The 71163-nt window shown below is 47.0% G+C and overlaps 1 protein-coding gene, 1 long non-coding RNA gene and 1 pseudogene across 6 annotated transcripts; 2 read left to right on the forward strand and 1 right to left on the reverse strand.

The window, feature by feature from the left end:
• Nucleotides 1-460: 460 nt before the first annotated feature.
• On the reverse strand, nt 461-11344 carry LOC112206870 (uncharacterized). The gene is made up of 3 exons (XR_002941347.3): nt 10652-11344; nt 926-1080; nt 461-576 (listed from the first exon to the last, which is right to left on the reverse strand). It is a non-coding gene; the product is annotated as an uncharacterized LOC112206870 (long non-coding RNA).
• Nucleotides 11345-23462: 12118 nt separating this feature from the next.
• On the forward strand, nt 23463-33870 carry HMGB3 (high mobility group box 3). Of its 5 annotated transcripts, none has more exons than XM_016944430.3 (5): nt 23463-23625; nt 28625-28779; nt 29081-29220; nt 30235-30409; nt 30886-33870. In XM_016944430.3, exons 1-5 carry the CDS (start codon nt 23571-23573, stop codon nt 31021-31023), a joined length of 663 nt encoding a protein of 220 aa, XP_016799919.1. In that variant the 5' UTR covers nt 23463-23570; the 3' UTR covers nt 31024-33870. The 5 variants fall into 5 exon arrangements, with proteins under 5 accessions (XP_016799919.1, XP_016799918.1, XP_024208784.1 ...); XM_016944429.4 differs by lacking the exon at nt 23463-23625 and adding an exon at nt 26251-26361; XM_024353016.3 differs by lacking the exon at nt 23463-23625 and adding an exon at nt 26319-26582.
• A 2673-nt stretch (nt 33871-36543) lies between these two features.
• LOC473820 (large ribosomal subunit protein eL19-like) lies at nt 36544-37250 on the forward strand (annotated as a pseudogene).
• The last annotated feature ends 33913 nt before the right edge of the window (nt 37251-71163 follow it).

Raw genomic sequence — 71163 nt, forward strand, 5'->3', positions numbered from 1 at the left:
AGATGTAATTCGTTAAGATGAGGTCACAGTGGAGTAGGAGGGGCCCTTAATCCAGTTTCTGCTGTCCTTATAAGAGGACAAAAGGACAGAGAGACAGGAAGACCATGTGAAGATGAGGCAGAGGTTGGAGTGATGCTGCCACAAACCAAGGAACACCTGAGTCCACTAGAATCCGGAAGAGGCAAGGAGGGGATTCGGAGGCACTGTGGCCCTCCTGACACCTTGATTTCAGACTTCTGGCCTCCAGAACAGTGAGAGAGTAGATTTCTATTGTCTTAAGCCACCAAATTTGTGGTACAGTACTTTGTTACAGCAACCACAGAAAACCAATACAACATGTGACTTCCTTTCCAGCCCACCCTGATAACCCAGGATAATCTCCCCATCTCAAAATCCTCAACACGATCACATCCGTGAAGACCCTTTTTCCATATAAGGCAACATTCACAGACTCCAAGCATTAGGACTTGATACCTTTGGGGTCCATCTTAAGCCTGCTATAGGGACCCATGCAAGGATGTTTATTGTACAGAGCCTGTGCTAGGACAGAATTGGAGGCAATCCAGGTGTCCACCACTGGGGAAAAATAGAAGCAAATGAGTGGTTACAAGCAACTCAGGAACACACAGCAGCATGGACAGTTAACACACACGGGGCTCAGTGGAAAAGCACCCAGTAAGAGACTGAACACACTCTCCAGGCCACTACCACTTATGTTTACTGAAAACACACACACACACACACACACACACACCCCTCTACACAGTTTGACAGAGCACACACTTGAGTGGTTGCCACTGAGGGGAGGAACATTAGAGTGGAAAACAGTAATTAAAAAGACTGGAGAGATGGATAGATTGATTCAGCCAGAGAAGAATCTCACAGACCAATGATGGTGAGATCATGAATTGAGAAGCAACATTACCTGAAAGCCAAACAAACAAACAAACAAATGGAAAGAAAAAGTCTGTGAGAGGTCCTTTCTGGGGAAAGCTGGCCACCTCTGGAAGTGCCTGGTGTGTTCTGCATAAAGACACATGGTCCCCCAGCCTGGGCAACACAGCAGGTAACAACTTGTCTCTACAAAAAAAAAAAAAAAAAAAATTAATTATCTGGGCATAGACTGGGCGTGGTGGCTCACACCTGTAATCCCAGCACTTTGGGAGGGTGACGCAGGTGGATCACCTGAGGTCAGGAGTTCGAGACCAGCCTGGTCAAGATCGCGAAACCTCATTTCTACTAAAAATTAGCTGGGCGTGGTGGAGCGCGACTATAGTCCCAGCTACTCTGGAGGCTGAGACAGGAGAATTGCTTGAACCTGGGAGGCGGAGGTTGCAGTGAGCAGAGATCGTGCCACTGCACTCCAGCCTAGGCGACAGAGCAAGACTCCGTCTCGGGGAAAAAAAAAAAAAATCCGGGCATGGCAATACATGCCTGAAGTCCCAGCTACCCAGGAGGCTGAGGTGGGAGGATCTCTTGAACCTGGGAGGTCGAGGCTACAGTGAGCCATGATGGTGCCACTGCACTCCAGTGTGGGCGACAGAGCCACGCCTGTCTCAAAAAATAAATAAACAAATATAAATAAATAAATAATAAATAAATTAAAAAGACACATTGTTCCTTCAGTTGGAGCAGCAGTGGGTGGCAGCTAGGGACCTTCATCCTTCCCTACTGTTTGGGGAGGGTGGAACCATGTGGCCTCCAGAATGGAGAGAGGACATCCTCCCTAGCAACACCAAGGAACAAAGGAAGCCACACTAATGCCATTTGCTGTTGCCTGCCAGTTGTGTTCCATCTGCTGCACTGAGTGTTCCCTCCCAGCAGCCTTGAGCAGCCAGCTGGCATTGTTGGCTCATCCACTGGTCTTAGTTAGGCTTCCCATTATTTGATTCATTCTTGGAACACACCCTGGCCTTCCTCTTTCCAGATGCAATACTTCTCTCAGTGCCACTTGGTCAAGTAGCAGGGATGAGGCCAGTGGCCCTGGAAATAGGCATCTAAACGGTCGCGAATTCGGAATCAGCTTGGTAAACGGTCAGTCATTTTTCACCCCTGGAGAGAGTTTGGATCTTGTTTGTTTAATGCCCCATCGGGTTCCTCATAGTTCCTTGTAAAGTTCCCTTTGAAAATGCCGTCCTACCGTGTACGGTGGCTCACGTCTGTAATTCCAGCACTTTGGGAGGCCAAGGCGGGAGGATTATTTGAGGTCAGGAGTTCAAGACCAGCCTGGCCAACATAGTGAAACCCCATCTCCACTAAAAATACAAAAATTAGCCAGGCATGGTGGCACACGCCTGTAATCCCAGCTACCCGGAAGGCTGAGGCACGAGAATGGTTTGAACCCGGGAGGTGGAGGTTGCAGTGAGCCAAGATCACGCCACTGCACTCCAGCCTGGGTGACAGAGTGAGACTCCATCAAAAAAAGAAAGGAAGGAAGGAAGGAAGGAGAAAATGCCATCCTATCTTGACTATGCTTGGGAAGGAAAGAGAACCTGACTTTTAATGTCTTGTCTGTTAGTACCAAGGCCAGAGGGAAAAGGGGAGTCATATTTTATTGTAATCTTTTCTTTATCCTCCACAAAGGCCTTTTAGCAGAACTGACCTTAAATGTTTTAAAATCTAACAACAACAAGAAAAATGTGATGTGGCATTCACTTGTGCTCTTATCTGGGCTCTTCTTGATCCACTTAGGGATTCATATTTCCGGGTTCACCGACAGCTGGTTAACTTTGCTATTCATTCCTGCCCACCTCCTCACACCCACTGTTGCAGTCATACCCACGAGACTCAATTTGCAAATACAGGTGAGGAATCAGGCAGTAGTTTTTCATCTCCGAAGATGCCTTAACAGCCCGCTCCAGGTCTGTGCTCTTCATGAGCAAATATTTCATTTGAGCCTCGCCATATTTGACACAGCTGGCAGTCCCTGTTCAAAACTGAAACTAGTGCTAAAAACAAAATTCATATAGAGACAGCAACGTATTCTTAGTTGTTTGCTTGGGAGACAGGGATTTGGCCAAACCAGGCAAGGGAAGATGAGAGAGCAGGCAGGAGTAACTTGCCTTGTTTTCCTCCCCATAAATGTTCCTTGCTGCCTGCTAAGGGAGGCCTTCAGCCAATCACTCAGCCCCTAGAGGCTCAAGTTATTCATCTGTACAATGAGGTTGAAACTAGACAAGTGTTTTCACACTCTGTTGGTGGAAGGTCCTGGGAGGTGCTTCAGGAGCCACCATTGAGGGGATTTAGCAGGCGGGGATCTGGACCTCCTTTTTCAATCATCACTCCTCTGTTTGCATCTGTTGTTTCTATAGGCAATGATTTCATTTGAAAAGTAATTGATTTTGGTGCTAAGAAAATCATTAGAGACTGAGCATGGTGGTTCATGCCTGTAATCCCAACACTTTGGGAGGCCGAGGAGGATTGCTTGAGCCCAGGAGTTTGAGACCAGCCTGGGTAGCATACTGGGACCCCGTCTTTACTAAAAACAAAACAAAATTAGCTGGGCACGGTGGTGCCCAACTGTGGTCCCAGCTACTTGGGAGGCTGAGGTGGGAGGATTGCTTCAGCCTGGGAGGTCGAGGCTGCAGTGAGCCATGATTGCATCACTGTACTTCAGCCTGGGCAACAGAGGGAGAGCCTGTCTCAAAAACAAACAAACAAACAAACAAACAAAGGAAAAAGCCCATACCTTGGACTAGATGAACTCTAAGGACTCTGTGTTAGTTTCCTGGGCTGCCATAACAAAGTACTACAAACTAGGGGGCTTTGAACAACAGGAATATTTAGCCTTTCACGGTTCTGGAGGCCGGAAGTCTAAAATCAGTATCTCTGGGTTGAAACCAAGGTGCTGGCAGGGCCCTGTTTCCTCTGGAAGCTCTAAGGGAGAATCCATTCCTTGTCTCTTCCAGCTTCTGGCAACTTCCTGCATTTCTTGGCTTAAGCATGCATCACTCTGATCTTTAAGACCAGCATCTTCAAATCTGTCTCTGCTCCAGCTTCACATCACCTTCTCATCTGTGCATCAAATCTTTCTCTGCCTCCCTCATAAGGATATATGTGGTTGCATGTAGGACCTACCCAGATAATCCAGAATAGTGTCTCCATCTCAAAATCCTAAACATGATCACATGTACATAAACCTCATTTTATTTATTTATTTATTTTTGCCATTTAAATTAACATTATTGTGGGTAATAGAGAGGAAACAAAACAAGTAAGTTAACACTCACAGGTTTTGGTGATTAGAATGTGGATCTCTACTGGGGGACCAGTTTGTAGCCTACCACAGGCCCTTTCAAAAATCAGGTTCTAAGATCCCCTTTCCCCCAAATAATTCCTATCTCAGTAGCTTTCTATACATTCTTATGTCTTAAAGAACCTAAAAGAAGACCGGGTACGGTAGCTCACGCTTATAATCCCAGCACTTTGGGAGGTCAAGGTGGGTGGATCTTGAGGTCAGGAGTTCAAGACCAGCCTGGCCAACATGGTGAAACCCCTGTCTCTACTAAAAACAAAAAAATTAGCTGGGCGTGGTGGCAGGTGCTGGCAATCCCAGGTACTCGGGAGGCTGAGGCAGAGAATTGCTCAAACCTGGGAGGCGGAGGTCGCAGTGAGCCGAGATCACACCACTGCACTCCAGCCTGGACAACAGAGTGAGACTCTGTCTAAAAACAAACAAACAAACAAACAAAAAACAAAAAACAAACAAACAAACAAAAAACTAAAAAACAAAACCGAAAAGTACAGCATTACTTTTTATTTAACTCAGGAATAGTGAACCCAAACTTGACTCCTTCATCATGAAAGACTGTAGATTTGAGAGCTGTGCCTGAGCTGAGATGTTTTTATTTCTGCTAAAGTGTAGTGGAGGCTGGGCACAGCAGTTCACCCCTGTAATCCCAGCACTTTGGGTGACTGAGGCGAACAGATCACTTGAGGCCAGAAGTTTGAGACCAGCCTGGCCAACATGGCAAAAACCTGTCTCTACTAAAAATACAAAAGTTAGCCAGGCATGGTGGTACGCACCTGTAATCCCAGCTACTTGGGAAGCCGAGGCACGAGAATTGCTTGAACCTAGGTGGAGGTTGCAGTGAGCCGAGATCGCACCACCACACTCCACTCTGGGCAACAGAGCGAGACCCTGTCTCAACAACAACAACAACAACAACAACAACAAGTCTAGTGAAAATCATGAGTTGGTTTTCATTTCGCTTTGGTTGGCTTTGCTGCCAGAAGATAGCATGCACCATGCATAACCACAGGGCAATATAAAGAGAAACACCAAATGCTGGCCCCAGGGCACAAGTTAGGACCACAGGTTTTGGTACCTGCTTCCCAGCTTAAGCTCTTTCCTTTTCCCTGTGACCTGGCAACATCCTGTCCACCCCCTGATAGTGGGGATGACATATGTGAGGACTCCCAGATCCTCAGAATTACCTCACAGGTACCTGTACCTTCTAGGATCTATTTGAAAAATGTTTTGTTGCATAGGGTTTTTTCTCTCTTTATACTGTATTTTTTCTGGTCATAAAAGTAATTCCTGATTCGTATCAAATAGTATAAAGAAGTAGAATTTTTTAAGATACTCTACCTCCAAAAAAAAAATAAAAAGAAAAGAACGAAAAAAGAAATAGAATAAAAGATCACCTGTTGGGCCAGGCGCAGTGGCTCATGCCTGTAATCCCAGCACTTTGCAAAGCCGAGGCGGGTGGATCACGAGGTCAGGAGTTTGAGATCAGCCTGGCCAACATAGTGAAACCCCGTCTCTACTAAAAATACAAAAAATTAGCTGGGCGTGGTGGCAGGTGCCTATAGTCCCAGCTACTCGGGAGGCTAAGGCAGAAGAATTGCTTGAACCTGGGAGGTGGAGGTTGCAGTGAGCCGAGATTGAGCACTCCAGCCTGGGCAACAGAGCGAGACTCCGTCTAAAAAAAAAAGATTGCCCGTTATTTCACCTTTCTAGGACAATCACATTTATTGAATGCTTCCTATGTGCCTGGACCTTGATACAGTGCACTCCATACTTTTTCCCTACAATTGTCACAATAATCCTATGAAGTGGGTATTATCAGACCCATTTTATCAGTGAGGAAACTGAGATACAGAGAGGGTCAGCAACCAGCCCAAGGGTGCTCAGCTAGGAACAGACAGAGTTGAGGCATAAACCCAGGTCTCTCTGACTCCAAAGCCTGTGTGTTTTTATTTATTTTTTATTTTTGTTTTTTTGACAGGGTCTCTGCCCTGTTGCCCAGGCTGGAGTGCAATGGCGTAATCATGCCTCACTGCGGCTTTGACCTGTTGGGCTCAAATAATCCTCCCACCTCAGCCTCCTGAGTAGCTGGAACTACAGCTACAGCATGCACCACCACACCCAGCTAATTTTTTCATCTTTGGCAGAGGCAGGATCTCACTACGTTGCCCAGGCTGGGAGCCTGTGCTTTTGACCTCTGCACCCACCACATGCCTGCAGTACAATTTTGTATTCAAAGCTCTCAAGACAACATGACAGCAAGACTATATGCCCACCAGGACATACCCCCACCAGGATGTATCCTCACCTGGACTCAGTTATATTCCAGCCTGCTCAAAGTCTCATTCTGCAAGGCTGTTGTACCATTCTGAGTTTCTGGAGGTGAAGTGCAGCTGGTGGGGTACTCATATGGATACAAATTGATCAAGAGGTTTGGGAAGCCAGGTGCTGTGGTTCACACCCATAATCCCAGAACTTTGGGAGGTTGAGGTGGGAGGATCGCTTGAGCCTAGGAGTTGGAGACCAGCCTGGACAACAAAGTGAGACCCCATCTCTCCAAAACAAAACACAAATAGAGGCTTGGGTAAAACAAGATCCATCAGCAGGGCCTGAGAAGTCTGTCCCCACCCTCGCCATTTGGAGGGAGGGGCAGAGTGGTATATTCCAAAGGCCAGTTCATACACTCAGATCAACCGGAATGGCACCAACTCTATGGAGTGGCTTTGCTGGGGTAGGGGACAGGTGAGATGGTGGGAGATCACTTACACTTCTCTCAGGCTTAAGTGAACTATCTCGCCATCTACATCCACTTTCTTTATTTCCTTTCCTAGAGAATGATGTGCCTCCTTTTCCCCTGATGCTGTATAAACATAGCTCACAACCAACACAGCTCACAACTAACACACCAGCATGCTTGCCAATCAAATGCTGTGTTGGTGTGGCGGCTCATTTCAATCTAAGGCAGGCATTGGCATCCAGGAATTTGGAGTTTGCTCCAAAGTTTTCTAGTTTTCATTTTGGTGAAAGAGGCGGGCAGTGTGGTGCAGTGGACAGAGCCCTGGGCCATGAGGCAGGAGCCCCGGGTTCTAGGCCCAGCTCTGCCACTAACATTCATGCGACCTTGAGCCAGCTCCTGGCCCTCCCTGGGACTCAGTTCCCCATCTAGAAAAGGAAAAGTTTACATTAGATGCTAATGGTCCTTCCACTTGGAAAGTTGTATGATTCATAGAGTCTCAACACTCTGGCAAGTTAAGAGCTGATTTGAAAACCAACCATAAATATTTAAATTAAGTAGCAACATATGCTGAGCTTATCACATAATCAGGTGTCACATTAGTGGAGCAAGATCTAAAGGAGAGAGGGCAATGCCTGATTTGGTACTCACTTCCCTCCAGATCCCCCAATCAAGTGTTCCAGAAGCTGGATTTCTGTCGAATCCTTAGCTTATCATCATCATTAGCATCACCCAGTTCCTTTTTTTTTTTTTTTTTTTTTTTTGAGATGGAGTCTCGCTCTGTCACCAGGCCAGAGTGCAGTGGTGCGATCTCGGCTCCCTACAACCTCCACCTCCCGGGTTCAAGCAATTCTGGTGCCTCAGCCTCCTGAGTAGCTGGGACTACAGGCGCGTGCCACCACGCCTAGCTAATTTTTGTATTTTTAATAGAGATGGGGCTTCACCAAGTTGGCCAGGATGGTTTCGATCTCCTGACCTCGTGATCTGCCCACCTCGCCCTCCCAAAGTGCTGGAATTACAGGCGTGAACCACCGCGCCCGGGCCAGCATCACCCAATTCTTAGGATTAAAGGCAGAAAGCTGGAGGGAGACACTTCCCAGAGGCCACCGCAGCAGTGGCAGCAGCAACAGCAAGGCCACTGTGGATCTTTCTTTCTCTCTCTTCACCCTTTTTTTCCCTCAGAGCTTTCAGGTTGCTGCACTTATTACCAAATGATGCTGCCCCTCATCCCTGAACACCGGCAAGCTAATTTAATTCTGTTCCAATTTTACTGGGAGCTCCTAGTAAGGAACAAACCCTGCAGGGCAATGGGTGGTCTAGAGAGCTCTGGGAGGTGGTTCCCACCCTGGGGGTGCAACAGGTGTGGTGGAAGAGCCCGGCAGGTACCAAACCACCTGGAACGCCCAGCCCACCCTCAGCTCTGGGCTCTTGCAGAGCTGCCAATCAAGCGCTGTGTTGCTGTGCTGGCTCGTTTCAATCTAAGGCAGGCATTGGCATCAAGGAGGCCTCAGGAGGAAGGTGCTGATTGAGATTGAAGAGTAAGCAGAATCTCCATAGAGATAAAGGAGAAAGGGCATTCTGGTCCTCAGGAATAGTGTGAGCAAAGTGCTTGGAGACAGAGAAGTGCTGAGAGGGATCATGAAAGGTGTGTGCAGTTGGTGGGTGGGGGAGGTTGGTGGCAGGAACCTGGCTGGAACTGAATCTTGGAGGTTTTTTTTTTTTTTTTTTTTTTCTGAGACAATGTCTCACTCTACTCTGTTGCCCTGGCTGGAGCGCAGTGGTGCAATTATAGCTCACTGCAGCCTTAATCTTCCAGGCTCAAGTGATCCTCCTGCCTCAGCCTCCAAGGAGCCAGGACTATAAGCACGTACCACCGCACTTAGCTAATTATTTTATTTTTTGTGGAGATGGGGTTTTGCCATGTTGCCCAGGCTGGCCTTGAACTCCTGGGCTCAAGCAATCATCTCACCTTAGCCTCCTAATGCTGGGATTACAGGCATGAGCCACTGTGCCCTGCCTTGAAGGGTCTTTCTGTGGCTTTCTCTCAAGGTAATGAAGAGTCATGAAGGGTTTTATTTTATTTTTTGAGATGGAGTTTCACTCTTGTTGCCCATGCTGGAGTGCAATGGTGTGATCTCAGCTCACTGCAACCTCTGCCTCCTGGGTTCAAGTGATTCTCTTGCCTCAGCCTCCCAAGTAGCTGAGACTACAAGCGCCGGCCACCACACCTGGCTATTTTTTGTATTTTTAGTAGAGACAGGGTTTCACCATGTTGGCCAGGCTGGTCTCGAACTCCTGACCTCAGGTGATCCACCCACCTCAGCCTCCCAAAGTGCTGGGATTACAGGCGTGAGTCACTGTGCCGGGCCAGAATTTTAAACAAAACAGAAAAATGTGTATTTATAAAAATTCAGCCAAGTGTGGAGGCTCATATCTGTAATCTCAGCGCTTTGGGAGGCCAAGGTGGGTGGATTGCTTGAAGCCAGGCGATTTGAGGCCAAACTGAGCAGCAAAGGGATACCCTGTTACTACAAAAAAATTAAAAATAATAAAAATTTTTAAAAAGTAAAAAGTTCCCTCCAGATGATAGGAGACGGCTGAGCAGGGAGACGAGTTAAGGGAGAGACAGATAGACGATCTCTGCTTGGTAGTGAGAGGTGGGGAGGAGCAGCTGGATTCGGACATGTTTAGGATTTGCTAGTAGCCTGGATACGGGAAGTGAGGGCGAGGGAAGAGCCAGGCGGGACGCTGGGGGGATGGTGGTGCCATTCTCTAAGCACGGATATGGGGGCCGGGGCCGAGGTTGGGGAATTTAGTTTGGGACACACTGAGGTGAGGTAGTGGCAGGTCACGTAATTGATGACTTCAGCAATTGCCCTCAGGCCCTTTCACCTTTGCTGCCCTTTTCTCTGGCTGTCTGCAGGCAGAAGAGTCCTGAATGGTCACTGACACCGGAGATGCCCTCTGTGCATCTAACCCTCTCCTTGTTTGTTTGCTCACTGAAAACAACCAGGCAGTAAAGCCTGTTACAAAGACTGAGAGGGGAGGATCACTGGAACTCAGGAGCTCGAGGCTGCTGTGAGCTATGATTGCACCACTGCACTCCTGCCTGAGCAAAAGAGTGAGATCCTGTCTCAAAAGAATAAAAATAAAAAGACAGAGAGGCAGAGTTCCAGTTTTCTCACAGATGGCCTGGTATACTTGGACAAAACAGTTGCCTCCTCTGGGTTGCAGTTTTTCCAAAATATGCCAAAACATCCCACGTGATCATTAGGGGGTGCAAGTCAGACAGCAGATAGGCAAGCACCAGGCAAACTGTTAAGGAACAAAATGCAAGGTGGCATCATTACCATTCACATCATGTTCTCCGCTTTGAATTGGGCCATTTGCTGTTTCTGTTTACAGTTCCTTACTCTTATCATTTTATCTGATTGTACTTTTCTCTGATAACCAGTGAATCATGCAGACCAGGTAAAAACATAACCAAAAGTAAATGGAAAGTTGAGATGATAGTCTAGATAAATCATGTTTAAAAGAAAGGTTTTTACTTGAAACATCTTGAGGCAGGCTGATCTGAGAGGCACAGTGAATCTGACACCAAGCTGTCCAGAATCACTAGAAAAGATGATTACCAAACAAAGGGGATCTGTTTATGAATACAAACATACCTTTTCAAATTAGCCAGGTGTGGTGGCACGCCCCTGTAGTCCCAGATACTGAGGTAGGAAGATCACTTGGGCCCAGGAGTTTGAGATTGCGGTGAGCTGCGATCACGCTACTACACTTTCAGCCTGGGTGAGAGAGTGAGACCTCATCTCAAAAAATCCAAAAACCCCGAAACAAAAACAAACCATACCTTTTCCAGTTCACTACAAGACCTTAGAATCGCAGCGTCTTCATCCATTCATTCAGCAACTATTCACTGGGCATATACAATGGACTTTCTTCAAGGCATCTGGGAAACATTAGGAGGAAAACCAAACCAAAACAAAACAAAATTTCTGCCCTCTTTTAAGGAGCTTATGCTCCAGTGGCTATTAGTACAAGAAAGAGCCCTGGAGATGATCCAGTATCTGGTAAGACTCGCTGACTGTACAGAACGGGAAACTGAGGACCAGTGAAGCTCAGGAATTTGCCAAAGCCTCTTGAAGCTGTAGAAGAGCAGAGAGCAGAGCCACATCCTATAGCTCCTGGGTTACTAGTCCTTCTACTGTACCTTTCTTGGTTTGGTTTTGGCAACACAGCTGTTTGCCCGATACTTCATGGAGCAATATCACCTGTCCAGCCAGAAGGCAAGGATGCGGGTGACACTCACCTGTCCACTTCCCAAATGCAGGTCCGTTCTGCTGGAGACAAAACTCTCCCACACAGCAAACACTCACTCAGCTTGTACTTTGTGCCAGGCCTTGGGCGGGGCACTGTGGAGGTGGAGCCATTGAGAGGTGAACGGAACTCAGTCCTTGCTCTGGAGGAGCTGCTGCCGGACCCTGGCAGCGCGATGGCCCAAGTGCCCCTCACCGCTTCCGGCACAGACCAAGATACACAGGACCGGCACCCCACCAGGTGTTGCAGCATAAATATTTGTTGAAGTAGGGCTAGCGTGGGTGTGAGTGGGTGTGTGTGTTCAGATGCACCCAGCCATGATGCCTTGATTCTACAGCTCAGGTCACAGACAGATGCAATTCCCAGCAAAGGCAACTCTCTTGGTTGTAGAAAAACACAGTTCAAAGCCTGTGCTACCGAGGATTGGATTTTCCTTCAGTGACTGCTCTTCTGCACTGTCTGAAGAATTAAGAGTGAAATCAAAGGTGACTCTGTTAGAACAGTGAACCCTTCTTGGGCACTTATTTTTGTGCCAAGCATTGCTCTAAATACTTCATGTGTATTAATTTGTTTAATCCCCAGCATTTATAAGGTAGGTACTATTACAAGGCTCATTGTGAAAATGGAGAAACTAGCCAGGCGCGGTGGCTCATGCCTGTAATCCCAGCACTTTGGGAGGCTGAGATGGGTGGATCACTTGAGGTCAGGAGTTCGAGACCAGCCTGGCCAACATGGTGAAACCCCGTCTCTACTAAAAATACAAAAATTAGCCTGGCGTGGTGGCACACACCTGTAGTACCAGCTACTCGGGAGGCTGAGGCAGGAGAATAGCTGGAACCCGGGAGGTGGAGGTTGCAGTGAGCCAAGATCATGCCACTGCACTCCAGCCTGGTCGACAGAGCGAGATTCCATCTCAAAATAATAATAATAATAATAATAATAAGAAGAAGAAGAAGAAGAAGAAGAAGAAGATACTGGGGTGGAGATAGGTGAAGTCACTTGCCAAAGTCACATAGCTGGTAAGTGACAGGATGCGGAGCCAGCTCCTGCTTTTCCTCGCCACGCCCGCCTGACCTACAGGCAGTGCTCTGAGGACTTCAGTGCTCTCTTTGCAAGTCAAAGCCCTGGCCAGCACTGCATATCGGTCACAGGATTCTAGTGCTTAGAAATAAAGAGGAGGGTGTTCCCGGAACCCACCTCCCTCCAGGTCCCCAGCTGGGCCCTGTGGCAGCCAAAGGGGAGTGCCCTTGGGCCTCCCTCTAGGAAGGAGGTGGATATGCAGCGAATCCACTGCTTGACTGAATTAAGTCCTCTCTTTTCCTCATTCCGCCTCCCCTCAGCCAGGTCCTCTTCCTTGCTTGGCTGAAACAGCCCACAAAGTGCTTGCCTCCTTCTGAGAGGGTGTGCCCTCCACACCTAGCACCCAAGAACACAGGCTTTCCTTTACTTGCTCAGGTGTTCATTCAGCAGATGTTTCCTGGTGTCTCCTGGGCCCCAGGCCCTGTGCTAGTTGCAAGGAAGCCCACGTGAGACAGTCAAGTAATCACCCAGACAGTGGCTGTGGCTGTGAGAAGCACCACAAAGGACCAGACGGAGAAAGGAAAATGCGAACCAGAAGTCGGGGAGTCTCCCAGGGAAGGTGTTGGGGACTGGGCTGAGGTCTGGAGGGTGGGTGGTACTTGTTTAGGCATGAGAGAGGAGGGAGAGGGCCTGAGGCAGTGGAAACAGCAGGTATGCGCCCCCGATAAGGGAAAGGAGAGAAGGCGGAGTTGGTATTAAGAGTGAAAAAGAGGCCAGGCCCGGTGGCTCATGCCTGTAATCCCAGCACTTTGGGAGGCCGAGGTGGGCAGACCATGAGGTCAAGAGATCGAGGCCATCCTGGCCAACATGGTGAAACCCCGTCTCTACTAAAAATACAAAAATTAGCCCGGCATGGTGGCGCGCGCCTGTAATTCCAGCTAATCCGGAGGCTGAGGTGGGAGAATCATTTGAACCCAGGAGGTGGAGGTTGCAGTGAGCCGAGATCGTGCCACTGCACTCCAGCCTGGAGACAGAGTGAGACTCAGTCTCAAAAAAAAAAAAAAAAAAGAGTGAAAAAGAGGCCACGCGCAGAGGCTCACGCCTGTAATCCCAGCACTTTGGGAGGCCGAGGTGGGTGGATCACCTGAGGTCAGCAGTTGGAGGCCAGCCTGGCCAACATGGCGAAACCCCGTCTTTACAAAAAATACAAAAATTAGCTGGGCATGGTGGCGCCTGCCTGAGCTTCCGAGCTACTTGGGAAGCTTAGGCAGGAGAATCGCTTGAACCCAGGAGGCAGAGGTTGCAGTGAGCCGAGATGGCACCACTGCACTGCAGCCTGGTCGACACAGCAAGACTCCGTCTCTAAAACAAAAACAAAACAAAGCAAAAAAAAAGGGCCAGGCACGGTGGCTTACGCCTGTAATCCCAGCACTTTAGGAGGCAGAGGTGGGCGGATTACAAGGTCAGGAGTTCGAGACCAGCCTGAACAACATGGTGAAACCCCGTCTCTACTTTGAAAAAGTACAAAAATTACCCGGGCATGGTGGCGTGCACCTGTAATCCTAGCTACTCCGGAGGCTAAGGAAGGAGAATGGCTTGAACCTGGGAGGTGGAGGTTGCAGTGAGCCGAGATCAGGCCACTGCACTCCAGCCTGGGAGGCAGAGCGAGACTCTGTCTCAAAAAAAAAAAAGTGAACAAGAGGCTACAGAGACAGGAAGGGCCGTGTCTGGGGTCCTTACTGCAATGAGAGGAGAAGCCATTGGAAAACTAACATGATGCTCAGAATTACAATATGAAGAAAGGTCATGCTTGCTATTGGTCGGAGGGTGGCTGGGAGGTAGGTGGGGCACAAATTCAGTTACTTTTCCCCACCCTCACTACCAATATCCCACATCTAAGCCCACACCAGCTTTGACCTGCAACCTCTCCTAAAGGATCTCTCTGCCTCTGGCCCATCCCCTACAGCAGCAGGGAGGGCTTTCTCAAATAGAGTCTGGACTGGGTCATATCCTTGCTCAAAATCCCGTCATGGGCCTAGCGCGGTGGCTCACGCCTGTAATCCCAGCACTTTGGGAGGCCGAGGCGGGCAGATCACGAGGTCAGGAGATCGAGACCATCCTGGCTAACACGGTGAAACCCCGTCTCTACTAAAAATACAAAAAATTAGCCGGGCATGGTGGTGGGCGCCTATAGTCTCAGCTACTCGGGAGGCTGAGGCAGGAGAATGGCATGAACCTGGGAGGTGGAGCTTGCAGCGAGCCGAGAACTTGCCACTGCACTCCAGCCTGGACGACAGAGCAAGACTCCATCTCAAAAAAAAAAAGAAAAGAAAAGAAAAAGAAAATGTGGTACATATACATAATGGAATACTATGCAGCCACAGAAAAGAATGAGATCATGTCCTTTGCGGGGACATAGATGGAGCTGGAGGCCCTTGTCCTTAGCAAACTAACACAAGAACCAAAAAACAAATTCCACAGGTTCTCACATGTAAGTGGGAGCTAAATGATGAGAACACATGGACACAAAGCGGGAAACAGCACACACTGGGGCCTACTGGAGGGTGGAGAGCAGGAGAAGGGAGAGAAACAGGAAAAATAAGTAATGGGTACTAGGCTTAATTCCTCAGTGATGAAATAATCTGTACAACAAACCCTCATGACCCAAGTTTACCTATGTAACAAATCTGCACATGTACCCCTGAACTTCAAAGTTAAAAAAAAGAAGAGTCTTAAATTCAGCTGATTAAAAAAAAAAAAAAAATGCCAGGCCTACCTGTGGTCCCAGCTATGCCGGAGGCTGAGGCAGGAGGATCTCTTGAGCCTGGGAGTTGGAGGCTGCAGTGAACTATGATCATACCACTGCACTGCAGGCTGGGCAACACAGCGATATCCTGTCTCTTTATTATTATTATTTTGAGATGGAGTTTCGCTCTTGTTGCCCAGGCTGGAGTGCAGTGATGTGATCTCGGCTCACTGCGACCTGTGCCTCCCAGGTTCAAGCGATTCTCATGCCTCAGCCTCCTGAGTACTTGGGATTATAGGCGCACGCCACCACACCCAACTAATTTTTGTATTTTTGGTAGAGACAGGGTTTTACCATGTTGGCCAGGCTGGTCTCCAACTCCTGACCTCAAGTGATCCACCCACCTCTGCCGCCCAAAGTGCTGGGATTACAGGCATGAACCACCGCGCCCAGCCTGAGATCCTGTCTCTCTCAAAGAAAAATCCTGTCATGGCTTCCCATTGCCTGCTGGTGAGAAGCAGTGGATGACAACCTCTGCCATGAAGAGCCTTGGTCTGTCCAGGCTGTGCCCCACCTCTATGTCCCCAGAGCAGCTCTCACTGCACCCCTCCCCTGACTTCCCAGCCTTCGGGTCCTCCCACCAGTTCACAGTAAACCTGCCCACAGCCTGGGGTAATTGGCTCGTTTACTGCCCATGGAAAACTCACTAACTCTCTGCATCCATTTCAAAATTACCTCTTTTGTTCATAAAGCCTTCCAGACCCTATGCCACCCACAATCAGACATAAAGCCTTCCTCTCAGCCTTTGCTGGCTCTGCCTGCTTGTCCCTCTATTTGGCATTGGCATTTATTTTATGCACACTCCATTGCAGGTGTGTCTGCCCTCCCTCCATTGCAAGTTTCTTGAGGGTGGGGAGTCTGCCTTGGGAATCTATGGAAGTCCTCTTGCCTTGGGGCCTACTTAGAACATGGTAAAGGAGTGGTCAAGGTCAATGGAAAACGCATTCGCTTGTTCAACAAATTGTAATGGAATGCCTGTTCTGCGCCACATAGAGGGACACAGTGGAAAACAGCAGACTGAGGTCCTTGGCCTCATGGTGCTCACTGTCTCCTGGGAAACCAGTGTGAAGGTGCTGTACCACAGTGGGCGTGAATTGGATGTGGAAAAACTAAGCAAGGAAAAGAGAGGCAGGCAATGTGGAGCTGGGGATTTTGATTCGCAATAGGTTGCTCAGGGAAGGTGACACATTTGAGCAAAGATGGAAGGGAGGTGAGGGCAGGATCCTGGCAGATGTGTGGGAGAGTGTCCCAGGTAGAGGGCAGAGCAAGCAGCAAGGTAGCAAGGTCCTGAGGTGGCTGTTCCTGAGCGAGGTTGACAACAGGGTGAGGAGAGATAGAATCACGTGTGTTTGCTGAGGGGGTGGGGGTAGGGCAACCTGTGCAAACCCATTGGGAAGACGGGGGCTTCCCCTGAGGAGGTGGGAGTCCCCAAAGTGTCCTGAGCCCTGCCTCTATGTCCCCAGAGTGCCTCGGGCCCCAGGGCAAGGCATCTGCATTTCATCCGATAGCTGTGCCCCGGGTCCACTCCGGACTTCCTTCATAACAAGGTCTGATTTAGCAGGACCCGTCTGACTACTGTGTCCAGGGCAGAGTGAAATTGGGGAAGAGGGACTGACACTCATAGTCACGACAAATGCCATACTTTTTAGAGTCACACATAAAGGACCTTTGCAAGGCCACCTTTCAGACTTGTTTGCTGTTTGTGGGGTTTATTTTGGTGGCGGGGGAGGGGGTAGGTGGGTGGCGGCAGAACTGGCGTGTTGCCTTGGGGATACCTTTGTGAACCCCACCAGCAATGTCAAGAACGTTGATGCAGCCGGGCGCTGGGCGCGGTGTCTCACACCTGTAATCCCAGCACTTTGGGAGGCCGAGGCGGGTGGATCACCTGAGGTCAGGAGTTCGAGACCAGCCTGGCCAACATGGTGAAACCCCGACTCTACTAAAAATACAAAATCCCAGTGTGGTGGTGGGTGCCTGTAATCCCAGCTACTCAGGAGGCTGAGGCAGGAGAATTGCTTGAACCTGGGAGGTGGAGGTTGCAGTGAGCCGAGATTGCACCACTGCACTCTATCCTGGGTGACAGAGCCAGACTCCATCTCAAAAAAAAAAAAAAAAAAAAAGAATGCTGATGCTGTAAGAGACCCCAGAGAGCAGCTCCTGCTCCCCTTTTAATGATAAGAATCAGGCCCAGGTGGGGTGCAGTGGCTCACGCCTGTAATCCCAGCACTTTGGGAGGCCGAGGTGGTGGATCACCTGAGGTCAGGAGTTCCAGACCAGCCTGACCAACAAGGTGAAACCCCATCCCTACTAAAAATACAAAAATTATCAGGGTGTGGTGGCGGATGCCTGTAATCCCAGCTACTCGGGAGGCTGAGGCAGGAGAATCGCTTGAACCCAGGAGGCGGAGGTTACAGTGAATGAGATCATGCCATTGCACTCCAGCCTAGGAGACAGAGTGAGACTCCTTCTCCAAAAAAGAAAAAAAAAAAAAAAAAAAAAGGAATCAGGCCCAGAAAGAGGGAATGAGGAATGAGCAGCATTTTAAAAATGGCAACTGTTGTGGATCACAAGGTTAGGAGTTTGAGACCAGCCTGAGAAACATGGTAAAATCCCATCTCTACTAAAAAAACAAAAACAAACAAACAAAAAAATTAGCCAAGCGTGGTGGCAGGCGCCTGTAATCTCAGCTACTCAGGAGGCTGAGGCAGAATTGCTTGAACCCGGGAGGTGGAGGTTGCAGTGAGCCAAGATCGCGACACTGCACTCCAGCCTGGGCGACAGTGTGAGACTCCATCTCAAAAAAAAAAAAAAAGAATTAAAAATGGCAACTGCAGGCCAGGCATGGTGGTTCACGCCTGTAATCCCAGCATTTTGGGAGGCCGAGGTGGGCAGATCACCTGAGGTCCAGAGACTAGCCTGACCAACATGGAGAAACCCCGTCTCTCTGAAAAATACGAAATTAACTGGGTGTGGTGGCAGGCGCCTGTAGTCCCAGCTACCCAGGAGGCTGAGGCAGGAGAATCGCTTGAACCCAGGAAGCAAGAGGTTGAGGTGAGCCAAGATCACACCATTGCACTCCAGCCTGGGCAACAAGAGTGAAACTCCGTCTCAAAAAAAAAAAAAAAGGCTGGGTGCGGTGGCTCATGCCTGTAATCCCACCCACCACTTTGAGAGGCCGAGGCAGGCGGATCACTTGAGGTCAGGAGTTTGAGACCAGCCTGGCCAATGTGGAGAAACCCTGCCTCTACTGAAAATATAAAAATTAGCCAAGTGTGGTGGCACATGTCTGTAATCTCAGCTACTTGGGAGGCTGAGACAGGAGAATCGCTTGAACCTGGGAGGCGGAGGTTACGGTGAGCAAAGATTGCTGCCATTGCACTCCAGCCTGGGCAACAAGAGCAAGACTCTGTCTCAAAAATAAATAAATAATAATAAAAAGGATTTTTAAAATGGCAACTGCAATCCCATTTAGAGAGTGGCTCCTCCTCTCCCCACTGCAGGAATCCTTTCGGTTCAGGTAAAGAGAAACAGCTTGTACCTTTACATTACACATTACACGGGGTAGACACAGAAGGGCCTCAGTCACTAGCCAGACGGAAACTTGGTGTGGGTGGAGGGTGGGGACTACAGTCTGCTGCGTGTGCAGGCCTTCTGGATGGGATGGGGCTTGGAGGTGAGAATCTAGAATGGGTAACCCAGCAGCATGGTGAAGACTTCAAGGCGGGACAAGGCAGGGCTGTTCGGTAATGTGGTGGCTGGTGGGAGCTATCCCATTGGAGAGTCCCCTCTCTTCTGCTCCCTTCCCCTCCTCTGAAGGAGACCGGTGCCTAGAAGGTCAAGGGCCCTTCAGTTTCATCTCCATCTTCCCCACAGGACCCGGCCGGCCTGGCACGTCACTGGCCCTTGATGGGCTTTTGTAGATTAGGATTGTATTCCCACAAGGCGCCGGCGTGGAGAGTAAAAAGTAGGAAATCCTTTGGTCACTGACCCACTTCCCGCTTTTCATTCAATATGAAAGGAACCCAGAGCAGGGACGCGGTGGCGCTGGTGCTGCTGAAGAGGCCTGTGTCGTGCTGAACAGCCCTGGCTTCTGCGCTCCTTTCTCTTCCTTGTCCCAGCCCTGGGCAAGAGCAGTGCTGTGGGAGGGAGCCGCCCCGGTGGCTCCTTTCCCACCGTCCCCGGCAGCCTCCGGGGTCTGGTGGGGAGGGGGTGAGGGAATTCGGGAGGGGCAACGGGCGCAGCCATCTGGTGAAATGCAGACTCCCGGTCGGGCGCCGTGGCTCACGTCTGTAATCCCAACACTTTAGGAGGCCGAGGTGGGTGGATCACCTGAGGTCAGGAGTTCGAGACCAGCCTGGCCAACATGGTGAAACTCCGTCTCTACTAAAAATACAAAAATTAGGCCGGGCGCGGTGGCTCAAGCCTGTAATCCCAGCACTTTGAGAGGCCAAGGCGGGCGGATCACGAGGCCAGGAGTTCAAGACCAGCCTGGCCAACATGGTGAAACCCCGTCTCTACTAAAAATACAAAAATTAGCTAGGCGCGGTGGCTACCCGGGAGGCTGAGGCAGGAGAATCGCTTGAATTCAGGAGGCGGAGGTTGCAGTGAGCCGAGATCGCATCACTGCACTCCAGCCTGGGCGACAGAGCAAGACTCCGTCTCAAAAAAAAAAAAAAAAAAAAAAAAAATTAGCGGGCCGTGGTGGTGGGCGCCTGAAATCCCATCTACTCGGGAGGCTGAGGCTGGAGAATCGCTTGAACCCAGGAGGCAGAGGCTGCAGTGAGCCAAGATAGCGCCATTGAACTCCAGCTTAGACGACAGAAGCGAAACTCCGTCTCAAAGAAAGAAAGAAAGAGGCCAGTCGCGGTGGCTCACGTCGGTAATCCCAGCACTTTGGGAGGCCGAGGCGGGCGGATCACGAGGTCAGGAGATTGAGACCATCCTGGCTAACACGGTGAAACCCCGTCTCTAATAAAAATACAAAAAATTAGTCAGGCGTGGTGGCCGGCTTCTGTAGTCTCAGCTAGTCGGGAGGCTGAGGCAGGAGAATGGCGTGAACCCGGGAGGTGGAACTTGCAGTGAGCCGAGATTGGGCCACTGCACTCCAGCCTGGGCGACAGAGCGAGACTCCGTCTCAAAAAAGAAAGAAAGAGAGAGACAGAGAGAAGGAAAGAAAGAAAGAGAGAGAGAGAAGGAAAGAAAGAAAGAGAGAGAAAGAAAGAAAGAAAGAAAGAAAGAAAGAAAGAAAGAAAGAAAGAAAAGAAAGAAAGAAAGAAAGAGAAAAATGCAGACACCCACGTCGCTTGGGGCCCGAGGCGCCGTCGAGGCTCTAGGTACCCGCGGCCTGAACTGTGCGATGTGGGCAGGAGAGGTGGTGGAGTCCAGCTTCAGCCACCGGGTTCCCCGCGGGTCTCTCTCGGCTGCTGTTTGGAACCAGGAAACCTCTTCTCAAGGGTGCTGGCTGCTCTCGCCAGCTCACCAAAGGCCGCGGCACCCACAGTGGAGCTAAGCTATCGAGAGCTACCAAGTGTGGCACCTAGTAAAGGCCAAGAGACCAGAGTTCCCGCCCTGGCTCAGCCACTGACCCATGTGGGGACTTCGGCAAATCTCCAGGCGTTGGGCCCTCTGTGCCACGAGGAGGCTGGGTTGGAGGGCCTGGAAGAGTCTTCCCAGTGGTGCAGCTCTGCAGATCCATTCTAATAGAGAACCACCTCTGAGAAGGCTTTCCCCTCTATGGGAAAAACAAGTCGAGTTGGAATGCAATTCCCACCAAAGAGCAGACGGTGAGGGGAGGGGACCCGGGGCTGGTAACAGGGAGGGGTGAGGGGAGGCACCTCGTGGTGAAGTAGTTCACAGGAGGCTAAGCGGTGTGCGGCAGGGGCCCTGAGAAGGCCTGGAAGCCAGTCAAGACCCCCTATCCCTGAAGATCTGCACTTACAAGGACTCCATATTTACAAAGGTTCCTAGGTGCCATATTGAAAGATCTTGTTTCATTGTAGGGTCTTCACAGCAAGTTCCCTTAATACTTATATATAAGATTTTATTTTATTTCTTTGGCTTTGTTGTTGCTGTTGTTGTTTTGTTTTGCTTGTTTGTTTTTGGATACAGGGTCTCACTCCAGGTTGGAGTGCAGTGGCACGATCTCGGCTCACTGCAATCTCTGCCTCCCGGGTTCAAGCAATTCTCGTGCTTCAGCCTCCCCAACTCGGCCTCCCAAAGTGCTAAGATTACAGGCATGAGCCACCTCGTCCAGCCTATTTCTTTGTTTTGAGACAAGGTCTCGCTATATTGACCAGGCTGGTCTGGAACTCCTTGCCTCAAGTGATCCTCCCGCTTCAGCCTCCCAAACTGCTGGGATTACAGATGTAAGCCACTGCATCTGGTTCATATATATATATATATATATATATATATATATTTGAGATGAGATCTCACTGTGTTGCCCAGGCTGGTCTCGAGCTCCTGGGCTCAACCAGTCTTCCCACTTCAGCCTCTCAGCCTGTCAAGTAGCTGGGACTACAAGTGGGCGCTTGTTCAACAATCCCATTCCACCCCTACCCCCCAAATCCACTCTGTCTACACTTCCATTGATTTTTTTAGATGGGGGTCTCACTATGTTGCCCAGGCTGGTCTCAAACTCCTAGCCTCAGGTGATCCTCCTGCCTTGGCCTCCCAAAGTGCTGGGATTACAGGCGTGATTCCTTTTTTTTTTTTTTCCCCTGAGACAGAGTCTCACTCTGTCACCCAAGCTGGAGTGCAGTGGTACGATCTTGGCTCACTGCAACCTCTGCATCCTGGGTTCAAGCAATTCTCTGCCTCAGCCTCCTGAGTAGCCGGGATTACAGGTGCCCATCACCACGCCCAGCTAATTTTTGTATTTTTAGTAGAGATGGGGTTTCGCCATGTTGGCCAGGCTGGTCTCGAACTCCTGACCTCAGGTGATCCACCCACCTTGGCCTCCCCAAGTGCTGGGATTACAGGCGTGAGCCACCACATCTGGCCTACAGGCATGATTCTTTTCTTTTTCTTTTTCTTTTTTTTGAGACGGAGTCTCACACTGTCACCCAAGCTGGAGTGCAGTGGTGCCATCTCTGCTCACTGCAACCTCAGCCTCTCAGGTTCAAGCGATTCTCCCCCCTGAGCCTCCTGAGTAGCTGGGATTACAGGCAGGTGCCACCACACCAGGCTAATTTTTGTATTTTTAGTAGAGATGGGATTTCACCATGTTGGCCAGGCTGGTCTTGAACTGCTGACCTCAGGTGATCTGCCCACCATGGCCTCCCAAAGTGCTGGGATTACAGGCGTGAGCCACCGCGCCCGGCCAGGCATGATTCTTAAAAGGAGGCTGGGTTGGCCCAAGGTACTCAAATGAAGACTTTGGGAACTGTGGGAGGGTGGGTGGAGTGTGTAGGCGGTGGGCCAGGGGACCAGGGTTTCATTTTTGTTGAACGATGAGGATTCCCCTTAGTCTTTTAGGGGCCTTGAACTGACAGGAACTGAAAACCTCTTTAAATAGCATTTGCCACACTTCATCCCATTTCTTATTTAATGTTTTCGTAACTTCTCTAGGCAGCCAAGCAGCTTAAGGGATTCTGGTTTGAGGTTCTCCTGTGTGGATGGGCTTTGCCTGTTTCCAGGTAGGGCCCGGGCAGAGGCCTAGAGTATCCTTCATTCCCTCAAGCCCTTGCACGCTGACCTGGGTGCTGCTGCTGGAGGTATCCTCAAACTAACGGGCATTGAGCTTTGCTGCAGAGAAGGCAGCCTGCCTTGGGCTCCCTGAGTCTAGGGTGTGCCCAGGCATCCCTGGCTTTCTGTCACCTTTTCTTTCTTTTTTTCACCTTCCAAACTAGTCTTTAGGCCTCTCCTGGTTGGCCTTTGACTGGTGACAAGCAGACCGTCTTCACTCAGTCTCCCTCACCACCAAGACTGGCAGTGGTCTGGGTGGATGAGGCGGGTGGAATCACCTTTGATAGAGGACACTGAGGCTCGGAGCCCTCAGGTGACATGTGAAAAGGCATACCAGGAAATCAGTGACAGAGCCCAAAGCCTCTATCTTGTCCCTTCCTTCCAGCCTTACTCCCCACTCCATCTCATCTCCCTTCTGTTACTGATTAGTAGACATGCAATACATATACATGAAAGTTTCTGCTAAGGCAGGAGCCCACTGGGCCACAGGCCTTGCTCAGGCATGTTGCCGCACACGGGCAGGTGTTAAGGAGAAAATCTGGCTGTGAGGAGCCTCCATTGGTGGGTGGGCGGCTGGGGGGATGGGGAGGAGCAGGGAGCCATCTTTGGATCTCTGTCACTCAGTGATGTCATAGTCATGTTCTGTGAGTTCATGTTCTGACGATGACCAGTTTGTAGTTCAGCTTCAGGCCAAGTGCTTCAGCTCCATATAAGAGGTAGCTTTCTTGAGAGCAGAGATCGAAATCTTTACTATGCAGAGGATGGAAATACTTCCTGCGCGTAAGCGCAATCCTTTCATCATTCGAAGTATGTGGGGAGAAATAGATGGTCAATGGGCAGGGTTGGGGCAGTGGGGCAGGGAAGCATGGATCTTGAGGGTGGCAACTGGGGGCCAGTTTGGGTTGGGAGATGCTCTTATTTCTCTGGTTTGCCCTTGAAGCTGCTGCCTCTGGGAATGCCCTGGGTGTGCCCATACGTGAGTACGTGTATACATGTGCTGCTTGTGAGTTGGCATGGGCTTGTGTGACCCTTGTCATCCATCCAAGGGCCCACCACCCTGGTTCCCCCACCAAGGTGCCTGCCAACTGTGCCGTGTCACTTGCCACTGTGGGCAGTTGCTGGGCAGTAGCTGGACCCCAACTTGAATCTCTGGTCTAGAAAGGCCTGGCAACCTTGAGAGGCTAGGGTGCTCTGGCAGAGGCGAGGTATTGGTCAGATCACTTGTGGAAACTCTGCTCCCCTCTAGGCCTTGTGGAGACAGGGGAAGAGGGAGTGGCTTGGGCAGGTCAGGCCCTGGGAAACTGCTTGTAGAAGGAGCAGGGAGGGGCTGTCTGTCTGGAGAAAAGGCCTGGCCTGCCATGAACTCTCTGAAGGGTGAGGGATTACCCTGTGTGGAGATGTTGACCTTAAGGCTCAGAGGTGGCTGGAGATGGAAGGAACTGCCATGAAGGAAGATGGTAAGCTCCCTATGAGTGGAGGTATGCAAGCAGAAGGCAGGCAACCACTCAGCTGGTTCTAACAGGACAGAGGGAAGGATGAGGTGGCCTTAAGATCTCTGAACTCCTGAGTCTGTAGTGGGGACCTGGGTTAGTGACACAATACCTGCCTGCTCTTGTCAAAAGCAGCACTATCTCTGCCTTTTTTTTTTTTTTTTCGGAGTCTTGCTCTGTTGCCCAGGATGGAGTGCAGTAGCATGATCTTGGCTCACTGCAACCTCCACCTCCCAGGTTAAAGCGATTCTCCTGCCTCAGCCTCCTACAGGCATGCATCACCACACCCGGCTAATTTTTTTGTATTTTTAGTAGAGACGGGGCTTCATCAGATTGGCCAGGCTGGTCTTGAACTCCTGATCTCGTGATCCGCCTGCCTCAGCCTCCCAAAGTACTGGAATTACAGGCATGAGCCACCGCGCTTGGCCTCTATCTTTGCCTTTTGATCTGGATTGGAACCTTGATGATGGGAGCCAACAGCACCAGCTTCAGGGGCTCAGGCTTGGCTGGGAGGCTCAGAGGAGTTGGTAAGAGGGGGCGTAGGGGTGAAGAAGCAGGTGCCCTGTGAAGCCAGATCCTTTGCACACCTCAAACTCAGCCACGGTTTCTGGAAGCAGCATTTGGAAAATTCATGTTCTGGTGGGGCTTATTTCTGAATATAGGACTCATAAATAGCTGGATCTCTTGGCCTTTCAAAGAAAAGAAAAACCAAACTCATGACATCTCTTCCTTTGCATTATTTTCTCCAACTGTCAATCTTTAAACTGCTCTTTTTCTCACCCTTTCATTCTTTCCAGGCAAGGGCCCTCAGATACTTTCTTTCCAAATACGGCTGATACTTGCATTTGAAGTGGAGTATTTCTTCCTTGCGTGGGACTGTCCTATGCAATGTAGGATATTTAGTATCCCTGGCCGTTCCTTCCTCTTATTGAATTCCAGCAACACCTGCCAGTCATCCAGGCACAGGCCCCACGAATTTCAGAACATCCCTTACAGAAGTGACACTACGGCTCCTATACTTTGAAAAACATTGCCTGAATCCCCAAAGAAGTGACTAGCTCAAGGCCATACCACCAGCCAATGGCAAAGTGGAGATCAAGTCAAATCCCATTCATTCATTCATTCATTCACTCATTCATTCCCGAAGCTTTAATTCTTTGCTCTAGGGTGTGTCAGGAGAGCAGAGGGAATGAGGGCCTTGAACCGAGGCAGTGAAGAGGGTAAGAAGAAAAGTGTTATTCTTTGCCCACAAGACTACAATTTCTCACAAATTCTCTGCTCTTGCCAAATTTTGTTTTCCTCTTTTAGCCCGTCGGTTCCGCAATTTCGGGCGCAAATAAAGACCTTCTGGCATTTAGTGGAAAGAGCCTAGTTGAGCACGATCCGCAGAAGCGGAATCAGGTGGCTTTCGGATAGGCAGCGAGATCCGAGGACCAAATCCCGAGGTCTTGGCGAGCAAGCAGCTGCCCTCCGCCAGGCATCGAGGAGCGAGCTGCCGCCGCGTTTCTGTCGCGGCGCCGCGGCCGAACCGGGTAGAGGTGGTCTACCATCGGCCCTTCGTGGTGGGCCCAGGGGTGTTTCCCCGGGCAGGGGAGCTGACTGGAGGCCAGGGGCGCCAAGGCCGCGGTGCGGTGGGAGCAGAGGGCAGCGCAGCGGGGCTGGACTTCATCTTCCCACGCCAGAGGCCGAGGCCTCCGGGAATCGCAGGGCCACCTCTTCAAAGCCCTTGGCGATCCCAGTTCTGTTCCCCGAGGGGGCTGGCGAGGTGGGCGGGGCGGGCAGGCGAGACTAGGTCTTTCCCTGTTTGGCCTCCGTAGCCGGCGCCGGCGGGTCGTTCTGTTTGAATGAATGATCCCAGCAGCCGCGCCCAATGGGCGTCCACGCCTGCTTAATATGCATGAGGCCCGCAGCCAATGGCCAGGCGAGGAGGCTGTTTTAAACGGCAGAGCCCGCTGGCCAATCAGGCGGCTCTCGTGGAGGCAGCTAGCGCGAGGCTGGGGAGCGCTGAGCCGCGCGTCGTGCCCTGCGCTGCCCAGACTAGCGAACAATACAGGTACGTCTCGCACCGCCCGCTCCCGCTCCCGCCGCCGCCGCCACCGCCGCCGCCGCCGCCGCCGCCGCCGCCGCCGCCGCCGCAGCGCCCGCACAACTTTCCGGCCCGCGCCGCCGTGAGCGCGCCCTGCCGCCGCCTCCCTCTGCCTCTACTCCCCATTCCCTTCCCGCCCCCTCCGCCTTCCCTCCTGCTAGGCGGCCGGGAAGGAAGAAGCAATTCAGGTGTTTCAACTTTTCCAACGCGTTCCCCGAGCTCCCCGCTTTCGGGGGTCGGCCCCCTCGGCGGACGCCCGCCCGTGGCGGCCCCAGGGGCCGCAGCCGGGAACCCAGGGCCCCCGAGGCCAGATGTTTGGGCAGCTGCGGCTGCGGCGGCTGGGCGAGCAGAGGGGCGGCTGCGGGCTGTGGGCTCTGGGCTCGGGCGGCGCGCGTCCCGGCGCTGGGCGGCGGCAGCGGGAAGGGGGCCGGGAGCTCCCCGGCCCGCGACGGACTCCGCTGGGGAACGGGCGGCCGGTGCCCGCCGGGGGCTGCGCGGCTGGTGCCCGCCGGGGGCCGCCGCACGGGCAAACTTCGCTCCCGGGCTTGGCCCGGCGCCGCGCGGGCCCGCAGGCTACGCCGCTGGCTCTGCGTTAACATGGCCGTCGCGGAGCGCCCGGTGGCCCGGGGGGGCGCGGGCCGGCCGCCCCCCGCTCGCCTCCCGCCCGCCCGGCGCCGCCGCCGCCGCTAACATGGCTGGCGCGGCGCTGGCCTCCGGCGAGGGCAGGGGAGGCGGGCGGAGCGGTCGGCGGGGCGCCCGGCGGGCTCCGGCCTCGGCCCCGGCGCCCGCGGCCCGGGGCGGGCGGCGCGGAGGGCCGGGGGCGCCGCTGCGGGCCCTGGAGCGGCCGAGCGTCATGGCTGCACGGGCGCCTTTGTTATCCCGAGGAGTGCGCCCCGCGCCGGGGGGCGGGGAGGTCCGGCCCGGGCCCCCGAGCCCCCGGGCGGCCCGGGCGGGGCGGGGCGGGGCGGGGCGGGGTGGGGGCCGACGGGCGGGCGGCGGCGGCGGGGCCCGGGCCGCTTTGTTCGCCGCTGTCGCCGCCGCCCGCGCCGGCCGCGCGCGGATCAGCCATTTTAGCGAGTGGGACTCCGAGGCGCGGCGGACGCCGCCACCAGTGCCGCGGCTGCCGCCGGCCCGGCCGCACACCCCCCGCGCACCGCCACCGCCGCCGCCCCCGGCCCCGCGCGTCCCCCGGGGATGACAGCGGCGGATTTCAGGGGCACTTTCTTTCATCAGGAGGCTTTTGACAAAATGGAAGGTGAATTACGGGTGTCCCGGTGACCCGGCACGGGGGCCGAGGCGGGCTGCCTGCTGCCGGCCGGGACTCCCCCGCTCCCGGTCCCGCCCCGCCCCGCCCGGGCCGCCGCTGCGGGTCTCTGTTGGGCAGCCTCCCGGGCGGCTGCTGCCAAGGGGAGCTCTTTAGTTTTACATGATGACCTTGGGTGTGGGAAAAGGAAAAGATGGCGGGAAGCTGGGGGGTGGGACAGGGACGATGACATGCCGCAGCTGCATTTTTATTTGGAAACTTTGGAGAAAGTGTTCTCGGCTGGACCTGCGTTCTGGGTTACAGATGAGCACGGCTAGCCCTTTTTATACACCCTCCCCCTTTAGATAGTGACGAAGTGATGAATTGAACTAATAGTACGGGGGTACCTGCTCACTTTCCAGATCTCCCGTGTTGTAAAGCCGTTTTTTTTAATAAGCCAAAACACATCAACAATAGTGACAATTTCAGATGTCCCCTACATATAGTTCTCCTGCTTTGGCCTTGTGTTCAGCAGTGGTAAGAGTTGTTGTTTTTAATTGTGTTAACAGTTAGCAGATGACCAGATAGTCTTAAGTCATAGATTTCAAGCTTCTATCACCCCCACCAAATGTGTCCTCTCTCTACCCTTCCCACTTTGTGATTGTAGTTTCCAAAACATAGCAGTTCTGTAGACGTAACACTGAGTACCCTACTTGGGTCGGCTCCATTTGGAGCACTTGATCGCTTTTGAGAAGTAACTCGCAAACCAGCGCGCTTCGTGCTGGTCAAAAGTTACATGACAAGCGACAGTGAAGCTGATTTCTTTCCTACTCTGCCTTCTGCCACTGGTGTCCGGCATTGGGGGAAGGGGACTTCCTAACAGCAAGTGTAGTTTTAATTTTGCTCTGCCTTTGGTACGTCTTGTACTTCTTGTCAATTCCTCCTTGCTTTTCCTCATTGTATTTCTTTGTTTCTCTTTTATCACAGTCAGGATGGCTAAAGGTGACCCCAAGAAACCAAAGGGCAAGATGTCCGCTTATGCCTTCTTTGTGCAGACATGCAGAGAAGAACATAAGAAGAAAAACCCAGAGGTCCCTGTCAATTTTGCGGAATTTTCCAAGAAGTGCTCTGAGAGGTGGAAGGTATTTTTCTTTGGTACCCTTCAAACTAGTCTTAGTTGGGTTTCTTACTTTGGGGTTACTTACCTTCAGAGTTTCTCCCAGATAGCTGCTTGCTTCCTCTTTTACTTTTACTTAGAATCATTTTTGCTTGTCTTAAGAATTTTGTGTGTGTGCTTTTATTTTTTTAAGGCCCTGCACAGGTTTCAGGCCTTTACCTACCCCCTTTTGCAAGTGGTTCTAGCAACTGCCAGTTTAATCACAAGAAACTGAATAGGTATGTGTTCACTGCATCGAGGGATTTAACGAGTCCTGTTCTTTGCAGACGATGTCCGGGAAAGAGAAATCTAAATTTGATGAAATGGCAAAGGCAGATAAAGTGCGCTATGATCGGGAAATGAAGGATTATGGACCAGCTAAGGGAGGCAAGAAGAAGAAGGATCCTAATGCTCCCAAAAGGCCACCGTAAGTGACTTAGGATTCAAGATAACAATTAGTACCTTTTCTTCTGCTTGGAGGATTTGGTTTTTTGGTCGTCCTGTATTTCATTTCAAAATGAAATATTTTTAAAAAGATACTTAAAAGATGGCAATACCTCTGCAAACCATTCTGTACTTGGGCTTTACGATGCAGTGCCAGCGTTGTCTGTGGTTAAGGCTGAAGTGTTTGTGGGCTGTGCTTGCACATTCACAGTGGTTGTCTGTTGGCCTTTCCATTGTGAAGGAGGCACTCTAGTTTTGGTTGTCAGGGTCCTTGAAGTATGTTCTTTATGCCTTTCCTAGTAACTGAAAGACTGGGACAGCACCATATATATATGCGCGTATATATACGCATATATATTATATATGCATACACACACACACAGAGCACCATATATATATGCACGTATATATACGCATATGTATTATATATGCATACACACACACAGAGCACCATATATATATGCGCGTATATATACGCATATATTTTATGTATGCATACACACACACACACACACACACATATATATATTTGAGATGGAGTTTCGCTCTTGTTGACCAGGCTGGAGTGCAAGGTGTGATCTCGGCTCACCGCAACCTCCACCTCCTGGGTTCAAGTGATTCTCCTGCCTCAGCCTCCTGAGTAGCTGGGATTACAGACATGCACCACCATGCCCGGCTAATTTTTTTTATATTTTTAGTAGAGATGGGGTTTCTCCATGTTGGTCAGGCTGGTCTGAAACTCCCAACCTCAGGTGATCCGCCTACCTCGGCCTCCCAAAGTGCTGGAATTACAGGCGTGAGCCACGCACCATATATTTTTCTAACCTTATATATTTTAGAACCTACAACTTTGTAGCATTGTATATGGTATCATAGATTACTTCACTTTAGGGAGAAGTCATAGTGGTAGGAGGGAGATGCTTCTCAGGAATGTGGGATTTCAACTTTAACTCAAATTTTTTGTGGTTTCTCATGTAATGTATGTAATTCTTTCAAGGTCTGGATTCTTCCTGTTCTGTTCAGAATTCCGCCCCAAGATCAAATCCACAAACCCCGGCATCTCTATTGGAGACGTGGCAAAAAAGCTGGGTGAGATGTGGAATAATTTAAATGACAGTGAAAAGCAGCCTTACATCACTAAGGCGGCAAAGCTGAAGGAGAAGTATGAGAAGGTAAGGTGGGGCTGGTAGCCTGGACTGGTGAGCAGGCAGTGGCTCTGCTATCAGTAGGTTGCAGGGCATGTGGCAGCTTTGCTGGGCTGAGTACTTAGCATAGCGCTCAAGGGCCCATCCCCCTGCAAGGTAGCTACGGGTGCTGGTGTTCATGCTTTTTTTTTGACAGGTCTTTGTTTTGGGGACAACTTCAGGCTTGAAAAATTTTCCTTACTCTTTAAGAAAAAAAAAAATGGTAACAGAGGATTTGATAGTGCTACTAATGTGACTTGAAGGACACTTGAACACCCACTAACTTTTAAATTCGAATGGCTAAGAACCAAATTCATATATGGAAACACTTCAGATATATATGATAGCAGCACTGTCTTACTTGATTTCAATTCCTGTCCTCTTACCTGAGATGAGGACTGCATGTTTCTACTGTGTGTTAAAACAGCCGCATACTCATTTGAAATGTGTCCCTGTTCCTCTAGGATGTTGCTGACTATAAGTCGAAAGGAAAGTTTGATGGTGCAAAGGGTCCTGCTAAAGTTGCCCGGAAAAAGGTGGAAGAGGAAGATGAAGAAGAGGAGGAGGAAGAGGAGGAGGAGGAGGAGGAGGAGGATGAATAAAGAAACTGTTTATCTGTCTCCTTGTGAATACTTAGAGTAGGGGAGCGCCGTAATTGACACATCTCTTATTTGAGAAGTGTCTGTTGCCCTCATTAGGTTTAATTACAAAATTTGATCACGATCATATTGTAGTCTCTCAAAGTGCTCTAGAAATTGTCAGTGGTTTACATGAAGTGGCCATGGGTGTCTGGAGCACCCTGAAACTGTATCAAAGTTGTACATATTTCCAAACATTTTTAAAATGAAAAGGCACTCTCGTGTTCTCCTCACTCTGTGCACTTTGCTGTTGGTGTGACAAGGCATTTAAAGATGTTTCTGGCGTTTTCTTTTTATTTGTAAGGTGGTGGTAACTATGGTTATTGGCTAGAAATCCTGAGTTTTCAACTGTATATATCTATAGTTTGTAAAAAGAACAAAACAACCGAGACAAACTCTTGATGCTCCTTGCTCGGCGTTGAGGCTGTGGGGAAGATGCCTTTTGGGAGAGGCTGTAGCTCAGGGCGTGCACTGTGAGGCTGGACCTGTTGACTCTGCAGGGGGCATCCATTTAGCTTCAGGTTGTCTTGTTTCTGTATATAGTGACATAGCATTCTGCTGCCATCTTAGCTGTGGACAAAGGGGGGTCAGCTGGCATGAGAATATTTTTTTTTTAAGTGCGGTAGTTTTTAAACTGTTTGTTTTTAAACAAACTATAGAACTCTTCATTGTCAGCAAAGCAAAGAGTCACTGCATCAATGAAAGTTCAAGAACCTCCTGTACTTAAACACGATTCGCAACGTTCTGTTATTTTTTTTGTATGTTTAGAATGCTGAAATGTTTTTGAAGTTAAATAAACAGTATTACATTTTTAAAACTCTTCTCTATTATAACAGTCAATTTCTGACTCACAGCAGTGAACAAACCCCCACTCCATTGTATTTGGAGACTGGCCTCCCTATAAATGTGGTAGCTTCTTTTATTGCTCAGTGGCCAGCTCACTTAGGGCTGAGATGAAGGAGAGGGCTACTTGAAGCTACTGTGTGATTTTGTTTGTGTCTGAGTGGCATTCAGATGAAGTCTGGAGGAGTTAGGAGAACAACATAGGCAAGGTTCAGCAGCCTTCCAAGGTATAGGAAGGTGGGTGATTAGGACTGAGGCTATCTAGGTTTAACTTTTGTCCCACGTCCACCCCCTATTTTGTGGGGCCAAATGCATTGCTAAACAGCAATTTCAGAGTGTATGGTGTGTCAAAAATTAAGGCCTTATTTTTTTTCTCTTTCACCCCTACCCCCCGTGCTCCTGGCACATATCACATTATTTGTGGTGCCCAACATTTGGGGTCTTGAGCCTGCTGCTGGTCTCCTGGATGCCAGTGAGGGTATGTGGGATGGGGTGGTGGGGTAGGGGACGGTATCCTTTTTTTGCTCCTACTTTGAAACACCAAACACCCCAAGGAAGATGATAGGCTCCATCTTGGGCCACCTGAGCTATAGGGCAGGCTAATGGAATCAACCATTTCTAAGCACTAAATGTATCATGAAAAGTTGAATGGCCTACTCATAAGTTTAGCTCATTCACTGGAAATGTAGATTGATGTTCAATGTTAAACTGGAAGGAGCTTGGTTTGTGTGTCAGTGGTTATATTAGTGGGTAGTGTAACATTTTATCCAGGTTGGGGTGAGGGGAGATGGCCACAGTAGCAAGTGGTGACACTAAATACCATTTTGAAGGCTGATGTGTATATACATCATTACTGTCTGTAGCAATGAAGGATACGGTACTGTGTTGTGGGTGAGTGTTGCTATTGCCCAGCATTAATATTTGGGTGTGTATGAGGCTATGAAACACGCAGGAGTGTTTTTGTGGTATTAATTTTAAGAGAAAGCAGCTTTTTCTTAAAATTCACTGTTCAGAAACTTGCATGTCTGGAGGCGGTGTCCTCTCCGCCCTGTCGGGTCCTGGATGAGTACGAGTTATGGTCACGGTCACAGCCTGATCTCTATGTGTTCATAGCCATTTGCTCTCCCATCAGAACTGTTTGTCCTGAATGTGTTCCTCTAGTTCTAGAAAATGACCACTAATTTAAAAAACTCGGTTGTGAGGTTTGCCCAGAGGCACTTGTTCCAGAATTTCCCCTCCTGCTTCAGCCATGTCCTTGTCACTTGGCATTCTAAGCTAAAGCTTTAGCTTCCCAATTCGTGATGTGCTAGGCCAGGATTCGGGAGCTGTTGCCAGCCTCGTCAAATATGGAAGAGAAACAACCTGCGGTCAAAAGGGAGTGATTTGTTAAGTGGTGCGCGTCTATCTCATAACTAGATGTACCAACCAGGGAAGGGCAAAGGATGGAAAGGGGTAACTTTTGTACTTCCAAAGTAGCTAAGCAGAAGTGGGGGAGCAGTTTAGCCAGATGATCTTTGATTAGGCAAACATTGAGTTTTAAAGAGGCTGTCAAGTTGAGGCCACTTGGTCCATTAGCTGGGGCAGCAAGATCACTACTCAACGTTTTCACACTGTGGCAAGATTGCTCTTCTATTGGAATAATGCCCTAGTTTCTCTGAGATGATGTAAGTGGCATGATGTTACCTAAGGCTTAGGCTTAGCTTGATTTCTGGGCCCACTGTCTGTGTTCTTAAGATGCCAACCTGTTGCTTTTTTTTTTTCCCCCCATTTAAAAGGATAGTACCTACTCCCTCTAACCACCTCACCCCATTCTTGAATGACATTTTATCCTTCGGAAAGAACAAGGCTGTGATGTAGTGACTATTGTCTGTGTCTCCTGTGTGTGTCTGTTCTTGTCACAAATGTATTTGGGGACGTTGGATGCATTCATTTTCTGTAATAAAGTTTCTTAATCACTCTTCCCAAAAAGTAATCAGTGGGCTGTCTGCGATCTGTCTGAGATACTGAACCTCTGTACTTTTGGTTGATTATCATCAAGGTTTTAGAAGTACAAACTTTGTGGTAACCATAGATCTGAACTACTAACATTTAGTGGAATGATACCATCAAAATGACTTTAAGTGTTAAGGACTCCAAAGCCCCAAGATCAACCTCCTGGCCCGAGGCATAAGGGGGAGTTGGCTCTGAAGCCCTGGACCAGGATAAATAGGCAATTTGCAGGATGCTAACGAGCTACTATTTGATAAAGTGGTTGGGTACTTGTAATCAGCCAGCCCTGCCCACAGGGCTCCTCGAGGCCAAGGGTCTGGGCTTAGTTGGCTGACTCAGCCATGCCCAACAAGGAGTTCTGGAGGAGAGCCACAGGGACCGCTTGCTGTTCTTGGCTCCCAGCTCAGTTTTCTGTGGAGCCCAAGGCTACCTGGTAAGGAAAGGCCATTGAGCCAGCTTGGCGGCCCCAAGCTTCCCTTACTGCTTCAACCAGAGCAGCCTCCCACCCTGTTTTATATGTTGGGCATCCTACGATTTCAGCTTTCAAAAGAAGCTGGGATACCATATCAATAAAAGGAAAAAGACACACATGATCATCTCAATAGACACAAAAACCTTGACAAACACTTTCATGATAAAAACAAGGGTAGAAGGGAACTTCCTCAACCTGATACAGGACGTTTAGGAAAACCCATGGGTTTATTCATGATTGTACTAGAAGTTCTAGCCAGGGCAATTAGGCAAAAGAAAAAGAAAACATCCAGACTGAAATTGAGAAGACAAAGCTATGTCTATTTGTAGATGATATGACCTTGTATACAGATAACCGTAAGGAATCTCCAAATAAAACTGCTAGAAAAATGAATTGATCAGCTGCAGTATACAAGATTAACATACAAAAACTAGTATTTCTATATACCAGCCATGAACAATCTGAAACTAAGAAAACATTCTCTTAAATATCTACAATAACATCAAAAAGAATAAAATATTTAGGAATGAACAATATAAGTGCAAAACTTACATGGGAAAAGTACAAAACATTAAAGACCTAAGGAAATAGACATTCCACGTTCATGAATGGGAAGGTTTAATATTGTTAAGATGGCAATACTCCTGAAATTGATCTAGAACGCAATCTCTATTAGAATCCCAGCTGGCTTCCTCTAGTAGAAATCAGGCTGATTCTAAATGTCATATAGAAATTCAAGAGATGCAGGAGATACCCAGATCAATCTTGAAAACAGTTGGAGGATTCACATTTCTTGATTTCAAAACTACTTTATTAAAACTTTTTTTTTTTTTTTTGAGACAGAGTCTTGCTCTGTTGTCCAGGCTATTGTGCAGTGGCACAATCACAGCTCATTGCAGCCTCAACCTCCCAGGCTCCAGGCATCCTTCCACCTCATCCTCCCAGGTAACTGGGACTACAAGTAGCACCACCGCACCGGGCTAATTTAATTTCTTTTAGAGGCAGGGTCTCACTGTGTTGCCCAGGCTGGTCACAAACTCCTGGACTCGATCCTCCTGCCTCGACCTCCCAAAGTGTAGGGATTACAGCACACCTGTGAGCCACTGCACCTGGCCTGATTTGAAAACTTACAACAAAGCCAGGTGCAGTGGCTCATGCCCGTAATCCCAGCACTTTGGGAGGCCGAGGCAGGTGGGTCACTTAAGGTCAAGTGTTCAAGACCAGCCTGGCCAACGTGATGAAACCCCATCTCTACTAAAAATACAAAAAAAAAAAAAAAAAAAAAAAAAAAAAAAAATTCCAGGCATGGTGGCGCATGCCTGTAGTTTCAGCTACTCTGGCCGGAGGTTGAGGCAGGAGAATCGCTTGAACCCAGGAGGCGGAGGTTGCAGTGAGCCAAGACTGTGGCCACTGCACTCTAACCTGGGCAACAGAGTGAGTGAGACTCCGTCTCAAAAAAACAAGAACAAACAAAAAACCCAAAAACTTAAAGCTACAATAATCAAGACGGTGTAGTACCAGCATAAGGACAGACATATAGGCCAATACAATTGTGAGTCCAGAAATGAACCCAGACATTTGTGGCCAACTGATTTTTCAATGGGGATAAAAATAACATTCAATGGGGGAAATAATTTTCAACAAATGATGTTGGGACAACTGGATATCCATGTGCAAAGGAATGAATTTTGACCCTTCCCTCACAGCACATTCAAAAATCAATTCAAAATAGATGAAAGACCCAAATGTAAGAGCTACAACTATAAAATTCTTAGTAGGAAACATAAGTGTGAATTTCATGACCTTGGATTTGGCAACAGTTTCTTAGGACACCAAAAGCACATGCAACTAAAGAAAACAATAGATAAGTTGAACTTCATTAAAATTAAAATAAAACTTTTGTGCTTCAAACAGTACCACCCGGAAAGTGAAAAGACAACCTACAGAATGGGGGAAAATATTTGCACAACGTATATCCTATAGGGATCTAGTATTCAAAATATATAAAGAACTATTACAACACAGCAATAAAAAGACAACCCAATTTAAAAAATGAGCAAAAGATCTTAACAGACATTTCTCCAAAGAAGATGTATAAATGGCCAATAAACACATGAAAAATCCTCAGCATCATTAGTCATCAAGAAATTTAGATCAAGACTATAATAAGATACTACTTAACACCCACTAGGATGGTTATAATAATGATAAAAAAGGGAGCTCTTTCCTTTCACTGCTGCGACTACAGCCATGAGTATGCTCAGGCTTCAGAAGAGGCTCGCCTCTAGTGTCCTTCGCTGTGGCAAGAAGGAGGTGTGGTTGGACCCCAATAAGACCAATGAAATCGCCAATGCCAATTCCCATCAGCAGATCTGGAAGCTGATCAAAGATGGGCTGATCATCCGCAAGCCTGTGACGGTCCATTCCCAGGCTCGATGCCAGAAAAACACCTTGGCCCACTGGAAGGGCAGGCACATAGGCATAGATAAGTGAAAGGGTACAGCCAATGCCCGAATGCCAGAGAAGGTCACGTGGATGAAGAGAATGAGGATTCTGCACCGGCTGCTCAGAAGATACTGTGAATCTAAGAAGATTGATCGCCACATGTATCACAGCCTGTACCTGAAGGTGCAGGGGAATGTGTTCACAAACAAGCCGATTCTCATGGAACACAGCCACAAGCTGAAGGCAGACAAGGCTCACAAGAAGCTCCTGGCTGACCAGGCTGAGGCCTGCAGGCCTAAGACCAAGGAAGCATGGAAGCGCAGTGAAGAGCGCCTCCAGGCCAAGAAGGAGGAGATCATCAAGACTTTGTTCAAGGAGGAAGACACCAAGAAATAAAAGCTCGCCTTTTGTCTGTACATACTGGCCTCCGTGAATACATAGATCAGCCATTAAAATTAAACAAGCCTTTATCTGCTTGCCAAAAAAAAAAAAAAGATAAAAAAGGAAAATAACTAGTATTGGTGAGGACGTAGAGAAATTACAGTCCTGGTACATTGCAGGTGGGAATGTAAAATGGTGCAGTCGCTATGGGAAACAGCTTGGAGATTTCTCAATAAGTTAAACATAGAATTACCATATGGCTCATCAGTTCCACTCCTATGTATACACCCAAAATAATTGAAAACAGGTATTCAAACAAATACTTGTACATGAATATTCATGTACATATTTTTTTTTTTTTTTGAGACAGAGTCTCACTCTGTCACCCAGGCTGGAGTGCAATGGCACGATCTTGGCTTACCGCAACCTCCGCCTTCCGGGTTCAAGCGATTCTCCTGCCTCAGCCTCCCGAGTGGCTGAGATTACAAGCACGCACCACCACATCCGGCTAATTTTGTATTTTTAGTAGAGACAGGGTTTCACCATGTTGGTCAGGCTGGTCTTGAACTCCTGACCTCAGGTGATCCGCCCGCCTTGACCTCCCAAAGCGCTGGGATTACAGGCATGAGCCACCATGTCTGGCCTCATGTACATAATTTTTTTTTTTGTAGACAGAGTCTCACTCTGTCGCCCAGGCTGAAGTGCAGTGGCGCGATCTCAGCTCACTGCAACCTCTGCCTCCCGGGTTCACGCCATTCTCCTGCCTCAGCCTCACGAGTAGCTGGGACTACAGGTGCCTGCCACCATGCCAGGCTAATTTTTTGTATTTTTAGTAGAGACGGGGTTTCACCATGTTAGCCAGGATGGTCTCAATCTCCTGACCTCGTGATCCGCCTGCCTCGGCCTCCCAAAGTGCTGGGATTACAGTTGTGAGCCACCGTGCCTGGCTCATGTACATAATTCTTAATAGCCAAAAAGTGGAAACAACCCAAATGTCCATCAAGTGATGAGTGGATAAAATGTGGTATATCCATATGAAGAAATATTGTTCAGCCATAAAAAGGAGTGAAGTACTGATACATGTTACAACATAGATGAACTTTGAAATAATTATGCTAAATAAGCCAGTCACAAAAAATTACATATTGCATGATTCCATTTATATGAAATGTCCATAACAGGTAAATCTATACAGAAAGAAAATAGGCCGGGTGCAGTGGCTCATGCCTGTAATCCCAGCACTTTGGGAGGCAGAGGCGGGCGGATCATGAGGTCAAGAGATCGAGACCATCCTGGCCAACATGGTGAAACCCCGTCTCTACTAAAAATACAAAACTTAGCCGGATGTGGTGGCGTGCGCTTGTAGTCCCAGCTACTCGGGAGGCTGAGGCAAGAGAATCGCTCGAACCCGGGAGACAGAGGTTGCAGTGAGCCGAGATTGAGCCACTGCACTCCAGCCTGGTGACAGAGCGAGACTCTGTCTCAAAAAAAAAAAAAATAGATTAGGGGTTACCTAGGGCTTGGAGTTATTTGGGGGAAATGGAGACTCACTGCTAATAGGTACAGAGGTTTTTGGTGGATAATAAAAATGTTCCATAATTAGTGGTAATGGTTTACAACTCTGAAGTTTCTAAATATTTTACATTTTTAATTTAATTTTTTTTTTTTTTTTGAGATGGAGTCTTGCTCTGTCACCCAGGCTGGAGTTCAGTGGCGTGATCTTGGCTCACTGCAACCCCCACCTCCTGGGTTCAAGCAGATTCTCCTGCCTCAGCCTCTCAAGTAGCTGGGACTACAGGCATGCACCACCATGCCTGGCTAAGTTTTGTATTTTTAGCAGAGACGGGGTTTCACCATGTTAGTCATGCTGGTCTTGAATTCCTGACCTCAAGTGATCCGACCGCCTCGGCCTCCCAAAGTGCTGGGATTACAGGCATGAGCCACCACACCCAGCCTTATTTATTTATTTATTTAGAGACAGTCTCACTCTCTCTCCCAGGCTGGAGTGCAGTGGTGTGATCTTGGCTCACTGCAACCTCTGCCTGCCGAGTTCAAGTGATTCTGCTGCCTCAGCCTCCCATGTGGCTGGGATTACAGGCGCCCGCCACCATGACGAGCTAATTTTTGTATTTTTAGTAGTGACGGGGTTTCACCATATTGGCCAGGCTGGTCTCAAACTCCTGACCTCAAGTGATCCACCTGCCTTGGCCTCCCAGAGTGCTGAGATTACAGGTGTGAGCCACCGAGTCTGGCCTAAAAAAGGTACACTTTAAATGGGTGAATTTTATGGAATGTGAATTATATGTGTTGCCTTGTAAAAAAAAATGATGGAGATGGAGACGTGACTCTAGCGTGAAGGGGTGGGGAGAGTAGATCTAGAGTGGAGACACCACTTTTAGGAGGTATGATCATGAAAGGGAGGGAAGAGAGAGAGAGAGAGGGAGGGGAAGCACGGTACGGAGTGAGGAGCAGAAGCAGGTTGGCTTGTTTGCTTGTTCTTGTTTTTGCGTTTGTTTCTGAGAAACGATCTTGCTGTCACTCAGGCTGGAGTACAGTGGCACAATCACAGGTTACTGCAGCCTCAGCCTCCTGGGCTCAAGAGATCCTCCCACCTCAGCCTCCTGAGTAGCTGGGACTACAGGCATGAACCATCATGGCTGGGTAACTTTGTTACTTTTTTGTAGAGATGGGGTCTTACTATGTTTCCTAGGCTGGTCTTGAACTCCTGGGCTCAAATGGTCCTCCTGTCTTGGCCTCCCAAAGTGCTGGGGTTACTGGCCTGTTTTTGTTTCAAGATAGCCGAGACTTTAGAAGTTGTGATCAGTGAGGATATTACCTGTACGTTACCAGACCAGGCCTCTTCCTTGAGCTCCAGACCCAGAGATCCAATTGCCTCTTTGAGATACCACCTGGATGGCCCATTGGCACCTCTAACTCCACATGTTTAAACCTAAGCTCATCATCTTCATCTTTTCCCAAATGTTTTCTTCACCCAGCCTGGCTCTTCCTTTTCTCACCCTTCATAGTCAGTTCCCAAATCCTGCCAATTGTGTTTCCTAAAATATCATGCATCTACCCCTCTCATTCATGCTGTCAGTGTAGGTGAATCCCTCATCTGTAAATTCTCCCATGCTTTCTTTCTTTTCTTTTTCTTTCTTTCTTTCTTTTTTTTTTTTTTTTTTTTGAGACGGAGTCTTGCTCTGTCATCCAGGCTGGAGCACAGTGATGCGATATTGGCTCACTGCAGCCTCTGCCTCCCGGGTTCCGGCGATTCTCCTGCCTCAGCCTCCTGGGTAGCTGGGATTACAGGCACCTGCCACCATGCCTGGCTAATTTTTGTATTTTTAGTAGAGACAGGGTTTCACCATGTTGGCTAGGCTGGTCTGAAACTACTGAGCTCGGGTGATCCGCCCGCCTCAGCCTCCCAAAGTGCTGGAATTACAGGCGTGAGCCATTGCACCCTGCCAGGCTCCCATGCTTTCTTATTTATTTATTATTTTCTTTTTCATTAGTTCTTCTTCTTCTTTTTTTTTTCCCCCTGTCTTATGCTTTCTTAGGGATTGACTAGAACTTGCATTTTCAGGCTTTTACCCTCCGTGGGAATTTCTGGCTTAAATGCATGCCCTGGTGACATCTGTTATGGTGCCATCTTACCAGGATGTCACAACTGGAGACGTACTGTAGCTCAGGTCCTTACTGTCTTTTGTCTGGATGAATATAAGAGCTTCCCAAATGATTTCCCTGTTTTCCCCTTTCCCTAGTCTATTCCCAGAACTAGTATAGCTACTGACAGTTGGTGCTCAAGAAATATTTATTGAATAAGTGATTAAATGAGTGAATAAATAGGGACAGATCAGGGGAAAGTTCAGCAGTTGTAGACCATGCAGGGCATTATAGGCCATCTTAAGAATTTTGAACTTTCCTATGATCAATGGAAAGCATTTATTTAAGAATTTTCATATGGGGGGATGTGAGGAGTGGTGGATAGTGATGTGATCAGTTATGTATTGTAGTTAAATTCCTCTGGTAGCTGTGAGGGGAACTGATTAGAAGACATGGGGAGGGGCAAGAGTGGAAGCAGGCTCTCAGGATAAGCCTACTGCTACAAAGAACAATCCTCATTCTAAGTGACTTAAAGCAATAAAAGATTTACTTCTCAGTGACATTACAGTCCAATAGGAAATTTGGCAGGCAGCCTTTTACATTGTGATTTAGGGATCCCAGATTCTTCCATTTTGTTGTGCCACCATCTTCAACCCATGTCCTTCATGCCACTGTAGAATGGGTTTTAGGGCTAGCCCCAGAAATGTCATTATATCACTCTTGCCCACATCCCATGGTCCCCAGCTGAATTGCAAGAGCAGTTTGGAGATGTGGTCATTCTGTGTGCTTAGGGAGAGAATGAAATGGATTTGTGAACACACAGCATTGTTTCTGCCATTCAGGGAGATGGGATTGAGGTGTTTGTGGGAGTCTAGATGAGAGATGCTGGGGGCTCGTATAAGAATGGCAACGTTGAGGATATAGAAACGTAGACGGATTCAAGAGATACTAGGCTTATTCATCCCACAACACTGCAACTTACCCACCCCTCACCCCTGGCTTCTGGTAGCCACCATTCTATTATTCTACGTATTTAAAAAAAAATACTCCACCTATAAGTGGGATCATGCAGTATTTGCCTTTCTGTTCCCGGCTTATTTCACTTAACATAATGCCCTCCAATTTCATTCATATTGTTGCAAAGGACAGAATTTTCTTTTTTTAAAGACTGGATAATATTCCATTGTGTATAATTACCACATTTTTTTTTTTGAGATGGAATCTCTCTCTCTGTCACCCAGGCTGGAGTGTAGTGACGTGATCTCGGCTCACTGCACCCTCCACCTCCCGGGTTCAAGCTATTCTCCTGCCTCAGTCTCCCAAGTAACTGGGATTACAAGCATGCACAGCCATACCTGGCTAATTCTTGTATTTTTAGTAGAGACGGGGTTTCACCATGTTGGCCAGGCTGGTCTTGAACTCCTGACCTCAAGTGATCCGCCTGCCTTGGCCTCCCAAAGTGCTGGGATTACAGGCGTGAGCCACCGCACCAGCACATTTTCTTTATCCATTCATTGATCAAGGGACACTTAGGCTGATTCCATATCTTGGTTATTGTGAATACTGCTGCAATGAACATGAGAGTGCAGGCATCCCTACCAGGTACTGACTATTTCCTTTGGGTATATGCCTAGAAGTGGGATTGCTGGGTTATGTGATAGTTGTATTTTTAATTTTTTGAGGAAGAGCCATGCTGTTTTCTATCCATCATGGCTGTGCCAATTTACATTCCCATCAACAATGTACAAGAGTTCCCTTTCTCCACTCTTGCCAATACTTCTTTTTTTTTTTTTTTTTTTTTTGGAAAATAGCGATCCTAAGAATTTCAAGGTGATATCTCATTGTGGTTGCAAAGGTTCCCTTTTCTCCACACTCTCACCAATACTTGTTATCTCTTGTCTTTTTGATAATAGCTATCCTAACAGGTGTGAGGTGATAGGTTGCATTGTGTAGGATGAATATGTCTAGAGAGCAGCTAATGTACAGTAAAGGACTATAGTTAATAATATTGTATTATTTACTGGAATTTTGTCAAGAGAGTAGATTTTAGGTGTTCTTACCAGGAAAAAAAGTTAACTATGTGAGATGATGGATACATTAATTGGCTTGAGTGTTTTAACTAAGTATATGTATATAAGTATATACATTTAACTAAGTATATGTGTATCAGAACATCATGTTGTGTACCTTAAATATATACAATAATTATACAATTTTAAAAAAGTTATTCACACTGAAAAAAAAAAGGGCAAGAGAGCATTTAGGAAATAAGGATTGCTGGAACTTGGTGGGGGATTGGATGTGGGGGATGAGGAAGAAGGAGAAGTTAAAGGTGAGTCCAGGCCGGGCGTGGTGGCTCACGCCTGTAATCCCAGCACTTTGGGAGGCCGAGGTGGGTGGATCACCTGAGGTCGGGAGTTTGAGACCAGCCTGACCAACATAGAGAAACCCCCATCTCTAGTAAAAATACAAAATTAGCTGGGCGTGGTGGTGGGCACCTGTAATCCCAGCTACTCAGGAGGCTGAGGCACGAGAATCGCTTGAACCTGGGAGGCGGAAGTTGTGGTGAGCCGAGATCGAGCCATTGCACTCCAGCCTGGGCAACAACAGCAAAACTCCGTCACAAAAAAAAAAAAAAAAAAAAAAAAAGAGTCTAGTTTTCTCTCCTGGGGCACTGGAGGGATTATGGAGTCTTTCAAAAAGATAAAGCCCTGGAAGGGCACTGTGGCTCACACCTGTAATCCCAGCACTTTGGAAGGCCGAAGGGGGAGGATTGCTTGAGCACAGGAGTTTGAGACCAGCCTGTAGCAAGACCCCATCTCTACAAAAAATACAAAAAACAAAACAAACAAAAATAGTTGGGCATGGTGGCATGCGCCTGTGGCCCCAACTACTTTGGAGGCTGGGGTGAGAGGATGACTTGAGCCCAGGAGATCAAGACTGCAGTGAGCTGTGATCCCACCACTGTGCTCGAGCCTGGGTGACAGAGTGAGACCCTGTCTCAACCAAAACAAAACAAAAAAACGGAAAAAGAAAAAAGAGCCAAGAGGGGAAGCATTGAGGGGGGATCATCTCCAGGCTGTGCAGTGTTCAGAAAGAGTAGCAGGTCCAAGTTCACACTTCTCCAGAGGGAAAGGTTTGTAACTTGGAATCACAGACCATTTGTGCTGTCAGTCTAAGCAGATCTCCCTTTCCCTCTTAAGACTTGATTTGAATGTGCATTTTCAGGCTATTTCCCACAAGTTTCCCTCTAGGGAAATCTCCTGCTTCTACATCCTGGTGGGATCCGTCTGCTATGGTACAGTCTTATGAGGGTGTCAGAGCTAGAAATTTCCCTGGAGGGAAATTAAATCCTTTGGGCTAGAAGGGGGATTTCCCCTTCCACACTCACACTTTTGTTTCTAAACTGGGAGCATTTGTGGAAAACCTCAAAAAACCTTTCTGTTTTTGGCCTCAGGCCCCAGTTGGTTTTGTCAATCCACGTAGGAAATATGAGATGCACATTTTTCTAGGCTGTGTATTTTGTTCCAGGCCTGTGGTGGGTTTTTGTTTGAAAAGTCTTTTGGAAGCATGTCAGCGGCGATACTGTGGCAATGTTGAACACAAAATTTGACAGTTCCCATTGCAAGATGTGTAGAACATATGATGCTTTTGTCCTCTGTCCAAACCCTCACTAGTTTACATGAAAAAGGGCTGATATTTCAGTGATGAAACATTAGCAGAAGGCTGAAATATGTCACTTAAAAATACTGGGCTAGCCATGATTTTTTTTTTCTTTTTTTTTTTGAGACGGAGTCTCGCTCTGTTGCCCAGGCTGGAGTGCAGCGGTGCGATTTCGGCTCACTGCAAGCTCTGCCTCCCGGGTTAATGCCATTCTCCTGCCTCAGCCTCCCGAGTAGATGGGACTACAGGTGCCCGCCACCACACCCAGCTAATTTTTTGTTTTTTTATTAGAGATGGGGTTTCACTTTGTTAGCCAGGATGGTTTCGATCTCCTGAACTTGTGATCTGCCTGCCTTAGCCTCCCAAAGTGCTGGGATTACAGGCGTGAGCCACTGCGCCCCGCCAGCCATTATTTTTTTTTAATCCTCTTTTGCTGTAGCTGCTTTTAACTTCTATATCAAGAACTCTCTTCTGCATATATTTAATTTATTAAATAAAAGAAGCTGATTGAGGAGCATAATCCCCAAAGTTTCTACCTCAATTTAGACATTGAAGATCATCCTAAGACTAAGAGGCCTCATGGGATTGTAGAATAAACATCAAGTAGTGCAGTGCCTATAAAGCAGGAAGAGCAAGAATATGGATTCCCCTTCCTCATGCTGCTCGTACCCCAAACTCCCAACTCCAGGAATGAGAAGGTCTGGGTTTTAGAGAGGTTAAGTGACTTGTCTAAGGTTACACAGATAGCTGGGAGTAGAGCTAGGATTCAAACTGATACCCAGTGACTCCAAAGCCTGTGAACTATGTCTATAGAGTACATACTATGTGCCAAGCCTCCCACTGGAAGCTGAGGATATGGAAATCGTGGCACTGTGTCATGATCCTGGCCCTCAAGTAATTCATAGACTGCTGCAGTGAAACAGACAATTAAAACACAGTGTGATAATTGTGCTGATAGAAGTCAGCCAAGGCTGGGTGCGGTGGCTCACGCCTGTAATCCCAGCAGTTTGGGAGGCTGAGGTGGGCGGATCATGAGGTCAGGAGTTCAAGGCTAGCCTGGCCAACATGGTGAAACCCCGTCTCTATGAAAAATACAAAAATCAGCCAGGCATGGTGGCAGGCACCTGTAATCCCAGCTACTCAGGAGACTGAGGCAGGAGAATCACTTGAACCTGGGAGGCAGAGGTTGCAGTGAGCTGAGATTATGTCATTGCACTCCAGCCTGGTCAACAAGAGCGAAACTCCGTCTCAAAAAAAAAAAAAAAAAAAAAAAAAAAGGTCAGCCAAGGCTCCTAGATAGTAACTAGATAGTAAGGAAGTGGAACAATTTATGCAGTGCCCCATTAGGGAAGTCTTCCTGGAGGAGGAGATGCCTCAGCTATTTGTTAAAGGTAGAAGGGTTAGCCAAATGAAGAACAATGGGAAGAGCACATGCAAAGACACAGGAGAAACACAGTGTGTACTGGGAAAGTCCAAGTAGTTTCCTTTCTTGGGAACTGTATTAGTTATTTATTGCTGCGTGACAAATTACCCCACATTTTAGTGACTTAAAATAATATTTATTATCTTACAGCTGTGTGTGTGTCAGGAATCCACTGCTTAGCTGGATCCTTTGGTTTGAGGTCTTCACAAGGCTGTAATCAAGGTATTGGCCAGGGTTGCTGTCATCTCAAAGCTTGACTGGAGGAGGATTGCTTCCTAGTTCACTCACATGATTCTAGGCAGTGTTCAGTTTCTTCCTTTCCTTCTTTTTTTCTTTCTTTCTTTTTTTCTTTCTTTCTCTTTCTTTCTTTCTCTCTCTCTCTCCTTCCTTCCTTCCTTTCTTCCTTCCTTCCTTCCATCTGTTTTGCTTGCTTTTTCTTTTTTTTTCTTTTTTTTTTTTTGAGACAGAATCTTGCTCTGTGGCCCAGGCTGGAGTGCAGTGGCGCGATCTCAGCTCACTGCAAGCTCTGCCTCTTGGGTTCACGCCATTCTCCTGCCTCAGCCTCCCAAGTAGCTGGGACTACAGGTGCCCGCCACCACGCCAGGCTAATTTTTTTTTTTTTTTGTATTTTTAGTAGAGACGGGGTTTCACTGTGTTAGCCAGGAGAGTCTCTATCTCCTGACCTCGTGATCTGCCTGCCTCAGCCTCCCAAAATGCAGGGATTGCAGGCGTGAGCCAGTGTGCCTGGCCTTCTTTCTTTCTTTTGTTTCTTTGTCTTTTTTCTTTCTTGCTTCCTTTCTTTTTTTTTTTTTTTTGAGACAGAGTCTCACTCTGTCACCCAGGCTGGAGTGCAATGGCATGATCTCGGCTCACTGCAACCTCTACCTCCCCAGTTCAAGCGATTCTCCTGCCTCAGCCTCCGAGTATCTGGGATTACAGGCGTGCACAACCTCGCCCAGCTAATTTTTGTATTTTTAGTAGAGACGGGGGTTTCACCATGTTGTTCAGGCTGGTCTCGACCTCCTGACCTCAGGTGATCTGCCAGCCTTTGCCTCCCACAGTGCTGGGATAACAGGTGTGAGCCACCACACCCAGTCTCTCTCTCTCTTTTTTTTTTTTTTGCAACAGGGTCTTTCTCTGTTGTCCAGCTTGGAGTGCAGTGGTGCAATCACGGCTCGCTGCAGCCTCAACCTCCTGGGCTCAAGGGATCCTCCTGCCTCAGCCTCCCGAGGAGCTGGGACCCCAGGCCCAGGTCACTATAACTGGCTAATTTATTTTTTATTTTTGTAGAGACAAGGTCTCGCCATGTTGCCCAGGCTGGTCTTGAACTCCTGGGCTCAAGTAATCCACTTACTTTGGCCTCCCCAAATGCTGGAATTATAGGGGTGAGCCACCATGCCTGGCCCAGTTTCTTTTTATTTTCTTTTTCTTTATTGTTATTTTTTTCATTGTTGATTATTTTATTTTTCATTTTAGATTCAGGGAGTACATGTACAGATGCAGTGTTCAGTTTCTTGCTGTTGATTGGATGCTGTCCTCAGTTCCTTGTCACTTGGGTCCCTCTGTAGGGCATCTCACAACATGGCAGTTTGATTCATCCAGAAGGATCAAGTGAGAAGATCCAGAGAGTGTGTGTGAGCAAGATGGAAGTCACAGTCTCTTTGGAACCTAATCTCAGAAGTGAAATCTGAGCACCTTTGCCGTATTCTATTCATTAGAAGCAAGTTACTAGGTCCAGTCCTCACTCAAGGAGAGAATACTACATAAAGGCATAAACATCAGAAGGTGGGGATCATTGGAAGCCATGTCAAAAGCTGCCACCTGGCCTGCAATGATTCACATTCCTTCCACAAGCAAAATACATTCACTTATCGAAAGATCTCTAAAACTCTCATCCCATTACAGCATTGGCTTCAAGTCCAGAATCTCATTATCTAAACCAGGTCCAGGTGTGGATGAAGCTCCTTGGCTATAGTTCCTTAATTACAACACTTGGAGTGCAGTCCTTCTCCATCTACAGACAATTTATTTCTGTCTATTTCCCAATATACAATGGTCGTATAGGGTGGGATAACCACTATAGACATTCCTGTTCAAAAAGCAGGGAAAACGGGAGGCACGAAAGAGCCATTGATCCATAGCAATTCTGAAATTCAGCCAGGTAAATAATGGGAGTTCCTTGCTTATGTTTCAAGGCCTAGAAATAATTCTCCATGCTTTTATTCAGGTTGTATCGATTTGTTTTTGTTTTTGTTTTTCAGACGAAGTCTTGCTCTGTCGCCCAGGCTGGAGTGCAGTGTGTGATCTCGGCTCATTGCAACCTCGGCCTCCCGGGTTTAAGCGATTCTTCTGCCTCAGCCTCCCTAGGAGCTGGGACTATAGGTGTGTACCACTATGCTCAGCTAATTTTTGTATTTTTAGTAGAGACGGGGTTTCACCATATTGGCCAGGCTGGTCTTGAACTCCTGACCTTGTGATCCACCCCCCCCCCCGCCCCCGTCAGACTCCCAAAGTGCTGGGATTACAGGCGTGAGCCACTGCGCCCGGCCTATCTTTTATTTTTTAAGAGACAGGGTCTGGCTGGGTGCAGTGGTCCACTCCTGTAATCCCATACTTTGGGAGGCCAAGGCGGGTGGATTGCTTGAGACCAGGAGTTCGAGACCAGCCTGGCCAACATGGGGAAACTCTGTTTGTACTAAAAATATAAAAATTAGGCAGGCATGGCGGCACGCACCTGTAATCCCAGCTTCTTGGCAGGCTGAGGCATGAGAATTGCTTGAACCCAGGAGGCGTAGGTTGCAATGAGCCAAGATCATGCCACTGCATTCCAGCCTGGGTGTCAGAGCGAGGCTCTGTCTCCAGGCTGGGGTGCAGTGTTGCAATCATAGCTCACTGCAGCCTCAAACTCCTGGTTTTAAGCCATCCTCCCACCTTGGACTCCCAAAGTACTGGGATTACAGGCGTGAGCTACCACACCTAGCCACCTATTACTTTTTATGATGAGACATTTGAAATTTACTATCTTAGTTATTTTTAAGTGTAAAATGCTCTATTATTGACTATAGTCACCCTGTGATGCAATAGATCTCAAAATCCATTTCCCCTGTCTGTCTGAAACTTTGTACCCTTTGATTACCTCCATTCCCTCCCTCCCTTCCCCTTCCTCCCACCACTGGCAACAACCCTTCTACTCTCTGCCTCTATGAGATCAACTTTATTAGACTTCACATATAATTGATATCATGTGGTATTTGTCTTTTTTGTAACTCCCTTATTTCATTTAGCATAATGTCCTCCAGATTCATCCATGTTGTTGCAAATGACAGGATTTCCCCTGTTTTTTAAGACTGAATAATAATATTCCATCGTGTGTGTGTGTGTCTGTATATATATATGCAACCTTTTAAAGTTTATTTTTTCACATAAAATTACATCACAAAGATTTATTCATGTTGTAGGAATTGATTTAGTTCATTCATTTTGACTGCTGTATAATATTCCATTGTGCATATATACCATAGATTATTTATTTTCTGATGAGCATTTGAGTTGCCTAAAGCTGAAGGGTGCTGAAGTTGGGGAGAAAATGGAAAGTGACAACTAATGGGTACAGGTTTTTCTTGGGGAGGTGACTAAAATGTTCTAAAATCAGATAGTGGTGATAGTTGCACAACTCTGTATACCAAAAACCATCAAATTATGCACTTAAAATGGGTGAATTTTATAGTATGTGTATTATATCTCAATAAAACTGTTATAAACTCTTTGGCAATGAATTTTAAAATATAGAAGCTGAAGTATGATTTCTTAGTAAAATATAAAATACTTATATGGACCCAAGAAAAACTAGAAAACTTGAGGACAGAAATAATTATTAGCAGATTAGAAAGGAAATTAAAGGTCTACCATTAAAAAAACCAGGGTGGCCAATAAGCACATGAAAATCTGCTCATTAGCTGATAGGAAAATGTATTTTAAAACTCCAATAGGTATCACTAGAGACTCACCAGAATGGCTAAAATAAAAAAGACAGACAACACCAAATGTTGGTGAGGATGTAGAGCAAGTGGGGCACTCTCTCTCATACAATGCTGGTGAGGGTATAAAATTGTAGATTCATTTTGAAAAACTGCTTGGTAGTGTTTATTAAAACTCAACATTTACATTTCCTATAATGTAGCAATTGCATTCCTAGGTGTTTATGTCCAAGAGAAATTGGGTACACACTCACAAGACATGAACAAGACCGTCATAATGGGCACATTTATAATAGCCCAAAACTACAAACAATACAAATGCTAATCAATGATATAAAGTGTAAATAAATTGTGGTATATTCATACAGTGGAAAACAGTGCAACAGTGAAAGATTATGTGATACAGGTATATGCAATAACATGGGTGAATCTTGCAGACACAATGTTGAATTAAAAAAGCTAGACACAAAGAGTACATGGCTGGGCGTGGTGGCTCAGACCTGTAATCCCAGCACTTCGGGAGGCTGAGGAGGATGGACTGCTTGAGGCCAGGAGTTTGAGACCAGCTTGAGGATGTGGTGAAACCCCATCTCTAAAAAAATACAAAATATTAGCCAGGTGTGGTGGAATGGGCCTGTAGTCTAAGCTACTCAGGAGGCTGAGGTGGGAGGATCAACTGAGCCTGGGAGGTCAAGGCTGTAGTGGGCCATGACCGTTCCAGTGCACTGCAGCCTGGACAACAAAGTGAGAAACTGTCTCAAAAAATAAAAAAGAGTACATACTGGCCCATGTATGGTGGCTCATGCCTGTAATTCCAGCAGTTTTGGAGGCGAAGGTGGGAGGATCACTTGAGCTGAGGAGTTTGAGACCAGCCTGGGCAACATAGCGTGACCTTGTCTCTACAAAAAAGAAAAAAAAAACTTGCTGAACATTGTGGCATGCACCTGTTGTCCCAGCTACTTGGGAGGCTGAGGCAGGAGGATCATTTGAGCCTGGGAGGTTGAGGCTGCAATGAACCATGAACACAAAACTGCACTCCAGCCTAGGAGACAGAGTGAGACCCATCTCAAAAAATTCAATAAAAGTTAAAAAAAGAGTACATATGATTCCATTTATATGAAGCTCAAAACAGACAAAAAAATATTGATAGCAATAGTGGCTATTCCTGGGAGTGGTGTCCTGACTGGGAAAAGGAATGAGGAAATCTTTTGGGGTGCTTGAACCATTTTTTGTCTTTATCTGAACAGAGGCTACATGGGTGTCTGCATATATAAAATGCATCTAGGTGTACAGTTAAGATTAGTAAACTTTATGCACCTTGCTTGATATGGTTTGGCTCTGTGTCCCCACCCAAATCTCATCTCAAATTGTAATCCCCACCTATCAAGGGAGGGACCTGGTGGGAGATGATTGGATCATGGAGGCGGTTCCTCCCGTGCTGTTCTCATGATAGTGAGTCAGTTCTAGCGTGATCTGATGGTTTAAAAGTGTGGCACTTCCCCCGCCCTCCTGCTGTCTCCTGCCACCATGTAATAGGTGCCTTGCTTCCCCTTCTGCCATGATTGTAAGTTTTCTGAGGTCTCCTCAGCCATGCAGAACTGTGAGTCAATTAAACCTCCTTTCTTTATAAATTACCCAATCTCAGATATTTTATAGCACTGTGAGAATGGACTAATACATTGCTATATGTACATTATCCCTTAAGAAAATGTTATGCATTTTATTGAAAAGGATGTACATGTTCTATACTTTAATTTCTGATAATGGTAGACTAGATAATTTGGACCAACCCTCCTGTTTTAAAAAAACTGGGGGAAAATCACCTTAAAAACATCAGTGAGCTAACTAGATAGCTACAAAAATATAACAAACCAAGATCTGAGAGAAAAAGGGAATCCTGAAAGGTGAGCCTGGCAGTGGAAGTGCCTTTGCCCTGAGTGGTTTGGGGTTTGCTGACCCGAGAAGAAGCAGCTGAGGGGCTGAGCTTCACTTGTGGCTGCCTCCAGGGGTTAGGACAAAGAGTCACAGTCCAGAGTCCACCAAGAGCATGCATGGATACTTGACATGTGACAAATGTGTCACTGTGCTCAGACAAATCTTTAACAGTGCTAGGACAATTAAAGAGTCATATAAAGAAATAAAATTAAAGCCCTGCCTGGCATCACACACAAAAACAAATTGCAGGTGGGTTATAGATTAAGGCAAGACTAAAGGTAAAACAAGAACACATTTAGAAGGTAATATTGGGATAATATCTTCCTAAAATAAGGTAGGGAAAGACTTTGTAATCAAGACACACAAACAAGTACTAACCATGGAAGACTGGTAAATTACACTACATCAACATTAAGAACTTCTGTTCATTAAAAGACATCATTAAGAGAGTGATAGGCAACCTCGAGTGGGAGAAATTTGTAACGTATAACTGCAAAGAGCTTGCATCCAGAATATATAAAGAATGCCTAAGAATTAATAAGAGAAAGACAACCCTGTAGAAAAATGGGCAAAAGGTTTGAACAATTACTTCACAAAAGAGGATACCTAATGGCCAATAAGCATATGAAAATGTGTCCAATCTCATTAGTAATGACAAATATGAAACTTAATCACAACGAGATACCATCAGCTACCCATCAGAAGGACCAAAATTAACAAGTTTGACATTTCTAAGCATTGACGAAGACAAGGAGCAAAGAGAGCTTGCAGGCTGCTCTTTGTAAATTCGTGGGAATTTACATTGGTATGACTACTTCGAAACACAGCCTAGCATTACTTAGCAAGTTAAGTGTGCACCTTACAGAGGGGTAGGCATGTGATGTCCAGGAGACATCTTCACAGCAGCACTGTTTGTTACAGGCCCAAACTGGAAAGAATCCAGATGTCTATCAAAAAGAGAATAAATAAGTAATTTGTAGTGTGTTCATACAGTGGAAACGAATAACTTCAGCTACCCACACCAACATGGATGAATCTCACAAGCATCATGTTAAGTGAAAGAAGCTGATGATTCTGTTCATACAAAATTCATAAACAGGCAAAATTAAACTCTGTTGTTTAGAGATGTACACAGAGATGGCTCAACTATAAAGAAAGGCAAGTAGTGGTTACTCTAAAAGTCACAGTAGTGTTCACTCCTGGTAGGGGATGAGGGAGATTATTACCATGGGAGGTGTTATGAGCTGTGTCATATCCCCCCCAAATTTATATGTTGAAGTCCTAATCCCCAGTACCTCAGAATATGAATGTATTTGGAGAGAGAGCCTTTAAATAATTGATTAAATTAAAATGAGGTCATTAGGGTAGACCCTATTCCAATATGACTGATGTCCTTATGAAAGAAAAGGAGATTAGGACACACACACTAAGAGAGAAGACCAAGAGAAGACACATGGAGAAGACACCATCTACAAACCAAGGAGAAAGGCCCCAGGAGGAACCAAACCTGCCCACGCCTTAATCTTGGACTTCAAGTCTCCAGAATTGGGAGATGATGCATTTTTGTTGTTGAAGCCCCCCAGCCTGTAATACTTTGTTATGGAAGTACGAGAAAACTAATACCATTTGGAAAAGCTTCTGGATGCTTCCAATTTTGTATTTCTTGAATAGGGTGGCATTTGCTTTAGCATAAATTGTTAAATTGTACATTTCAGCTTTATTCGCTTTTCTGTACAAGTGTTATATTTCACAATAAAAAAGCAAACTAAAAAAGTATGGTTTGGTCTGGGCAGGGAAAAAAGATTTTACTTTCATTGAGTCCTTCACCAATCCTGTAAGAATGACTTGGCAAGGACTCTTTTGTCTTAGTAAACAGCTTTATTGAGATATAATTTGCATATCATTCGATTCAACCATTTAAAGTTTACAACTGAATAGTTTTTGGTGTATGAAGAGTTGTGCAATCATCACTGTAGTCAATTTTGGAACATTTTCATCATCTCAAAAAGAAACCCTGGCCAGGCGCGGTGGCTCACGCCTGTAATCTCAGCACTTTGGGAGGCTGAGGCAGGTGGATCACTCAAGGTCAGGAGTTCAAGACCAGACTGGCTGACATGGTGAAACCCTGTCTCTACTAAAAATACCAAAAAAATTAGCTGGGCATGATGGTGCAGGCCTGTAATCCCAGCTACTCAGGAGGCTGAGGCAGGAGAATTGCTTGAACTCGGGAGGCGGATGTTGCACTGAGCTGAGATTGCGCCACTGCACTCCAGCTTGGGTGACAGAGAGAGACTCCATCTCAAAAAAAAAAAAAAAAGAAAAAAAGAAAAAGAAACCCTGTATCTTTTAGCTGTCATTTAGCTGTCATTCACCTAAACCCCCATTTACCCCAGCTCCTAGCAACCAAAAATTGACTTATTTCTCTATCGATCTGCCTATTCTGGACATTTCATATAAATGGTATCATACAGTGTGTGGTCTTTTCTGTCTGGCTTCTTTCACATAGCATCATGTTTTCAAGGTTCATCCATGTTATAGCATGTATCTGTACTTCATTCCTTTTTATGATTGTGGATTTACCATATCATGTTTCTGTTCATCAGTTGATGGACATTTGGGCTATTTCCACTTTGGGGCTTGTCCATTTTCATGCTGCTATGAAGAAATACTCAAGACTCGGTAATTTATAAATAAAAGAGGTTTAATTGACTCATAGTTCTGCATGGCTGGGGAGGCCTCAGGAAACTTACAATCATGGTGGAAGGCACCTCTTCACAGGGCCGCAGGAGAGAGAATGAGTACAAGCAGGGGAAATGCCAGATGCTTATAAAAACTATCATATTTTGTGAGGCTCACTCACTATTACAAAAACATCATGGGGAAAACTGCCCCTATCATTCAACTACCTCCACCTGGTTCCACCCTTGACACACAAGGATTATTACAATTCAAAGCAAGATTTGAGTGGGGACACAGAGCCAAACCATATCATTCTGAGCCTGGCCCCTCCCAAATCTTATGTTCTCACATTTCAAAACACAATCATGCCCTTCCAACACTCCCGCAAAGTCTTAACTCATTCCAGCATTAACCCAAAAGTCCAAGTCCAAAGTCTCATCTGAGACAAGGCAAGTCCCTTCCACGTGGGAGCCTGTAAAATCAAAAGCAAGTTAGTTACTTCCTAGATACAATGGGGTACACATGTTAGGTAGATACACTCACTCCAAGTGGGAGAAATTGGCCAAAACAGAGGGGCTACTGGCTCCATGCAAGTCTGAAATCCAATAGGGCAGTCAAGTTCCAAAATGGTCTCCTTTGACTCTATGTCTCATATCCAGGTCATGCTGAGGCAAGAGGAGGGCTCTCACCCCCTTGGGAAGCTCCACCCCTGTGGCTTTGCAGGGTACAGTGCCCCCCTCCCAGCTGCATTCACGTCTGACATTGAGTGTCTGTGGCTTTTCTAGGCACACAGTGCAAGTTGTTGGTGGATCTACCATTCTGGGGTCTAAAGGATGGTGGCCCTCTTTTCACAGCTTCACTAGGCAGTGCCACAGTGGGGACTCTGTGTGGGTGCTCCAACCCCACATTTCCCTTCCACACTGCCCAAGCAGAGGTTCTCCATGAGGGCTCTGCCCCTGCAGCAGACTTCTGCCTGGACATCCAGGCATTTCCATATGTGCTGTGAAATCTAGGCAGAGGTTCCCAAACCTCAATTCTTTTCTCCTGCACACCTGCAGGACCAACACCACATGGAAACTTCCAAGGCTTTGGACTTGCACCCTCTGAAGCAACGGCCTGAGCTGTACCTTGACCCCTTTTAGCCAAGGCTGGAGCAGCTGGGGTGCAGGGCACCAAGTCTCAAGGCTGTAAACAACAGGGGGCCCCTGGGCCCAGCCCAGGAAATCATTTTTCCATCCTAGGCCTCCAGGCCTGTGATGGTAGGGGCTGCTGCGAAGGTCTCTGACATGCCCTGGAGACATTTTCCCCACTGTCTTGGCGATTAGCATGTGGCTCCTTGTTACTTATGCAAATTTCTGCAGCCAGCATGAACTTCTCTCCAGAAAATGGGTTTTCCTTTTCTACTGTGTTGTCAGGCTGCAAATTTTTCAAACTTTTATGCTCTACCACCTCTTGAATGCTTTGCTTCTTAGAAATTTCTTCTGCTAAATAACCTAAATCATCTCTCTCAAGTTCAAAGTTTCACAGAACTCTAGGGTAGGGGCAAAAAGCTGCCAGTCTCTTTGCAAAAGCATAGTAAGAGTGACCTTTACTCCAGTTCTCAATAAGTTTCTCATCTCCATCCAAGACACCTCAGCTTGGACTTAATTGTCCTTATCACTATCAGCATTTTGGTCAAAGCCATTCAACAAGTCCCTAGGAAGTTCCAAACTTTCCCACATTTTCTTGTCTTCTGAGCCCTCTAAACTGTTCCAATCTCTGCCTGTTATCCAGTTCCAAAGTCACTTCCACATTTTTGGGTATTTTTATAGCAGCACTCCACTTCTGGTACCAATTTACTGTATTAGTCCATTCTCATGCTGCTATGAAGAAATACCCGAGGCTGGGTAATTTATAAAGAAAAGAGGTTTAATTGGCTCACAGTTCTGCATGGCTGGGGGGCCTCAGGAAACTTACAATAGGGCCATATGAGAGACAATGAGTGCAAGCAGGGGAAATGCCAGATGCTTATAAAACTACCAGATCTCATGAGACTCACTGTCACGAGAACAGCATGGGGGAAACCACTCCCATCATTCACTTAACCTCCACCTGGTCCCACCCTTGATACGTGGGGATTATTACAATTCAAAGTGAGATTTGGTTGGGGACACACAGCCAAACCATATCAGGGCTATTATGAATAGTGCCGCTATGAGCATTCATGTACAAGTTTTTGTGTAGACAAATGTTTTCAATTGTCTTGGATATATACCTAAGGTTACAATTGCTGGGTCATATGGTAATTCTGTGTTTAACTTATTGAAGAACCACCAAACCGTTTTCCACAAAGGCTGTGTAATTTTATATTCCCATCAGCAATGCATGATGGTTACAATTTCTCCACATTCTTGCCAACACTTGTTATTTTTTAAATCCTACTGGGTGTTAGGTGATATCTCACTGTGGCTTTAATTTGCATGTTCCTAATGACTAATGATGTTGAGGTTTTTTTTTTTTTTTTTTTTTTTTTTGAGACAGGGTCTCACTCTGTTGCCCAGACTGGAGTGCACTGCAGCCTCAACATCCTGGGCTCAAGTGATCATCCTGCCGCAGCCTCTTGAGTAGCTGGGACTACAGGTACATGTCACCATTTAGGAAGCTGAGGCAGGAGAATAACTTTTTACAATTTTTTTAAACAAAAAATTTAAAAAAAGTGATCCTTCTAATTCTGTGTGTGTGTGTGTGTGTGTGTAGATAGGGTCTCTATTGCCTAGGCTGGTCTCAAACTCCTGGGCTCAAGTGATCCTCCTGCCTTAGCTTCCCAAAGTGCTGGGATCATAGGCTTAAGCCACCATACCTGGCCCCCTGAGCATCTTTTTATGCACTTGTTGGCTAGGACTGTTGACTCCATTTTACTGGTAAGGAAATCAAGGCTCAGAGAAGATAAGTGACTTGTTCCACATTACACAGTCCAACACTCCTTTTTCCTTCTAATACACCTCGGCTACCTCCCTGGAAGGCAGGAGCCTCTCAGCAGATAAGCATGAAACTCAGCCCTAGTTCTTGATTCCAGCCACCAGGCCCCTTGGGAACCTGCTTTGTCCCTACCCTGCGCCTATTGGTTTGTCTGGGTCAGTTTCTTGGCTGCTACCAAACCCCTGAAATCTTACTAGGTCCTCTGGCATCGCCTCACAGTGTTTGTCCTCTGTTTGTTCCATCTGAGGCCTTCTTGATACCCACGACTTTTCTACAGAGGCAATCTTGGCTTTACCCAAATCTGATACTCAGATACCCAGGTTAGCAAACAGAGAGAGAATCCCAGAATGTCAGGACTGACAGGGTGCTGTGAGAGTATCCAGTCCAAACCTTTAACATTCAGAGGTGAAAACTGAGGTTCAGAGAAGGCCAGGAACTTCCTGAAGTCTCACAGAATGTTAGTGGTGGAGTTGGGGGCAGGGCAGAGCTCATCCTGCTGTCTACACAATGGAGAAAACAGAAGAACATTCTTCCCTTTACACTCTTCTCATGCAAGGAAGCATGTGGCAAAGGCTGTCTTGAAGAGGAAGGGCAAATGTTTGCTGGCTGCTGCTCAGGCAAGAAGGAGGCCAGAGCCACGCTCCCATACACATTGGTGGGGTGTTGATGGGCAAACAGGCTGCAGCCGCTGAAAAAAGCTGGATTTGACACCCCCCCCAGCTACCGCCCCACTCCCACGTTGTAGGTGTCCTGATTGAGGAGTGCAAGGTCTTCTGCCCTGGTGACAGGTTAACCACAGTCACTTGAGAAACGTAAAGATAAATGGATCTCTCCTCCAAACGCTTTGACCTCTGCAAGCCAGCTGCAAAGCATGCTTAGACTCAATGGAGTTGCTAGGGGGAGGGAAGAAATGGTAGGTCTTTTCTTTTTCAGTTTTACAAGCTTTGACCTTCAGCCAGTCCACTTGTTTCCTCAAAGTCAATCTCTCACTATGGCCAGCAGGAGGGGAAAGCCAGTATCTGCTGGCCCCCTCCCAGTGATGTTGTTCATATTCTACTTAGAGGACTGGGCCTGTTGGGGCTAAAAGCTGCAAGTTCTTGTCCCAAAAGGTCACCCCTGCTTCTAGAATGTCATTGGTGCAAGAAGGTCTAGGGAAACCACCTGTTTCAGTCCCAGTGGTGTACTGGTGTTGAGAAAGCACTCTGGGCTAGGAGACGGAAGCCTGGGTTCTGCCCTCAACTTCTCCGCAAACTCACTCCATCACTATGGGTGTCTTTCTTTCTTTTCTTTCTTTCTCTCTTTCTTTCTTTCTCTCTTTCTTTCTTTCTTTTCTTTCTTTCTTTCTTTTTCTTTCTTTCTTTCTTTTCTTTCTTTTTCTTTCTTTCTTCCTTCCTTTCTTTCTTTTCTCTCTATTTCTTTCTTTCTTTTGTTTTCTTTCTCTTTTCTCTTTTTTTTTTTAACAAAGTCTCGCTCTGTTGCCCACGTTAGAGTGCAGTGGCGTGATCTCAGCTCACTGCAACCTCTACCTCCCGGGTTTAAGCGATTCTCGGCACATATTTTTCTAAGCCTCAGTTTCCACATTTATAAAATGGAGTTAAGAATAACAGTCTTCATACCTTTTTCATGGGAGCCTTGTGAAGATAATATCAGATCATGCATCTCACTGTACTTTTAAAGTTCTTTTTTTTTTCCTTTTTTCTTTTCATCAGCCTACATGGAAAAAGTAGTTTTAAAGTTCTGAATGGGCAGATAACCAGGTAATATCCTGATATAAAAAGAACCATTAATAGCAATAGGAGACGGGTGCGGTGGCTCATGCCTGTAATCCCAGCACTTTGGGAGGCCAAGGCAGATGGATCACCTGAGGTTGGGAGTTCAAGACCAGCCTGACCAATATGGAGAAACCCTGTCTCTACTAAAAATACAAAATTAGCTGGGCACGGTGGCGCGTGCCTGTAATCCCAGCTACTTGGGAGGCTGAGGCAGGAGAATTGCTTGAACCTGGGAGGCGGAGGTTGCGGTGAGCCGAGATTGTGCCATTGCACCCCAGCCTGGGCAACAAGAGCGAAACTCCGTCTCAAAAACAAACAAACAAACGCAATAGGAAAAAGATCAAGTGCAGAAATAAAATTGGGAAAAACTTACATTAAAGAAAGTTAACAAAAATAAGGAATACAGATGATTATTAAATAAATGAAAAAAACCTAATATTCAAAGAAATACAAATTAAAACAAAAAGATATTTTCACTTATCAAGGCAGCAAAAGTTAAGAAGAATGATGATACTCAATGTTGAGAAGGAAGCGCAACATTAAATTATGATAGTGTGTTTGGGGGGCAGTTTAACAACTTATATAAAATTTTCAAAAAGTGTATATACGGCTGGGCATGGTGGCTCATGCCTGTAATCCCAGCTCTTTGGGAGGCCAAGGCAGGTGGATCACCTGAGGTCAGGAATTTGAGACCAGCCTGGCCAACATGGCGAAACCCTGTCTCTACTAAAAATACAAAAATTAGCTGGGTGTGGTGGCACGCGCCTGTAATCCCAGCTGCTTGGGAGGCTTAGGTAGCAGAATTGCTTGAATGTGGGAGGTGGAGGTTGCAGTGAGCCGAGATTGCACTATTGCACTCCAGCCTGGGTGACAGAGTGAGACTGTCTAAAAAAAAAGGAAAAGAAAAAAAAGAAAAAAGTGTATATATTTTACTCTTGGAGTGTGCCTTAAGAAAACCACTCATATATGTGCAAAAATATAAGTGCATACCATCATATTTTTCTTTTAAAAAAATTTTAAAATTCAGACGGTAATTTTTATTAAAAGCAAACTTCCATAGTGCTTTCAAAAATATATCAATTCAGGCCAGGCACAGTGGCTCATGCCTGTAATCCCAGCATTTTGGGAGGCAGAGGCAGGTGGATCACCCGTGGTCAGGAGTTCGAGACCAGCCTGGCTAACATGGTGAAACCCCATAGCTGCTAAAAATACAAAAAATCAAGCCGGTGTAGTGGCGTGTGCCTATAATCCCAGCTACTTGGGAGCCTGAGGCAGAAGGATCGTGTGGACCCAGATGGCAGAGGTTGCAGTGAGGCGATATCATGCCATTGCACTCCAGCCTGGGTGACAGAGTGAGACTCCGTCTCAAAATATATATATATACCAATTCAAAAATACATTTATATTAATGTTAAAAATTTTCTTTCTAATTTATCTTCTGACTACTTATTCAAGTAAAACATTTACAGGTTTTCCATTTTATATTTCCTTACTGTGGAGTGTAGAAATATACAAATTACATATTAAGTATATTTAAGTGGCAGAAATGGACACTTTTATAGAGAATAAATACATTTGCTCTATATCCTATATATGTAAAACCTATAATTGCAAAGTAAAAGTCTACACAGTTATAAGACTACACATCTTTTTTTTTTTTTTTTTTTAAAGTAGTCTTTTTTTTTTTTTTTTTTTTTTTCTTTTTTATTGATCATTCTTGGGTGTTTCTCGCAGAGGGGGATTTGGCAGGGTCACAGGACAATAGTGGAGGGAAGGTCAGCAGATAAACAAGTGAACAAAGTTCTCTGGTTTTCCTAGGCAGAGGACCCTGCGGCCTTCCGCAGTGTTTGTGTCCCTGGGTACTTGAGATTAAGGAGTGGTGATGACTCTTAACGAACATGCTGCCTTCAAGCATCTGTTTAACAAAGCACATCTTGCACCGCCCTTAATCCATTCAACCCTGAGTGGATACAGCACATGTTTCAGAGAGCACAGGGTTGGGGGTAAGGTCACAGATCAACAGGATCCCAAGGCAGAAGAATTTTTCTTAGTACAGAACAAAATGAAAAGTCTCCCATGTCTACCTCTTTCTACACAGACACAGCAACCATCCGATTTCTCAATCTTTTCCCCACCTTTCCCCCCTTTCTATTCCACAAAACCGCCATTGTCTTCATGGCCCGTTCTCAATGAGCTGTTGAGTACACCTCCCAGATGGGGTGGTGGCCGGGCAGAGGAGCTCCTCACTTCCCAGTAGGGGCGGCCGGGCAGAAGCGCCCCTCACCTCCCGGACGGGGCGGCTGGCCGGGCGGGGGGCTGACCCCCCACCTCCCTCCCGGACGGGGCGGCTGGCCGGGCGGGGGGCTGACCCCCCCACCTCCCTCCCGGACGGGGCGGCTGGCCGGGCAGAGGGGCTCCTCACTTCCCAGAAGGGGCGGCCGGGCAGAGGCGCCCCTCACCTCCCGGATGGGGCGGCTGGCCAGGCGGGGGGCTAACCCCCCCACCTCCCTCCCGGACGGGGCGGCTGGCCGGGCCGGGGGCTGACCCCCCCACCTCCCTCCCAGACAGAGCGGCTGGCCGGGCAGAGGGGCTCCTCACTTCCCAGTAGGGGCGGCCGGGCAGAAGCGCCCCCCACCTCCTGGACAGGGCGGCTGGCCGGGCAGGGGGCTGATCCCCCCACCTCCCTCCCGGACGGGGCGGCTGGCCAGGCGGGGGGCTGATCCCCCCACCTCCCTCCCGGACGGGGCAGCTGGCCGGGCGGGGGGCTGACCCCCCCACCTCCCTCCCGGATGGGGCGGCTGGCCGGGAGGGGGGCTGACCCCCCCACCTCCCTCCCGGACGGGGCAGCTGGCCGGGCAGAGGGGCTCCTCACTTCCCAGTAGGGGCGGCCGGGCAGAGGCACCCGTCGCCTCCCGGACGGGGCGGCTGGCCAGGCGGGGGGCCAACCCCCCCACCTCCCTCCCGGACGAGGCGGCTGGCCGGGCAGAGGGGCTCCTCACTTCCCGGTAGGGGCGGCCGGGCAGAGGTGCCCCTCACCTCCCGGACGGGGCGGCTGGCCAGGCGGGGGGCTGACTCCCCCACCTCCCTCCCAGACGAGGAGGGAGGACGCTCCTCACTTCTCAGACGGGGTGGCTGCCGGGCGGAGGGGCTCCTCACTTCTCAGACAGGGCGGCCGGGCAGAGACACTCCTCACATCCCGGACGGGGTGGCAGGGCAGAGGTGCTCCCCACATCTCAGACGATGGGCAGCCGGGCAGAGACGCTCCTCACTTCCCAGATGTGATGGCGGCCGGGAAGAGGCGCTCCTCACTTCCTAGATGGGATGGCGGCCGGGCAGAGACGCTCCTCACTTTCCAGACTGGGCAGCCAGGCAGAGGGGCTCCTCACATCCCAGACGATGGGCAGTCAGGCGGAGACGCTCCTCACTTCCCAGACGGGGTGGCTGCCAGGCAGAGGCTGCAATCTCGGCACTTAGGGAGGCCAAGGCAGGCGGCTGGGAGGTGGTTGTAGCGAGCCGAGATCACGCCACTGCACTCCAGCCTGGGCGCCATTGAGCACTGAGTTAACGAGACTCCGTCTGCAATCCCGGCACCTCGGGAGGCCGAGGCTGGCGGATCACTCGCGGTTAGGAGCTGGAGACCAGCCCAGCCGACACATCGAAACCCCGTCTCCACCAAAAAAATACGAAAACCAGTCAGGCGTGGCGGTGCACGCCTGCAATCGCAGGCACTCGGCAGGCTGAGGCAGGAGAATCGGGCAGGGAGGTTGCAGTGAGCTGAGATGGCAGCAGTACCGTCCAGCTTCGGCTCGGCATCAGAGGGAGACCGTGGAAAGAGGGGAGAGGGGAGAGGGGAGAGGGGAGAGGGGGGAGGGGGGAGGGGAGAGGGGAGAGGGGAGAGGGGAGAGGGGAGAGGGAGCTCTATCTACCACACAGTCCTTCTCTGAATATGAGTCGGTCCCAACTTACTGCCAAGACTACACATCTTTAAACCTGTTACACCTACCGCTTTTTATATTGTTTTAATACTTTTTGTGTATATGGAATACTTCATAATACATTAAAAAAAAGAAAATCAGGCCAGGCACTGTGGCTCATACCTGTAATCCCAGTACTTTGGGAGGCTGAGGTGGGGGGACTGCTTGAGCTCAGGAGTTTCAGACCAGCCTGGGCAACATGGTGAAACCCTGTCTCTACCAAAAATACAAAAAACTAGCTGGGCATGGTGGCACACACCTGTAGTCCCAGCTACCCAGGAGGCCAATGTGGGAGGATGACCCGAGTCCAGGAGGTTGATGCTGCAGTGAGCTGTGGGCATGCCACTGCACTGCAGCCTGGGTGAAAAGTGAGCTCCTGTCTCAAAAATAAATAAATAAGAAAAAAGACAAAAAAAGAAGGTAAATGTATTATAAACTAGAAAAACTATTGAATAAGGATGATTATCATGGCCTTGCTTATAGCAGTAAATAATTCTAAAAATTGTATGTGCAGTAGATTGTTATAATAATGTCTCCAATAAATTATACCACCCCACGTTGGTCTTATTTTTGCAATGTAACACTGCTGCTCCTTCCTCTTTGACTCTGGATTGGCCTTGTGACTTGCTTTGGCCAATGGAATGTATCAGAAGTGATATTGTGTGACTTCCAAGATTAGGCCTTAAGAAACCTTGCAGTCTCAATTTTTACCCTCTTGGAATCTCCAGACGATTATGCTGTGAAGAGACCCAGTACTGGAAGATGAGAAGTGTTCAGTAAAGGATTAATTTATTAGGCTTGAGTTGCACAAAACCTACATACTCCAAAGAAAGGGCTGGCCTTTGGCTCTGGGGAAGACAACCTCTGAGACTTTGGAATAGCCTGCTTGATATAAATCCTCTGCCTGAGAGTGTTTATATATGCCTGACGCTTTGGGCTGTGCTGTATCAGTTTGACCTCTGGGGGGTTGGAGTCTGAGTAACCGAGGTCTGTAACATGGGCATTGCATGCCTATAAGACCAATCCCCAACAAAAACCCTGGACACTAAGGTTCAAGTGAGCTTTCCTGTTTGGTAATACTTTGCATGTGTTCTCACACATTGCTGCTGGGAGAATTAAGCATGTCTCCATGAGATTCCACTGTGAGGAGATGCCTGGAAGCTTGTGACTGGTGGTTTCTCTTGGACTTTGTCCCATGGGCCTTTTTCATTTGCTGATTTTGATCAGTATCCTTTCACTATGATAAACCCTAACCATGAATATAACAGCTTTTCTGGGTCCTGTGAGTCTTTCTAGTGAATCATCAAGCCTGAGGGTAATCTTGCAGACCGCTGACACAGAGGCATGTAGAGAACTGAGGAGCCCTAGCTCACAAGCCAGCACTGATTGGCAGACATGTGAATGAGAACATCTGGGGCCCTTGAGGCCCACTCAAGCTGTAGGATGTCAGCAGCTGTGGGATGTCAGCAGCTGTGTGAGTGAGCCCAGCAAAGCCCAGCAGGACAGCCAGTCAACTTGCAAAATCATGACACAGAATATATCATTATTCTTTTAAGGCATTGGGGTGTGAAGTGGTTTGTTAGCACAAATAGGTACCTGAAACAGTAAGTGATCAAAAATAGACAATTGGTTAAAGAAATTATTGGATATCTATACGTTGAAATACTAAGATGCCACCAAAAATGCTGATGTAGATTCTACACATATTAACAAGGAATTATGTTCATATATATTTCAAGTAACAAAATGTTATAAATATTTATAAATAATCCCGTTTTAGAAGATTTTAATATATAATGTATTTATATTTATATCTAAATGTGTGATTAGCATGAGCCATATTCAATCATTTTTGACTTCCCAAAACAGCTATTTCCTGTGATTTAACTAGTACATATTGATATACTGAAAATGTTAACTGTGGCTCTGTTTTGTTGGTGAGTAATAAGCACTTTTGTTGTTGATGTTCATCTGCATTCTCTAAATCTTGTACATCAAATATGTATTTCTTCTTGTTTTTTTTGAGACGGAGTCTCGCTCTGTTGCTCAGGCTGGAGTGCAGTGGTGCGATCTCGGGTCACTGCAACATCCGCCTTCCGGGTTCAAGCGATTCTCCTGCCTCAGCTTCCTGAGTAGCTGGGACTATAGGCATGCGCCACCACGCCCAGCTAATTTTTTTGTATTTTTAGTAGAGACGGGGTTCCACCACGTTGGCCAGGATGGTCTTGAACTCCTGACCTCGTGATCCACCTGCCTCGGCCTCCCAAAGTGCTGGGATTACAGATGTGAGCTAGCGCGCCTGGCCAAATATGTATTTCTTCTTGTAGTATTAAGACAAAAAGAAGGCCAGGTGAGGTGGCCCATACCTGTAATCCCAGCACTGTGGGAGGCCGAGGCAGGAGGATCGCTTGAACCCAGAAGTTCAAGACCAGCCTATGTCCTCACAGCAAGACCTGTCTCTACAAATTTTTTTTTTTTTTGAGATGGAGTTTTGCTCTTGTTGCCCAGGCTGGAGTGCAATGGTGTGATCTTGGCTCACCGCAACCTTAGCTTCCCAGGTTCAAGTGATTCTGCTGCCTCAGCCTCCCAAGAAGCTGGGATTATAGGCATGTGCCACCATGCCCAGCTAATTTTTGTATTTTTAGTAGAGACGGGATTTCTCCATGTTGATCAGACTGGTCTCGAACTCCTGAACTCAGGTGATCCACCGGCCTCAGCCTCCCAAAGTGCTGGGATTACAGGCATGAGCCACTGCGCCCAGCCGGCTTTGCTTTTTATACACTGACTGCATTGTCGGCATTGACAATATATATATTTTTAAATTAGCCAGGTGTGGCCGGGCTCAGTGGCTCATGCCTGTAATCCCAGAACTTTGGGAGGCTGAGGTGGGTGGATCACCTGAGGTCAAGAGTTCAAGACCAGCCTGACCAACGTGGTGAAACCCCGTCTCTACTAAAAATACAAAAATTAACTGGGCATGGTAGTGTGTGCCTGTAGTTCCAGCTACTCGGGAGGCTGAGGCAGGAGAATCGCTTGAACCCAGGAGGCAGAGGTTGCAGTGAGCCACGATAATACCACTGCACTCCAGCCTGGGCGACAAGAACGAAACTCTGTCTTAAAAAAAAAGATTAGCCAGATATGGTGGCATGTGCCTGTAGTCCCCGCTACTTGGGAGGCTGAGGAAAGGGGATCACTTGAGTTGAGGAGTCCGAGCCTGCAGTGAGCTGTGATCGCTTCTTTCTTGTTGTCTTTGTGCGGGTGTTTGTGGAAGAGATTAGAAGTTGAATTGGTGGACTGGGTAATGCAGATGCGGGTGAACATCATCCAATCTGTTGAGGGCCTGAATAGAACAAAAAGGCAGAAGGAGGAGGAATTTCCTCTCTGCCTGACTGCTTGAGCTGAGACATTGATTTTTTCCTGCCCTGGGACTGAGACTTACATCATTGGTGTTCCTGGTTCTCAGGCCTTTGGACTTGGATGGGAATTTATACCACTGGCTTTCTGGGTCTCCAGCAGGCATATGGCAGATGTTAGAACTTCTCTGCCTTCATAATCCTGTGAGTCAATTTTGTATAATAAATGTCATTATATATACATACACATATACATATATAAAATGAGATTTATTATAGAAATATAATCAATACTATATATACATATATGTATATATTGATGTGTATGTATATGTACAGTCATGCACCACAGAATGATGTTTTGGTCAATGATAGATTGCACATGGAATAGTGGTCCCTTAAGATTATAATACTGTTTTTCTAACTATACCTTTTCTATGTTTAGATATGTTTAGGTACACAAATACTCACCATTATGTTATAGTTGCCTACAGTACTCAGTACAGAAACATGCTGTACAGGTCTGTAGCCTAGGAGCAATGGGCTATACCATACACCCTAGGCGTGTGGCAAGCTATATCATTTAGGTTTGTGTTAAGTGCACCCTAGGATGTTTTGCAACAACAAAATCACCTAATGATGCATTTCTCAGCACATATCTCTGTTGCTAAGTGATGCATGACTGTATGTATGTATGTATATATATATATACACACACATATAGAAATGTATTTGTATGTATACATGTTCTATTCCATTTCTACGGAGAACCCTGTCTAATATACTTGGAATCACAAATCAGCCTCAACCTTTGCCCTCTCCCCGAGAATCTTTCTTCCAATCAAGTATGCAGCTCATGGCAACCAGCTTTTTCTAAATGAAATACCTCCTTTAAAGGAATATAAATCTTTATTGACTGCATGCTATATTTCAGGAATGGGGCTTGGTGTTTTGATGTATATATGATATGGTATTTTATTGAATTATTCAAACAACCCTGTGAATGTGGTATTATTATCCCCATTTTATTGATGCCTGACGAGGCCTACCAAGGGAACATGAATGCCCAAAGTAACATACTAGGAAGTGGCAGAGCTAGGGTTTGAATCCTGGTCTGTCTGATGAAACCCCTATGGTATACAGCTGCTTTTATTTCATTGATTGACACCTGGCCTCATTTCACAATGGATTTGAGGCTGCTTACAATAAAACACAATTTAATAAAAGAGGAAAAGAGAATCAGGCCTAAAGAAAATAGAAACAGCAGTGGAAAATCAAGACCAGGTAAAGAACTGTATGAATATGAAGAACATCAGAGCTACAGTTAAGAGTAAGGATTGTTGTTGGCTCTGAATTTCCAGGCTGCCAAAGCAAAATGGGAAAGCCAATTAGTTTTACAATTTTCATTACCAGAAGCAAGTGATTTAGCAGAAGCTAACAATAAATTCTAAAAGCCATCTTTGAAAGCTGTTAACGATACTGTCAATTCTTTTTTTTTTTTTTTTGTCAAATGATCCTTTATTGAAATATTTTCCTTTGTGCTTAACTGGCTGGGCATTCCATGGCACCACTGTTGATGTCATCTATGATGTCATGAGGGTGGCGGCCATTAACATTACAGCCCACAAACTGGGCAGTCCCCAGGATCTCTTTAATGGTTCCAGAGAGTTCTTCTTAATACTTGGTATCTTCCATGTGCCACTAAACCTAGTTTTGGATCGGAAGTCAATATTGAGGAAAAAGTATATCTGTACCGATGTCTTCTGTATCTGTTTATCTGTCTATACGTGTATGTGTGTCTCTATATGTATCTCTATCTGGTCTGTGTCTCTGCTGGCATCTGTATCTGTATCTATGTATTTATCTGGATCTGTATCTGTGTCTACATCTGCATTGGTGTCTCTATATGCATCTACATCTGTGTCTCTATCTGTATCTGTGTCTCTAGATGTTCTCTTCCTCCGTATGTGTGTGTTTTTCTGTCTCTACATGTATCTGGTTGGTGTCTCCATCTGCATCTGTATCTGTGTTTCTGCATGTATCTATATTTGTGTCTCTCTCTGTATCTGGTCTGTGTCTCTACCGGTATCTGTATCTGTACCTGCTTCTGTGTCTCTCTGTAGATTTCTGTCTGTGTCTCTACCTCTAGCTCTATCTGCACCTGTTTATATATTTGTATCTGTATCTGTCTCTACCTTGTAGTTACCTGTACCCATATGTGTATCTGTCTCTATCAGTAGTGTATCTGTGTCTCTGTTTTTCTGCCTATACCTGTATCTGTGTTTCTCTGTAGATATAGATCTGTGTCTCTGGCTGCATCTGTCTCTACCTTTATCTGTATCTGTGTCTCTTCCTGTATCTAAGTCTGTGTCTATGTCTCTACCTGTGTTTATATCTGTATCTGTTTCCATTTGTATCTGTGAGCCTATTTGTATCTATATCCATGTCTGTATCTTTAACTATATATGATTATATACTTGTACCTGTATTTGTTTTTAATTTTTTTCTCTTTTTTTCTGCTACTACTTCTGAGGCAATTATACTTATATTTATGTCTCTACTGTATCTATATCTGTATCTGTGTCTTATTTGCATTTGGTGTCTGTCTATGTGTATCTATCTGATTATGAATCTCTGCCTTTACCTGTACCTGCATCTGTATCTGTATTTTTGTCTCTCCTTGAATAACTATCTGTATATGTATCTATACCTTTATCTGCATGTGTCTCTAATCTACCTGTATCTGTATCTTTATGCATCTGTCTGTGTCTCTTCCTTATGTTTGTTTGTACATATATCTGTGTCTTTACTTAATCCTGTATTTGTGCCTCTACTTGTATTTGTTTCTCTGTGTCTATCGGTATCTGTGTTTCTACCTGTGTCTATTCCTGTATCTGTGTCTATATCTCTGTTTGTACCTATATCTGTGTCTACACCTGTATCTGTGTCGTATATGTATCTGTATCTGTGTCCTTACCTGTATTTGTATCTGTACACATATGTGTCTTTATCTGTATCTATGTCTCTACCTATACATGCGTCTGCATTTCTACTTGTATTTGTGTCTCTTTCTGTATGTATATGTCTCTCTCTCTCCATTTCTGTCTCTGCCTGTATCTGTGTTTCTATCTGTACCTGTATCTGCATCTTTACCTGTATCTGTGTCTCCACAGTTATCTGCATCTGTATCTGTGTCTTGACTTGCATCTGTACCTCTACCTGTATCTCTTCTGTACCTGTGTCTATATCTGTGTCTGCATCTCTATCCATATTTCTTTCTGTACCTATATTTGTGTCTCTATATCTGCATCCATGTTTTTACCTGTATCTGTCCTTGTATCTGTGTCTGTATCAGTTTATGTGTCTGTGTCTGTTGTATCTGTGTCCCTATCTACATCTGTATCTGTGTCTCTATTTGTATCTCTGTCTATACCTGTATCTGTATCTCTACCTTTATCTGTATTGTATCTGTGTCTTTCCATTTGTCTGTATCTGTTTCTGAATCTATGTTTCTGTCTCTATCTATGCCTGCATCTATGCCTCTCTCTATATTTGTATCTGTGCCTGTATGTGTATCAGCTTCTGTCTCTACCTGTATCTTTTCTGAACTGTGTCTATATAATTTCCTGTATTAGTGTTTCTACCTTTATCTGTATCTCTCTCTGTACCTTTATCTGTGTCTCTATATCAGAATCTGCATTGCTACCTTTATCTCTGTCTCTATCTCTTTCTGGATCTTTGTGTGTACACGTATGTTTATCTGTATCTGTCTACCTCTATCAATATCTCTTCCTGTAGGTGTATTTGTATTTGTGTCTCCAGTTATATCTGTATCTGTGTCTCTCCCTATATCTATATCTGTGTTTCTCTTTGTGTCTGTGTCTCTAACTGTATCTGTATCTGTGTCTCTACTTGTATGTATATCTCTATATGTAAGTTCTGTACCTGAATCTGTATTTCTATCTGTATCTATATCAGTGTATCTAATTTTATCTGTATCTGTGTTGTACCTGTCTCCATTTGTATCTGGACTGTGTCTCTCCCTGCATATGTATCTATGTCTCTGTTTCTATCTTTACCTCTGTCTCTATCTGTATCAGTATCTGTGCCTCTGTTGTATTTATATCTGTGTCTGTGTCTCTATCTTTATCTCTATCTGGTCTGTGTCTTCACCTGTATCTGAATTGGTATTTGTGTCTCTACTTATACCCCTGTTTCTGTATCTGTGTCTTCATCTGTGTCTGCCTGTGTATTTCTCCCATCCGAGTACTAGCCAGGTCCAACCCTGCTCAGCTTCTGAGATCAGAAAAGATCAGGTGCATTCAGGATGGTATGGTCATAGTGTAGACTGTCTGTATATTTCTACCTGTATCTCCAACTGTGCTTCTACCTCAGTCTATACCTGTGTCTCTACCTGTATCTATGTCTCAATATGGATCTCTGTCTGTATCTGCATCTATGTCTCCATCTGTATCGAATCTGATCTATCCCTGTATGTATATTTGTATCTATGTCTTCTCGTATCTATGTCTCTATCTGTGTCTCTACCTGTATCTGTGTCTGCATTAGTGTCTCTACCTGCATCTCTCTGCTCCTATGTCTGCGTCTCTGTATCTCTATCTTTGGCTCCACCTGTG

The sequence above is a fragment of the Pan troglodytes genome, chromosome X (assembly GCF_028858775.2).
Source record: "Pan troglodytes isolate AG18354 chromosome X, NHGRI_mPanTro3-v2.0_pri, whole genome shotgun sequence".
NCBI lineage: Eukaryota > Metazoa > Chordata > Mammalia > Primates > Hominidae > Pan > Pan troglodytes.

Bases quoted from the DNA above. Each gene is read 5' to 3' on its own strand.
- HMGB3 (XM_063804584.1), top strand. From the start codon at position 27,589: ATGACAGCGGCGGATTTCAGGGGCACTTTCTTTCATCAGGAGGCTTTT. The intron at 28,780-29,080 runs GTATTTTTCTTT...TGTTCTTTGCAG, and splicing joins AGTGCTCTGAGAGGTGGAAG to ACGATGTCCGGGAAAGAGAA. The intron at 30,410-30,885 runs GTAAGGTGGGGC...CTGTTCCTCTAG, and splicing joins TGAAGGAGAAGTATGAGAAG to GATGTTGCTGACTATAAGTC.